This window comes from Apodemus sylvaticus, chromosome 6 (genome assembly GCF_947179515.1).
Source record: "Apodemus sylvaticus chromosome 6, mApoSyl1.1, whole genome shotgun sequence".
NCBI lineage: Eukaryota > Metazoa > Chordata > Mammalia > Rodentia > Muridae > Apodemus > Apodemus sylvaticus.
In genome coordinates, this window is record NC_067477.1 from 80,622,553 (window position 1) to 80,694,641 (window position 72,089).

Sequence of the window (72,089 nt, forward strand, 5' to 3'; positions counted from 1 at the left end):
GGCTGATCGGGGGGCCACCTGGGTGCAAACCCAGCCAGGAGGTTTTCTTCCCCCGGGCCAGCGCGCACACCACTGCCATTTTGCCTAAGGGAAGCCAGAGAGACCTAGCAGGCAAAACCAAATCTGCTAACAGGCATAGCCCGAGGCGGACATAGCAGGGGTCTCAGAAGGTCAGGCCCTGGACTGCCCCCAGGTCCTGGGCTGCTCGGTGGGCCATCTGTGTGCCGACCCAGCCAGGAGCTTGTTTGCCTGGGCCAGCGTGCACCGTTGCCATTTTGCCTATGGGAAGCCAGAGGGACCCAGCAGACAAAACCAAACCAGCTAACAGGCATAACCTGAGGCGGACATAGCAGGGGTCTCAGACGGTCAGGCCCTGGACTGCCCCCAGGCCCTGGGCTACTTGGTGGGCCATCTGTGTGCTGACCCGGCCAGGAGGTTGTTTATCTGGGCCTGTTTGCGCACCACCGCCATTTTGCCTACGGGAAGCCAGAGAGACCTAGCAGGCAAAACCAAACCAACTAACAGGCATAGCCCGAGGCGGACATAGCAGGGGTCTCAGACGGTCAGGCCCTGGACTGCCCCCAGGCCCTGGGCTGCTCGGTGGACCTTCTGTGTGCTGACATGGCCAGGAGGTCGTTAGCCCAGCAGACTCTCCCTGCACTCTCAGGGAGCGCGCCCACGCCACCATCCTAGCCACCTGACAGACCCAATTAACACTCGCAGCTGAGGGGAACTTTGCTCCGACATTGGCCTGCCAGGCTTTTGCCTAGACTCAGGGCCTGAGCAGCTAGGCTAGCCTTGTGTGCACCAACCCGGTTGGGAGTCCTGCTGCCCAGCAGAGAGATCAGCACACAGAAAAGGTCCCTGCAGCATACAGCCTCAGTGCTCCCTGAAGGAGCAAACGGGCACCTTCTGGCTCACAGACACAATCTGGGGCAAAGAACACTAGGGCTGCAAGGGCACCCAAGAGGAGGAAAGCACATCAGCAATCTGCAAAAGGGAAAACCCTGCCCTCCAGTGTTGCAGAAATAGCCCTAGAGCCTCTCAGGAGGCTGTAACACCAGCCAGAGACAAGACCAATTAGCTCCAGAGAACAAGATGGCAAAGGGCAAACGCAGGAACGCTACAAACAGAAATCTAGGCAATATGGCAGCATCTGAACCAAACTCTCCAACATCAGCAAGTCCTGGTTATGCCAACACACCAGAGAAACAAGATTTGGATTTAAAATCACTGTTCATGATGCTGCTAGAAGAACACAAAAAGGACATGAATGAATCTCTTAAAGCAATACAGGGGAACATGAATAAGCTAGAAACCCGTTTAATGGAAACACAAAAAACACTTAAAGAAATGCAGGAGAATAAGGCCCAAGAGATAGAAGCCAATAAAGAAGAAAGGCAAAAAAAAAAAAAAAAAAAAAACTTAAAGAAATGCAGGAGAACTTGAGTCAACAGGCAGAAGTCATGAAAGAGGAAACACAAAAATCTCTTAAAGAATTACAGGAAAACACAGACAAACACATGATGGAAATGAGCAAAACCATCCTGGACCTAAAAACAGAAGTAGAAACAACTAAGAAATCACAAAGGGAGACAACTTTGGAGATAGAAAACCTTGAGAAAAATCAGGGGCCATAGATGCAAATATAAACAACAGAATACAAGCGATGGAAGAAAGAATCTCAGATGCCAAAGATACCATAGAAACCATTGACTCAACTGTCAAAGAAAATGCAAAATGCAAAAAGCTTGTATCACAGAACATCCAGGAAATCCAGGATACAATGAGAAGACCAAACCTAAGGATTATAGGTATAGATGAGAGTGAAGATTTACAACAGAAAGGGCCAGCAAATATCTTCAACAAAATTATGGAAGAAAACTTTCCTAACTTAAAGAGAGAGATGCCTATGAATATACAAGAAGCCTACAGAACTCCAAACAGACTGGACCTGAGCAGAAATACCTCCCGTCACATAATAATCAAAACCCCAAATGCTCTAAACAAAGAAAGAATATTAAAGGCAGTAAGAGAGAAAGGCCATGTAACATATCAAGGAAGACCTATCAGAATCACACCAGACTTCTCACCAGAGACCATGAAAGCTAGAAGATCCTGGGCAGATCTCATGCAGACTCTAAGAGAACACAAATGTCAGCCAAGACTACTCTACCCAGCAAAACTCTCATTCACCATAGATGGAGAAACCAAGATATTCCATGACAAAACCAAATTCACACAATATCTTTCCACAAACCCAGCTCTGCAAAGAATAATAGCAGGAAAACTCCAATACAAGGAGGGAAACTACACACTGGAAAAAGCAAGATAGTTACCTTCCTTCATCAAACCCAAAAGAAGATAACCACTCAAATATAAAAAGAACATCAAAAATGACAGGAAGTAATAATCAATATTCCCTAATATCTCTTAACATCAATGGTCTCAATTCCCCAATAAAAAGGCATAGACTAACAGACTGGATAAGGCAACAGGACCCTACAATTTGCTGTATACAGGAGACACACCTCAGTGTCAAAGATAAAAACTACCTCAGAGTAAAAGGCTGGAAGACAATCTTACAAGCCAATGGTCACAGGAAACGAACAGGAGTAGCCATTCTAATATCAGATAAAATTGACTTTCAACCTAAAGTCATCAAAAGAGACACAGAAGGACATTTCTTGCTGGTCAAAGGAAAAATCCACCAAGAAGAACTTCAAATTCTGAACATCTATGCGCCAAATGCAAGGGCACCCTCATTCGTAAAAGAAACCTTACTAAAGCTCAAAGCACACATTGAACCTAACACAATAATTGTGGGGGACTTCAACACTCCACTTTCCTCAATGGACCGATCGGGAAAACAGAAACTAAACAGGGACACAGTAAAACTAATTGAAGCTTTGGATCAATTGGATTGGACTGATATTTATAGAACATTTCACCCTAAAGCAAAAGAATATACCTTTTTCTCAGCACCTCATGGTACCTTCTCCAAAATCGACCATATAATTGGACACAAGGCAGACCTCAACAAATATAAGAAGATCGAACTAATTGCATGCCTCCTATCAGATCACTATGGAGTAAAAGTGATCTTCAATAGCAACAAAAACAACAGAAAACCCACTTACACGTGGAAACTGAACAATATTCTACTCAATGATACCTTGGTCAAGGAAGAAATAAAGAAAGAAATTAAAGACTTTTTAGAACACAATGAAAATGAAAACACAACATACCCAAATCTATGGGACACAATGAAAGCAGTGCTAAGAGGAAAACTCATAGCCCTGAGTGCCTCCAAAAAGAAAATGGAGAGAGCACACATTACCAGCTTAATGACACACCTGAAAGCCCTGGAACAAAAAGAAGCTATTTCACCCAGGAGGAGTAGAAGGCAGGAAATCATCAAACTCAGGGCCGAAATCAACCAAGTAGAAACAAAGAGAAACATACAAAAAATCAACAAAACCAGGAGCTGGTACTTTGAGAAAATCAACAAGATAGATAAACCCTTAGCCAGACTGACCAAAGGGCACAGAGAAAGTATCCAAATTAACAAACTTAGAAATGAAAAGGGAGATATAACAACGGAAACTGAGGAAATCCAAAAAATCATCAGATCCTACTACAAGAGCCTGTACTCAACACAACTGGAGAATCTGGAGGAAATGGACAATTTCCTTGACAGATACCAAATACCAAAATTAAATCAGGACCAACTAGACCATCTAAACAGTCCCATAATGTCTAAAGAAATAGAAGGAGTCATAGAAAGTCTTCCAACCAAAAAAAGCACAGGACCAGATGGTTTCAGTGCAGAATTCTATCAGACCTTCAAAGAAGAGTTAACACCAATATTCTTCAAACTGTTCCACAAAATAGAAACAGAAAGAACACTACCCAATTCCTTCTACGAAGCCACAATTACGCTGATACCAAAGCCACACAAAGATCCAACAAAGAAAGAGAACTTCAGACCAATTTCCCTTATGAACATCGATGCAAAAAATACTCAATAAAATTTTTGCCAACCGAATCCAAGAACACATCAAAACGATCATCCACCATGATCAAGTAGGCTTTATCCCAGGAATGCAGGGTTGGTTCAATATACGGAAAACCATCAATGCAATCCACTACATAAACAAACTCAAAGAACAAAACCACATGGTCATTTCATTGGATGCTGAAAAAGCATTTGACAAAATTCAGCATCCTTTCATGCTTAAAGTCTTGGAGAGAACAGGAATTCAAGGCCCATACCTAAACATAGTAAAAGCAATATACAGCAAACCGGTAGCCAGCATCAAACTAAATGGAGAGAAACTTGAAGCAATCCCACTGAAATCAGGGACCAGACAAGGCTGCCCCCTTTCTCCTTATCTTTTCAATATTGTACTTGAAGTACTAGCTCGGGCAATTCGACAACATAAGGAGGTCAAAGGGATACAAATTGGAAAGGAAGAAGTCCAACTTTCATTATTGGGAGATGACATGATAGTCTACCTAAGTGACCCAAAAAACTCCACTAGAGAGCTCCTACAGCTGATAAACAACTTCAGCAAAGTGGCAGGTTATAAAATCAACACAAGCAAATCAGTGGCCTTCCTATACTCAAAGGATAAGCAGGCTGAGAACGAAATTAGGGAAATGACCCCCTTCACAATAGCCACAAACAATATGAAGTATCTTGGGGTGACTCTTACCAAACATGTGAAAGATCTGTATGACAAGAACTTCAAGACTCTGAAGAAGGAAATGGAAGAAGACCTCAAAAAATGGGAAAACCTCCCATGCTCATGGATCGGTAGAGTCAATATAGTTAAAATGGCCATTTTGCCAAAAGCAATATACAGATTCAATGCAATACCCATCAAAATCCCAACTCAATTCTTCACAGAGTTAGAAAGAGCAATTATCAAATTCATCTGGAACAACAAAAAACCCAGGATAGCTAAAACTATTCTCAGCAACAAAAGAAAATCTGGGGGAATCAGTATCCCTGACCTCAAGCAATACTACAGAGCAATAGTGTTAAAAACTGCATGGTATTGGTACAGTGACAGGCAGGAGGATCAATGGAACAGGATTGAAGATCCAGAAATGAACCCACACACCTATGGCCACTTGATCCTCGACAAAGAGGCTGAAAACATCCAATGGAAAAAAGATAGCCTTTTCAACAAATGGTGCTGGTTCACCTGGAGGGCAGCATGCAGAAGAATGTGAATTGATCCATCCTTGTCTCCTTGTACTAAGCTCAAATCCAAATGGATCAAGGACCTCCACATAAAGCCAGTCACTCTGAAGCTAATAGAAAAGAAACTGGGGAAGACCCTTGAGGACATCGGTACAGGGAGAAAGTTTCTGAACAGAACACCAATAGCGTATGCTCTAAGAGCAAGAATTGACAAATGGGACCTCATAAAATTACAAAGTTTCTGTAAGGCAAAGGACACCATCAAGAGGACAAATCGGCAACCAACAAATTGGGAAAAGATCTTCACCAATCCTACATCAGATAGAGGGCTAATATCCAATATATATAAAGAACTCAAGAAGTTAGACTCCAGAAAACCGAACAACCCTATTAAAAAATGGGGTACAGAGTTAAACAAAGAATTCACACCTGAAGAACTTCAGATGGCGGAGAAGCATCTTAAAAAATGCTCAACTTCATTAGTCATTAGGGAAATGCAAATCAAAACAACCCGGAGATTTCACCTTACACCAGTCAGAATGGCTAAGATTAAAAATTAAAATGCTCAACTTCATTAGTCATTAGGGAAATGCAAATCAAAACAACCCTAAGATTTCATCTTACACCAGTCAGAATGGCTAAGATTAAAAATTCAGGAGACAGCAGGTGTTGGAGAGGGTGCGGAGAAAGAGGAACACTCCTCCACTGCTGGTGGGGTTGCAAATTGGTACAACCACTCTGGAAAGCAGTCTGGCGGTTCCTCCGAAAACTGGGCACCTCACTTCCAGAAGATCCTGCTATACCATTCCTGGGCATATACCCAGAGGATTCCCCACCATGTAATAAGGATACATGCTCTACTATGTTCATAGCAGCCCTATTTATAATTGCCAGATGCTGGAAAGAACCCAGGTATCCCTCAACAGAAGAGTGGATACAAAAAAATGTGGTATATCTACACAATGGAGTACTATTCAGCCATTAGAAACAATGAATTCATGAAATTCTTAGGCAAATGGATGGAGCTAGAGAACATCATACTAAGTGAGGTAACCCAGACTCAAAAGGTGAATCATGGTATGCACTCACTAATAAGTGGTTATTAACCTAGAAAACTGGAATACCCAAAACATAATCCACACATCAAATGAGATACAAGAAGAAAGCAGGAGTGGTCCCTGGTTCTGGAAAGACTCAGTGAAACAGTATTTGGCAAAACCAGAACGGGGAACTGGGAAGGGGTGGGAGGGAGGACAGGGGAAGAGAAGGGGGCTTACGGGACCCTCGGGGAGTGGGGGGGGCTAGAAAAGGGGAAATCATTTGAAATGTAAATAAATTATATCGAATAAAAAAAAAGAATGAAAAAAAAATTCAGGAGACAGCAGGTGTTGGAGAGGGTGTGGAGAAAGAGGAACACTCCTCCACTGCTGGTGGGGTTGCAAATTGGTACAACCACTCTGGAAATCAGTCTGGCGGTTCCTCCGAAAACTGGGCACCTCACTTCCAGAAGATCCTGCTATACCACTCCTGGGCATATACCCAGAGGATTCCCCACCATGTAATAAGGATACATGCTCTACTATGTTCATAGCAGCCCTATTTATAATTGCCAGATGCTGGAAAGAACCCAGGTATCCCTCAACAGAAGAGTGCATACAAAAAATGTGGTATATCTACACAATGGAGTACTATTCAGCCATTAGAAACAATGAATTCATGAAATTCTTAGGCAAATGGATGGAGGTAGAGAACATCATACTAAGTGAGGTAACCCGGACTCAAAAGGTGAATAATGGTATGCACTCACTAATAAGTGGTTATTAACCTAGAAAACTGGAATACCCAAAACATAATCCACACATCAAATGAGGTACAAGGAGAAAGGAGGACTGGCCCCTGGTTCTGGAGAGACTCAGTGAAACAGTATTTGGCAAAACCAGAACAGGGAAGTGGGAAGGGGTGGGTGGGAGGACAGGGAAAGAGAAGGGGACTTAAGGGACTTTCGGGGAGTGGGGGGCTAGAAAAGGGGAAATCATTTGAAATGTAAATAAATTATATCGAATAAAAAATATTTTTGAATGATATAAAAAAAATAAAATAAAAAAAAATAAAATAAAAAAAATAAATAAAGTGGGTGCCCTTGCATTTGGAGCATAGATGTTCAGGATTGAGAGTTCTTCTTGTATTTTTCCTTTGACCAGCAACAAGTGTCCCTCAGAGCCTCTTTTGATGACTTTGGATTGAAAGTCAATTTTATCTGATATCAAAATGGCTACTTCAGCTTGTTTCCTGAGACCATTTGCTTGTAAAATTGTCTTCCAGCCTTTTCTCTAAGGCAGTGTTTGTCTTTGACCCTTAGGTATGTTTCCTGCAAGCAGCAAAATGTAGGGTCCAGTTTATGTATTCAGTTGGTTAGTCTATGTCTTTTTATTGGGGCATTGAGTCCATTGATGTTAAGAGATATTAAGGAATAGTGATTGTTACTTCCTGTCATTTTTGATGTTATTTTTTAAATTTGATTGGTTATCTTCTTTTGGGTTTGATGAAAGGTTACCATCTTACTTTTTCCAGGGTGAAGTTTCCCTCCTTGTATTGGTGTTTAACTCCTATTATCCTTTGTAGGGCTGGGTTTGTGGATAGATATTGGGTAAACTTGGTTTTGTCATGGAATATCTTAGTTTTTCCATCTATGGTGATTGAGAGTCTTGCTGGATATAGTAGTTTTGGCTGGCATTTGTGTTCTCTTAGAGTCTGCATGAGATCTGCCCAGGATCTTCTAGCCTTCATAGTCTCAGGTGAAAAGTCTGCTGTGATTCTGATAGGTCTTCCTTTATATGTTTTTGGCCTTTTTCTCTTACTGCCTTTAATATTCTTTCTTTTTAGTACATTTGGTGTTTTGATTATTATGTGACGGGAAGTATTTCTGTTCTGGTCCAGTCTGTTTGGAGTTCTGTAGGCTTCTTGTATATTCATGGGCATCTCTCTCTTTAGGTTAGGGAACTTTTCTTCTATAATTTTGTTGAAGATATTTGCTGGCCCTTTAAGTTGTAAATCTTCACTCTCATCTATGCCTATAATCCTGAGGTTTGGTCCTCTCATTGTGTCCTGGATTTCCTGGATATTTTGGGCTACAAGCTTTTTGCATTTTGCATTTTCTGTAACTGTTGAGTCCATGGCTTCTATGGTATCTTCGGCATCTGAGATTCTTTATTCTATCTCTTGTATTCTGTTGTTAATATTTGCATCTATGCCCCCTGATTTCTTCCCAAGGCTTTCTGTCTCCAAATTTGTCTCCCTTTGAGTTTTCTTAGTTGTTTCTACTTCTGATTTTAGATCCTGGATGGTTTTGCTTAGCTCCTTCACTTGCTTGTTTGTGCTTTCCTGTAATTCTTTAAGAAATTTTTGTGTTTCCTCTTTCATGACCTCAGTCTGTTGACCAAAGTTCTCCTGTATTTCTTTAAGTGTTTTTTTTGCATTTCCTCCTTATTGGCTTTTGTATTCTCCTGGTTTTCTTTCAATGATTTTTGTGTTTCCCTTGCAAGGGCTTCTAACTTTTGATTCATTTTCTCCTGAATTCCTTTAAGTATGTCCTTCATCTGTTCCTGTACCAGCATCATGACCAGTGATTTTAAATTCAAATCTTGTTTTACTGTTGTGATGGGGTATCCAGGACATGCTGGTAAAGGAGAATTGGTTTCAGATGTGTTGCCATATTGCCTTGATTTCTGTTAGTGACGTTCCTGCATTTGCCTCTTGCCATCTAGTTCTCACTGGTGTTAGTTGGTCTTTCAATGCTGGACTCACCAGTGTAAGCTGCCCCTTCCCAGGTGGCCTCTGGTGCACAGCTTACCTCCTGCACTGCCTGGAGACAGGGTGCTGTTGCCCAGGCTGTTCAGATCCCAAAGCAGACACCTGGAGGCTCCTGCAGGGGCCCACTGGATTCACCAGAGCACACAGACTTCTCCCTGCTGGCCGCCTGGAAGCCCCTCTTGCCTCTTGCAGGACCTGGAGATGTGGTGTTGCCACCCAGGCTGATCTGGATCCATAAGTGGAGAGATCTGAGGGATCCTGCCAGAGGCCTCAGGATTGGAACCTAAGCTTTGTGCCACCGGAGCAAGCTGTGAGCTCCCAGACTGCCTCTGGGTGCACAACAGGTCTCCTGCACTTCCTGAAGACCGAGTCCTGTGGCCCAGGCTGTTCAGATCCCAAAGCAGACACCTGCAGGCTCCTGCAGGGGCCCACTGGATTCACCAGAGCACATGCTGGCCGCCCACAGGCCAAACTTAATATTGGGTATATACCTCACATATCCCCTGCAGTCCTTTACCAAAATACCTTTAGTTCAAGAAAGAATCAGATCTCTCAACTACTGGATCTTGGATGTGAACTGACACAGGTAATCAAAAATATCCCTAAGTTACATTAGTTAAAACTGTAAGTTGTGGGTGTAGAAAGTCATTAGAGTTTTGCTTCAAGTTCATCTAATAGTTTGAAAGTAATTGCCCAATGCCTGTTGTTATTTCTCCAGTTCAGGAAATGCATAACTGGGATAGATATACATATTTTGGCAAGCTCCTCAGGCTGATTGCCAGACCCATGTAAAGATTTTTGTCAAATTAAGATCTAATGAAACAACTAGAATTATTTCTGCCTAAAAAGAAGAGTAAATCAATATCAATACTGCATTCATACAGGGATTCTTAGAGGGAAGCTTCACAAGGGGTCATAGGCAAGATCTGAAACTCATCATGTTCAACAGCTACTATTGAGAACCATATATACCAATGTAGAGACTAATACTAAGTACCAAATATGATAGCTTTTTCAAGAGGAAATTAGTCAGCTACTTGCTGGCAAGTTGATCGCATTAAATCATGTCAATTATACAAAGGGAAACATTTCAGTTTTAATGATAGACAAAATTTTTTCTGGACTTGTTCCTGTGCAAAATATTTTTGCCTCAGTCTACCATTTATATATTCACTAATGGACATGTTCTAACATCAAGATATTCTACAGTGTTTCTTGGGGTCAAGGAATTTTCTTAATAAAAATATATGGCAATAGAGCCCATTCTCATGAATTTCACCATATTACTAAATACCTCTGCCATCCATGTGTGTGTGTGTGTGTGTGTGTGTGTGTGTGTGTGTGTGTGCATTTCTGCCTGTCAGACTGTCTTTATAGAAGAGGAGAATGTCATTTTAAAGTGTCAGATAAGTTATATTATCTTCCAAGGTTTGGATAAAGTTCTAAATATTTTCTAAGCCACTGAAAGTTGATGGTCATATGTAAGAAAAGACAAATTGTCAAGGAAAAAAGCAAAGAAAAATTGTTTTGTTATAAGTTTAGGCAGTACAGTAATCTATAAAAATGAAGACTCAAATGACAAATAAATTTACATGTATAAGATTAAATTCAAGGAAGAGGGCACAGTTCTAAAGAAATTGAAAATTTTAATTTAATTAATTAAGAGTTTTAAATTTTTCTGTCATATTAGACCATTACCCATATTTCCAGCTTCATGGAAAATGATATTATTTTTCCTTTGAGAACAAAGTTATCTCTTACATAATGTTCTTACAGTATGTTTCAAGGGAAGTGATAATTTCTCAAAAGTTTTCCTTGTAGAATTTTTTGAAAACCACATCAAAGAAGAGGTGAGAATGACCTTCTTGTTTCTGGTGATCTTTTAAATGGTAAAGTGCCACAATTTGTGGTAGCACATGATAAAAATGTACATGCTTTGGGATATTATGAATCTGTCCTGATGTACAGCTGTCTTTGTTTTTCTTTTCTTTATTTTCTTTATATATATATATATATAAAATGATATAAAATATGATATATATTTACTTACATTTCAAATGATTTCCCTTTTTCTGGCTCCCGACTCCCCGAAAGTTCCATAAGCCATCTTCCCTCCCCCTGTTCCCCCATCCACTCCTTCCCACTTCCCTGTACTGTTATTGCTCTATACTGCTACACTGAGCCTTTCCAGAACCAGGAGCCACTCCTCTGTTCTTCTTGGACATCATTTGATATGTGGATTATGCCTTGGGTATTCCACATTTCTAGGCTAATATCCACTTACCAGAGAGTGCATACCATGATTGATCTTTTGAGACTGGGTTACCTCACTTAGTATAGTGTTCTCCAACTCCATCCATTTGTCTAAGAATTTCATGAATTCATTTGTTCTAATGGCTGAATAGTACTCCATTGTGTATATATACCATATTTTTTGTATCCAATCCTCCCTTGAGGGACACCTGGTTTCTTTCCAACTTCTGGCTATTATAAATAGGGCTGCTATGAACATAGTGGAACATGTATCCTTTTTACATGCTGGGGAATCCTCTGGGTATATGCCCAGAGTGGTATAGCAGGTCCAATGGAAGTGGCATGCCCAGTTTTCTGAGGAACCGCCAAACTGATTTTCAGAGTGATCTTATCAATTTGTACTCCCACCAGCAGTAGAGGAGTGTTCCTCTTTCTTCACATCCTTGTCAATACCTCCAGTCTCCTGAGTTTTTAATCTTAGCCATTCTGTCTGGTGTAAGGTGAAATCTCAGGGTTGTTTTGATTTGCATTTCCCTAATGACTAATGGGGTTGAGCAATTTTTAAGTGCTTCTCTGCCATCCGAAGTTCCTCGGGTGAAAAGTCTTTGTTTAGCTCTGTACCCCATTTTTAATAGGATTATTGGTTTTTCTGGGGTCTAACTTCATGAGTTCTTTGTGAGTATTGGATATTAGCCCTCTGTTTGATGTAGGGTTGGTAAAGATCTTTTCCCAATTTGTTGGTTGCTGATTTGTCCTTTTGATGGTGTCCTTTGCCTTACAGAAACTTTGTAATTTTATGAGGTCCCATTTGTCAATTTTTGATCTTAGAGCATTAGCTATTGGTGTTCTGTTCAGGAACTTCCCCCCTGTACCAATGTCTTCAAGGGTCTTCCCCAGTTTCTTTTCTATCAGCTTCAATGTGTCTAGCTTTATGTTGAGGTCCTTGATCCATTTGGAGTTGAGCTTAGTACAAGGAGATAAGGATGGATCAATTCACCTTCTTCTTCATTCTGACCTCCAGTTGAACCAGCACCTTTTGTTGAAAAGGCTATCTTTTTTTCCACTGGATGTTTTCAGCCCCTTTGTTGAAGGGCAAGTGGCCAAAGGTATGTGGGTTCATTTCTGGAACTTCAATCCTATTCCATTGATCTGCCTGCCTGTCACTGTACCAATACTATGCAGTTTTTAACACTATTGCTCTGTAGTATTGCTTGAAGTCAGGGATACTGATTCCCCCAGAATTTCTTGTGTTGTTGAGAATAGTTTTAGCTATCCTGTGTTTTTTGTTATTCCAGACAAATTTGAGAATTACTCTTTCTAACTCTATGAAGAACTGAGTTGGGATTTTGATGGGTATTATTTTGAATCTGTATATTTCTATTGGTAAGATGACCATTTTAACTACATTAATCCTGACAATCCACAAGCATGGCAGATTTTTCCATTTTCTTCTTCCATTTTCTTCTTCAGAGACTTGAAGTTATTGTCATACAGATCTTTCACTTGTTTGGTCAGAGTCACACAAGGTACTTTATATTGTTTGTGGCTATTTTGAAGGGTGTCATCTCCTTAATTTCTTTCTTAGCCTGTATATCCTTTGAGTATAGGAAGGCAACTGATTTGCTTGAGTTGATTTTATAACCTGCCACTTTGCTGAAGTTGTTTATCAGCTGTAGGAGTTCTCTGGTGGAGGTTTTTGGGTCACTTAAGTAGACTAAACATAGTAAAAGCAATATACAGCAAGTTAGTAGCCAACATCAAACTAAATCGAGAGAAAACTTGAAGGAATCCCACTAAAATCAGGGACTATACAAGGCTGCCCCCTCTCTTCTTATTTTTTCATTATTGTACTTGATATACTAGCTCAGGCAATTAGACAACATAAGGAGGTCAAAGGGATACAAATTGGAAAGGAAGAAGTCAAATTATCCCTATTTGCAGATGATATGATAGTCTACTTAAGTGACCCAAAAAACTCTACCAGAGAACTTCTACAGCTGATAAACAACTTTTTTTTTTGCTTTCTTAAGAGCAAGAACTCTTGAATCAAAAACTTAAAAAAGATAAGTCATACTCATTATTTTCCTCTATTCCACTAGGAAGATTTTTGCTTTTTATGAACATGATGTTATTATATGCTAGCTTGAATATTTTTGTTTGAAAGAAATACTTCTAGAAGAAAATTCCATAGTAACTCTCCTATATAGGAAGTTAACATAGAATTCAGATACTTTGGTGATTCTCATGACTTTTGATATAAAGAATTAGTGTGAGGTTCTGGGATATGGAACAAAAAAGTTCTGTAGAGCATGTCTTAGTTATACCATGTCCTTTAATTTAGACCAATGGAAGACTGTAAGGAGGAAAAGAGAGGACCTACTTGTTTAACTGCTGTGAAAAGACAATATCACCAATGCAAATGTCATGAGCTCAATGTTTAAATGGGGCTGGCTTAGAGATTCAGAGTTTCAGTCCATTATCATCAAGATGGTTGCATGGCAGCATCCCCACAGGCATGGTGCAGGAGGAGCTGAGAGTTCGACATCTTCATCTGAATGCTGAGAAGGGAAGACTGGCTTCCAGGCAGCTTGGATGAGGGTCTTAAAGCCTATGCCCACAATGATACACTTCCTCCAACAAAGCCATACCTACTCCAACAAGGCCACACCTCCAAATAGTGCCACTCATTAGGGCAAGCATATTCAACCACCATACTGCACAGCAAGTTTATACTCTAAACACTACATGTGTACAGAGCCATATTTGATCCCACAGCAACTACATATCCACTCCTAGTTTGTAAACATATAATTAGGGAGGATGATATTGATGATCATGCTGATGAAAACAATGATAAATGTAAAAGTATATATATTTTTATTTTTATTTATTTGATATATTTTTTATTTACATTTCAAATGATTTCCCCTTTTCTGGCTCCCCACTCCCCTAAAGACCCATAAGCCCTCTTCCCTCCCCCTATTCTCCCATCTACCACTTCCAACTTACCTGTTCTGGTATTACCCTATACTCCTGCATTGAGTCTTTCCAGAACCAGGGGCCACTCCTCCATTCCTCTTGGACATCATTTAATATGTGGATTATATCTTGGGTATTCCACGTTTCTAGGCTAATATCCACTTATCAGTAAGTACATACCATGATTGATCTTTTGAGACTGGGTTGCCTCACTTAGTACATTTTATTTGACAGATGTGATTTTCACCATCTCAGTAGCTTACTGTTGAATAAACCAACCCTTTCTAATTCTTTTCTGACTCTAGCTGGCTGGTTGAACTCAACTGCTATGGATAAAACTCTCCAAATTGATTAATTCAACTGGCTTCTCTTACCTGCTCACTGAATTGCTCTGCTTGGCTTCATACCAACTCTGGCAATTTGTTCTAATCTTCAGATCTCTTCTTATTCTCTGCCTTCAGTTATCTCTGCTGTCCTATACTAAAGTGAAGGAATTCATAATGGAACTCATCTCCACTGCACTGCAGTCACTACACTGACTCCCAACTAACTCCCTGACAAACTGAACTCTCTTTCCCTCTGTTGCTCTTAAATAGCTTTTCTCCTCAGAGTTGGGTGTATCCTATTTCTGACTCATTCTGTCAAATCTTTCTCTGATTCCTCACTTTGGCTGTTTCTCATTTATGTGAACTAGAAGCACAGCGGCCATATTCACTCCCTGCCAGGACAGAAAAGGGTCACTAGGTACTATATCACCCTGAGCATTAGAGCTCTGCTAGTGCAAACCACCAGGGGTCTGCCTGCGCCAAAGAACTGAGCACATAGGCAGTTTGTCTGCCAGCCCGCCAGGCATGGGGCCTGTGTCCTGCCCAGAGAGCAGCAGAAGGAGAGAAGCCCCGCGGCCATATTCACTGCCTGCAGGGATGGAAAATGGTCATGAGGTACTGTATCACCCTGAGCTTTAGATCTCTGGTGGTGCAAACCGCCAGGGGTCTGCCTGCACCAAAGAACTGAGCACATAGGTAGTTTGTCCGCCATCCAGCTGGGCGTGGGACCTGTGTCCTGTCCAGAGAGCAGCAGAAGGAGAGAAGCACCACAGCCATAGTCGCTCCCTGCCAGGACAGAAAAGGGTCATTAAGTACTGTATCACCCTGAGCTTTAGATCTCTGGTGGTGCAAACCGCCAGGGGTATGCCTGCACCAAAGAACTGAGCACATAGGTGGTGTGTCCAGCCGCCTGCTGGGCATGGGACGTGTGTCCTGCCCGGAGAGCAGCAGAGGAAGAGATTCTCCGCGGCCATATTCGCTCCCTGCCAGGACAGAAAAGCATCACTAGGTACAGATCACCCTAGCTTTAGATCTCTGGGGGGGGGGTGCAAATCTCCAGGGGTCTGTCTGCACTCAGGAACTAAGCACATAGGCAGTTCATCTGCAAGCCAGTCCATCATGAGACCTGTGTCCTATGTGAGAATCAACAGAGGGAGTGACCCCCACAACACCATCTTCGCTCCATAATAGAGCAGACAGAGAACACCTGGTTGACTTTGACAACCTAAGTATAACATTGCTTGAGGCAAGACTGAGCAGGGATCCAAAGGTACAAAAGAGAAAGGCAGCATATCAGTAATCTGTGCCAGAGGAAACCCAGTTATGCAGTGTTGCAGAAATAACCTTAAAGATCCACAGTAGGTTGAAGTACCAGCAAGTGACAATAAGACCATTTAATACCAGGGAGAACTAGATGGCTAAAGGCAAACATAGGAATATTACTAACAGAAACCAAGGCATTATGGCAGCATCTGAACCCAATTCTCCAACAATAGCAAGTCCTGGATACCCCAACCCACCAGAAAAACAAGAGTTGAATTTAAAATCACTGGTCATGATGCTGGTACAGGAACACATGAAGGACATACTTAAAGAAATTCGGGAGAAAATGGATCAAAAATTAGAAGCCCTTACAAGGGAAACACAAAAATCATTGAAAGAAATTCAGGAGAATACAAAAGCCAATAAGGAGGTAACACAAAAATCACTTAAAGATCAACAGGCAGAAGTCATGAAAGAGGAAACACAAAAATCGCTTAAAGAATTAGAGGAAAACACAAACAAGCAAATGACGGAACTAAGCAAAAACTTCCAGGATCTTAAAACAGAAGTAGAAACAACTAAGGAAGCACAAAGGGAGACAACTTTGGAGATAGAAAACCATGGGAAGAAATCAGGGACCATAGATGCAAATATCAACAACAGAATACAAGAGATAGAAGAAAGAATCTCAGATGCCAAAGATACCATAGAAACCATGGACTCAACAGTTAAAGAAAATGCAAAATGCAAAAAGCTTGTAACCCAAAACATCCAGGAAATCCAGGACACAATGAGAAAGCCAAATCTAAGGATTATAAGCATTGATGAGAGTGAAGATTTACAACTTAAAGGGCCAGCAAATATCTTCAACAAAATTATGGAAGAAAACTTCCCTAAACTAAAGAGAGAGATGCCCATGAATATACAAGAAGCCTACAGAACTCCAAACAGACTGGACCAGAACAGAAATACCTCCTGTCACATAATAATCAAAACCTCAAATGTACTAAACAAAGAAAGAATACTTAGGGCAGTAAGAGAAAAAAGGGCAAGTAACATATAAAGGAAGACATATCAGAATTATACCAGACTTTTCACCAGAGACCGTGAAAGCTAGAAGATCCTGGGCGGAGCTCATGCAGACTCTAAGAGAAAACAAATGCCAGCTGAGACTACTATACCCAGCGAAACTCTCAATTACTATAGATGGAGAAACCAAGATACTCCATGACAAAACCAAATTTACACAATATCTTTCCACAAACGCAGCCCTACAACGGATAATAGGGGGAAAACAACATTACAATGAGGGAAATTATACTCTGGGAAGAGCAGGATATTAAGCTTCTTTCATCAAACCCAAAAGAAGATAACCACACACGTTTAAAATTAAAATCAAAAATGATAGGAAGCAATAATCACTACTCCTTAATATCTCTTAACATTAATGGATTCAATTCCCCAATAAAAAGACATAGACTAACAGACTGCTTACATAAACAGGACCCTACATTTTGCTGCATACAGGAAACACACCACAATGTCAAAGACAAAAACTACCTTAGAGTAAAAGGCTGGAAGACAATTCTACAAGCAAATGGTCCCAGGAAACAAGCCGGAGTTGCCATTCTAATATCAGATAAAATTGACTTTCAATCTAATGTCATCAAAAGAGACATGGAAGGTCACTTCTTGCTGGTCAAAGGAAAAAATCCAACAAGAAGACCTCTCCGTCCTGAACATCTATGCTCCAAATACAAGGGCAACCTCATTCATAAAAGAAACTTTACTAAAGCTCAAAGCACACATTGCACCTAACACAATAATTATGGGTGACTTCAACACTCCACTCTCACCAATGGACCAATCAGGAAAACAGAAATTAAACAGGGAGACAGTGAAATTAATTGAAGCTTTGGACCAATTGAATTTAACATATATAGATATAGATACAGATACAGATACAGATACAGATACAGATACAGATACAGATACAGATACAGATACAGATGCAGATGCAGATGCAGATGCAGATGCAGATGCAGATACCGATACAGATACAGATACAGATACAGATACAGATACAGATACAGATACAGATACAGATACAGATACAGATACAGATACAGATACAGATACAGATATAGATATAGAGAGAACTTTTCATCCCAAAGCAAAAGAATATACACTTTTCTCAGCACCTCATGGTACCTTCTCCAAAATTGATCATATAGTAGGTCACAAGACAGACCTCAACAAATATAAGAAGATTGAAATAATCCAATGCCTACTATCAGATCACTATGGACTAAAAGTGGTCTTCAATAACAATAAAAACAACAGAAAGCCCACATACACATAGAAACTGAACAATACTCTACTCAATGATACCTTGGTCAAGGAAGAAATGAAGAAAGAAATCAAAGATTTCTTAGAATTTAATGAAATGATAGTACAACATACACAAATCTATGGGACGCAATGAAAGCAGTGCTAAGAGGAAAACTCATAGTTTTGAGTGCCTCCAAAAAGAAATTAACGAGAGCATACACTAGAAGATTAACATAACAACTGAAAGCTCTGGAACAAAAAGAAGATAATTCACCCAGGAGAAGAAGACAGGAAATCATCAAACTCAGGGATGAAATCAATCAAGTAGAAACCTAGAGAACCATACAAAGAATCAACAAAACCAAAAGTTGGTTCTTTGAAAAAGTCAACAAGATAGATAAACCCTTAGCCAGACTAACCAAAGAGCACAGAGAAAGTATCCAAATTAACAAAATTAGAAATGAAAAGGGAGATATTACAACAGAAACTGAGGAAATTTTAAAAATCATCAGATCCTAATACAAAACCTGTACTCAACACAACTGGCGAATCTGGAGGAAATGGACAGTTTCTTAGACAGATACTAATTACCAAAATTAAACCAGGATCAAATAGACCATCTAAACAGACCCATAACCCCTAAAGAAATAGAAGGGGTCATAGATAGCCTTCCGATCAAAAAAAAGCACAGGACCAGATGGTTTCAGTGCAGAATTCTACCAGATCTTCAAAGAAGACTTAACACCAATACTCTTCAAACTATTCCACCAAATAGAAACAGAAGGAACACTACCCAACTCCTTCTACAAAGCCACTATTACGCTGATACCAAAACCACACAAAGATCCAACTAAGAAAGAGAATTTCAGGCCAATTTCCCTTATGAATATCAATGCAAAAATACTCGATAAAATTCTTGCCCACCGAATTCAAGAACACATCAAAATGATCATCCACCATGATCAAGTAGGCTTTATCCCAGGGATGCAGGGATGGTTCAATATACGGAAATCCATCAATGCTACCCACTACATAGACAAACTCAAAGAAAAAAAGCACAGGATCATTTCATTAGATGCTGAAAAAGCATTTCACAAAATTCAGCACCCTTTCAAGCTAAAAGTCTTGGAAAGGACAGGAATTCAAGGCCCATATCTCAACATAGTATAAGCAATATACAGCAAACCGGTAGCCAACATCAAACTAAATGGAGAGAAACTTGAAGCAATCCCACTAAAATCAGAGACTAGACAAGGCTGCCCCCTCTCTCCATATCTTTTCAATATAGTTCTTGAAGTCCTAGCTAGAGCAATTAGACAACATAAAGAGGTCAAAGGGATACAAATTGGAAAGGAAGAAGTCAAACTATCATTATTTGCAGATGATATGACAGTATAATTAAGTGACCCCCAAAACTCTACTAGAGAACTCCTACAACTGATAAACAACTTCAGCAAAGTGTCTGGCTACAAAATCAATGCAAGCAAATCAGTAGCCATTATATACTCAAAGGATAAGCAGACTGAGAAAGAAATTAGGGAAATGACACCCTTCACAATAGCCACAAAGAGCATACAGTATCTTGGGGTGACTCTAACCAAACAAGTGAAAGACCTATATGACAATATCTTCAGATCTCTGAAGAAGGAAATCAAAAATGATCTCAGAAAATGGAAAAATCTTCCATGCTCTTGGATTGGCAGGATTAATATAGTTAAAATGGCCATCTTGCCAAAGGCAATCTAGAGATTCATTGCTATCCCCATAAGAATCCCAACCCAGTTCTTCATAGAGCTAGAAAGAGCAGTTCTCAAATTCATCTGGAATAACAAAATCCCAGGATAACTAAACCTATTCTCAACAGTAAAAGAACTTCTGGGGGATTCAGTATCCCAGACCTCAAACTTTACTACAGAGCAATAGTGATAAAAACTGCATGGTATTGGTACAATGTCAGGCAAGCGAATCAATGGAATAGGATTGTAGACCTAGAAATGAACCAACACACCTATGATCACTTGATCTTCAAGAAAGGAGCTGAAAGCATCCAGTGGAAACAAGATAGCCTTTTCAACAAATGATGCTGGTTCAATTGGAGGTCAGCATGCAGAAGAATGAGCATCGATCCATTCTTATCTCCTTGTACCAAGCTCAACTCCAAATGGATCAAGGACCTCCACATAAAACCTGACACACTGAAACTAATCGAAAAGAAACTGGGGAAGACCCTGGAGGATATGGGCACAGGGGAAAAGTTCCTGAATAGAATACCAATAGCTTATGCTCTAAGATCAAGAATTGACAAATGGGACCTCATAAAACTACAAAGTTTCTGTAAGGCAAAGGACACTGTCAAAAGGACAAAACGTCAACCAACAGATTGGGAACGGATCTTCACCAACCCTAAATCCGACAGAGGGCTAATATCTAATATATACAAAGAACTCAAGAAGGTGGAACCCAGAGAACCAAATAACCCCATTAAAAAGTGGGTTATAAACAAAGAATTTTCACATGAAGGACTTCGGAGGGCTGAGAAACATCTTAAGAAATGTTCAACATCATTAATCATTAGGGAAATGCAAATCAAAACAACCCTGAGATTTCACCTCACACCAGTCAGAATGGCTAAGGTCAAAAACTCAGGAGACAGCAGGTGTTGGCGAGGATGTGGAGAAAGAGGAACACTCCTCCACTGCTGGTGGGATTGCAAGATGGTGCAACCACTTTGGAAATCAGTCTGGCGGTTCCTCAGAAAACTGGGTATGTCACTTCCTGAGGACCCTGTTATACCACTACTGGGCATATATCCAGAGGATTCTTCAGCATGCAATAAGGACACATGCTCCACTATGTTCATAGCAGCCCTATTTATAGTAGCCAGAAGCTGGAAAGAACCTAGGTGTCCTTCAACGGAGGAATGGATACAAAAAATGTGGTATTTATACACAATGGCGTACTATTCAATCATTAGAAACAATGAATTCATGAAATTCTTAGACAAATGGATGGAGCTGGAGAACATCATACTAAGTGAGATAACACAATCTCAAAAGATCAATCATGGTATGCACTCACTGATAAGTGGATATTAGCTTAGAAACTTTGAATACCCAAGATATATTCCACATATTAAATGATATCCAAAAAGAATGGAGAAGTGGCTCCTGGTTCTGGAAAGACTCAATGCAACAGTATAGGGGAATACCAGAACAGGAAAGTGGAAATGGGTAGATGGAGGAACAGGGGGAGGGAAGAGGACTTATGAGACTTGCAGGGAGTGGGGACCCAGAAAAGGGGAAATCATTTGAAATGTAAATAAAACATATATCAATAAAGGAAAAAAAAAGAAAATGTAACCAGAAAAAAAATGTGAACTAAAGGCATGTCTGAATTCCACATCCTTCTAGATCACATAAACCTAGAAGGACTGTGGATGGCTTCTGAGGGCAGCCATGATTCTGAGTTAAAATTATACAAAATAAGAAATGAAAAATGTTTATAAAAGAATTATGTACATAGCTATAATCAGTAGACAAACAAAAGTCTGAAAAGTGATATTATGTAAATAATTTCATTAGCATGTAAATGAATGGATACAAAATACAAGCCACATTTTACTTTATCAGCTCTGTTAATTATGGAGAGGAAGTTTAGAAAGCATTTTCTCTTATCATTTAAATTCTCAAAATTAAGAGCTGTAACCCAACTTTTACAAACATAAAATGCTATATTACTTGCTACTCAGTTAAACAAATACCTTTAATATATTTCTGATTTTTCCAACATCTTAAAATAATTAATTTTGCCCAAAATTACTCTCTCTGTTTTAGGCCCATATATGAACTCTGTAGCAAACCATTTTGTTGTGATTTTTAAAAAATATTTATATGGTAAAAGACACATTTCTGACCAAGAAAACAATCACTGTAATATGTAAGTTTTAATATTAGATTAATATTTTCAATCCCTTCTCTAAAATGTTCTTGGATTTCTAAACCTAGCATATGCTTCACCTTCAGTAACTGAAAATATTCAGCTAGGTCAATTTAGCAACATATTCTTAAGCAAGGAACTGTGGGAAGTTAATTTTATAAAACTATCAAAGAGCTATTGAATTAATTGTGCAGTTTGAATTTACAACTTATTAGTCAAAATAATCTAGTTAATAAAGATCTACAATAAAATTTGTTTTGCAATTTTCTAATTTGTTTATAAAAATTGCCAATAAATTTGATTAGTTTTGTGTTCTGATTATAAAAATGCTGGGAATTTGCTTTCTGATTCTTTCTCCTTGACATACTCAAAATATACCTTTATATTAGTTAAACTAATATGAAATTTAAACCGTAAAATCATCTTTGGTAATTTTCAGTTTACTTCCATTCCTATAAACATACATACATACAGACATACACAACACAGACACACAGACAACACACACACACACACACACACTCCTACCCACATGTGTGTAAATATATGAGGACACACACATGGAAAGAAATATTCTGGAAAAGTAAAAATTGTGAAGATAGAACTTACTTTTGAATTAGAGCCATATTGTCATTTCCAAAAATATAATATGTTGTAGGAAAGAACAAAAAAATAAATTTAGGTGAGAATTCCTATATAACATCTGAATTTAGGTTTCAACTGTTTATCAAGAATAAGGCTAGATAAACTTTCAAAATGCTATAGGAACTTTTCATTCATTTTTAACAATTTTATACATGTATATAATGTGAGCATGTATAGTCAATACAAGCTCAACCTCCTACAAGCTCTGGAAAAATATTCTATTCTAACACTTCTCTCCTATTTTATAACGTTTCATTTCTTCATTTGCTTTTAAACCTGCTACCAATATTCCTGTCTACCTATGAGTGGATATGGGTTGGGGGCATCTGTCACTGGAGCACGGAGGACAGACAACCCAACAGTGACCTATACCCAAACAAGAATGCCTTCTCATGCCTCAGACACCGTTGAATGACAGTACATTCTTTGGTTGAGGTGTGAAGTCATCTGAACCCTCAACTATCCATCTTGGAATGCTGACTTTCTTGATTTCAGGCTTGTGCTTATAACTCTCGCTGCTTTGAGTTCATGAGTGTAACAGCCATGTCCAGAAGACATTTCATATTATTTCTACTACCCTCTTCCTCTTACAATCTTTACATACTTTCTTCAACAATGGGGGAGGGTGATATCTATCTATCCATATATAAATCCTGTTTAGAGCTGAGCATATGTCACATGAATCTGCATTTAATTTCAGTCTTTTTAGAATCTTAATTTTCTCGTAAGTAAAGTGAGAGTGTATGTGATATCCTCTATTTGAATTTCTAAAGAATAAACCATCTAAATCCTAATAAACAAAGACTAAATGCAGATTTATTAGACTAAAAATAACTTCAAAAATTTAAAATAACTATTAAGTGGTACCCATGATATTAATTTTAAGGGATTGAATGTAAATATGCATAACTTCCATGCTTTTAATTTCTCCTTTCCCAGTTTATTATTAACACATACTCTGTACTCTCTGCAATAATGATTAGAAACTGTAATGACTTTCATACCAACCATAAGAGAAAATAGTGTATCATATCCTCATTTTGGTTAGTGAAAAATGAAAAGTAAAAATATTACATGTTAGAGAGAAACACAAGAAGGCAGCATGTGTAAAACTCTCTGCTCCTGGGCTTTTCTTGATTGGGAGATTTTAATGACTGCTTCTGTTTCTTTAGGGGTTATAGGACATTTTATATAATGTATCTGCTCCTTGTTTACCTTTGTTAAATGGTATCTGTCAGGAAAATTATCCATTTCATTTATATTTACCGATTTTTGAGGAGTAGAGTTCTTTTGAAGTAAAACCTAATGATTTTTTTTTTGTTCGATATATTTTTTACTTACATTTCAAATGATTTCCCCTTTTCTGGCCCCCCACTTCCCGAAAGTCAGATAAGCCCTCATCCTTCCCCCTGCTCTCCCATCCACCCCTTCCCACTTCCCTGTTCTGGTTTTGCCCTATACTGCTACCCTGAGTCTTTCCAGAACCAGGGGCCATACTTCTTGTACCTCATTTGATGTGTGGATTAGGTTTTGGGTATTCCAATCTTCTAGGCTAATATCCACTTATTAGTGAGTGCATACCATGATTGATCTTTTGAGACTGGGTTACCTCACTTAGTATGATGTTCTCTAACTTCATCCATTTGTCTAAGAATTTCATGAATTCATTGTTTCTAATGGCTGAATAGTACTCCATTGTGTATATATACCACATTTTTTTTGCATCCATTCTTCCGTTGAGGGATACCTAGGTTCTTTCCAGCTTCTGGCTATTTTTTTCTCAGCATCCATTGCTCTATTTTACTTTTCATTTCTGATTTTGCTAATTTGGATCCTATATCTCTGGATTTTAGTCAGTTTAGCTAAGGGTTTATCTTTCATGTTAATTTTCTTAAGGTATGATCTTTTGATTTTTGTCGATTCTTTGTGTTGTTTTCTCTGTTTCTAATTGATTGATTTCAGCTCTGAGTTTGATTATTTCCTGCTATCAACTTCTCTTAGATGTGTTTGCTTCTTTTTGTTCTAAAAGTTTCAGGTGTGCTGTTAAGATGCTAGCACAAGAATTTTCTAAATTTCTTTATGAAAGCACTTAGTTTTATAAAATTCTTCTTAGCACTGCTTTCATCATGCTTGTATTTGTGCCTTTATTTTTATTAAATTCTAGTTAAGCCTTGGATTTATTTCTTTATATCTTCATTTACTCAGTGGTCATTGAACAGAAAGCTGTTCAGTTTCCATGAGATTGTTGGATATCTGTAGCTTTCGTTGTTGTTTAATCCAGCTTTAATCTATGGTGATCTGAAATAATGCAAGGTATTATTTCAATGTTCTTGGATCTGTTGAGCCTTGCTTTCTGCATGGTTAGTTTTGGAGAAGGTTCTGTGAGGTGCTAAGAAGATAGTATATTCTTCTGTGTTTGGGTGAAATGTTCTGTACATATCAGTTAGATCCACTTGGTACGTAACATCTATTATCTTCATTATTTCTCTGTTTAGTTTCTATTTCTTACCTGTCCATGGTAAGAGGGTGCTGTTGAAGTCCCCATCTATTAATGTATGGGGTTCAATTTGTGATTTAAGTCTTAGTAATGTGTCTGAGCCTGTGACTTTATATTGGTGAATTGAGTCCATTGATACTGAGAGATATCAATTGACAATTGTTAGCTAGTTCCTGTTGATGTTGTTGTTGTTGTTGTTGTTGTTGTTGTTGGTGGTGGTGGTGGTGGTGGTGGTGGTGGTGGTGGTGGTGTGTGTGTGTGTGTGTGTGTGTGTGTGAGAGAGAGAGAGAGAGAGAGAGAGAGAGAGAGAGAGAGAGAGATGAGAAAGAGAGATTCTCTTGTTTTTTTGTAGATGCTTAATTTCTTATGTTTTCTTGAGCATACTTACCTTCCTTGTGTTCGTATTTTCCTCTAGTATGTAGAGCTGGATTGGTAGAAAAATATTGTTAAAATTTGGGTATTAGTCATGGAATATCTTGGCTTCTCCATTTGTGATGATTGAAAATTTTGCTAGATATATTAGTCTTGGTTGACATAGCTGGTAACTTAGTGTTGGCAACACATCTTTCCATACTCTTCTGGCTTTTAGGATCTTTGTTGAGAACTCAGGTATAATTTTGATAAGTCTGTCTTTATGTTATTTTGCCTTTTCCCTTAGCACTTTTTAATATTTTTTCTTTGTTGTGTCAATTTATTATTTTGACTATCATGTGTCCAGAGGATTTTCTTTTCTGGTCCAATCTGGTGTTTTGCAAGCTTCTTGTACATTTATAGCCATTTCTTTCTTTAGGTTAGAGAGGTTTTCTTCTATGATTTTGTTGAAGATGTTTTCTGGGCCTTCGAGCTGGAAATATTTTTCCTCTTCTATTACTATTTTTCTTAAATTTGTTTTTTTCATGATGTCACAATTTTTCTGGATGTGTAAGTTAGAAACTTGTTAGATTTTTCATTTTCTTTGTTTGATGTATCAATTTTCTTCTCCTGAGATTCTCTCTCCAATCTCTGGTATTCCCCTGGTGATGCTTGTGCCTGTTGGTCATGTTCTCTTTCTAGATTTTCCATCTCCAGGATTGCCTCAGTTTTTGTTTTCTTTATTGATTCTATTTCCATTTTCAGATCTTGAAATATTTTACTAATTTGCTTCACCTGTTGATTGTATTTACCTGTATTTCATTATGTTTATTTATTTCCTCTTTATTTGTCTTACTTTTCCTCTTTACTTATTTTATTGTATTTTCTTTAAGGGATTTATATGATTTCTCTTTAAAGGCTTCAATTATCTTCATAAGATTAAAGTAGATTTAAGGTCATTTTTTTGTACTTCAGATATGCTAGGGTATCAGGGCTTGCTTTCACAGGATAGCTAGCTACCTTCTGGTTGTACCCTGGATGTTGCTGATTGTATTCTTATTCTGGATTTTATCTATCTTGATGTCCCTGTTGTTGGCAGGCCTGCTTGTCTCCAATTGCAGCATACTTCTGTCACTGCAACTAGAGATGGAAGTACCTTATGGCAGCAGACCTCTGGGATTGCAGGTAGAGCTTATTTCCTGTGGCATCTGGCTTGCTTCCCTCGATTCCCATGATTCCCTCATAGATTCATCCTTCTAGTTGTCCCAGGTCGCACCAGGCCGTTAGGAATGTAACCAGGCCTGGAAAATGGAATGCATAAAGATCAGGGCAAAACTTGCTGCTGTTGGATTTGCCCAGAGGGGTTGGCAGGCAGAGAATTAAAGTAGTCTGTCTCACCTGATGGTCCATGAGGGCTGAATGTCTTGGGATTGCAAGCAGGTGTACTGACAAGAAGATGGAGCACAGAGGGGACACAAAAGACCTCACAGCTTCTGGGCTTGCCTGGGGATCCTAAAGTAATTATAGATAGAAGACTAGTGAACATAAAGAAAATGAAGAGAATCCAATTTAAAAAATGACTAAACAGGATAGTGATATTTAAATTCATAATAGTTATTATAATGACAACAAAGATGAAACAAACCATTCTTAGAACTGAAGAAAATACACAATGCAATAGGAAGCACCAACAACTAACCTGATTACAGAGGAAAAAAAGTAATCTGTAGATGTGAAAATTTATTTGAAAACACAAAGGAAAGAATGAAAACAAAGAAAGCTTTCATGACATGCAATTGAATTGAAGAGTAAAAATACATGCTTTCATGCTCAGGAAGATGCACACAGTAACAGAGATAGAAAGATAATTTAAAGTAATAACACAAGAAAACCTTCTTAAACTATGAAAATATATATAATGCACGGGTAAAATGTTTTCAATTAGATTCAATCCAAATGACCTACTTAAGATATAAAGTCAGAAGGAGAAAGGTCAGAAAAAATGAGAAATCATTTAAACATATCATACAGTACACAATACAGTACACAACATATATGTATATATTCATTATATGCTGTTTAAAGGATGAATAAATACGTAAGAGATTACAATGGAGTTGAAGTGTTTTCTGATATACACTGACATTATGGTATATAAATCTGTATTGATATGATGAGAAATCAAAACCAGACTCAGGAAAGAAACAGTTACTATAGGGATCAGGACAAAGGGCAGTCATGGTCAACAATAAAATTATAACCAGCTGCAAAGATTAAAGGATAAGATCAAGTCTGTAGCAGAAACAGTAGGTTCAGGTCTGAACAGGATAGCAGGCAGATAGGCAGATGACAAACATGTCTGTAACATCAACAGGCCACTCATACTGGATATAACACTGTCAGGTTAATATGGGGTCAGTTGTTACCACAGGGACAGGTATCCATCACTTCTTGGGTACAGATGAGGGAACTAAATCCTTTCCTTGTTCTTTTGTATATAAGCCAAGGCCTGTTTCCCTGATATAATTTTATTATGCCCATATGCTTCTGCAGAATTAACTCACCATAATAATTTTATAGGGTGATATCCTTTCTGCTCCTAAGAATAACTCACTTTTCAGTCTAACACATAGGTAGAATTGGCTCATCTTGGTGTTCTCCGTTCTTAAAACAGAGTCAAGAATGGGGAAGTGGGAAGGGGTGGGTGGGAGGACAGGGGAAGAGAAGGGGGCTTACGGGACTTTCGGGGAGTGGGGGGCTAGAAAAGGGGAAATCATTTGAGATGTAAATAAAAAATTATATAGAATAAAAAAAAAAACAGAGTCAAAAGCTGATTGTTAAACAGATTCTCTCAACGCAAAACAGCCTGAAAAGGACAATATGGATAAAAAGGATAGGCTGTAGAATAGTCTCATCTTACCAGTCCTCTAGAGTTACTGTAACATAAAAAAATGAGATTCAACATAACTTATATTCTTGCAAGCAAAGCAGATAAAAGCAAAACCCATTCTGTGGCTATACCATACAAGGACAAAGAGACTAGCCGGTTATCTGGAAGACAAATTGAAAAGTCTGTAAAGATGGCCGATCGTTGTTACCTTGGGCTTCTCATAAGTTTAAATATATTGATATAGATTTTTATATTGATAATTTTAGTATTTTGTTCGTTCATTTGTTTTTTTTTATTTTAATCTATTACTGTGAATGAGTGTTTTATTTGACTGTGTATCTATTTGCTACATGCACACAGTGCCTTCCTTTGCCAAAAGAGGACATTAGATCCTGGAACTGGAGTTAGTGCTAGTTTCAAGCTGACAAATGCATATTTGGGAATTGAACCAAGGTCCTCTGGAAAAAAATAGCTGGTGCTCTTAATCATCAGACAATCTTTCTAGATTCTTGTTTTTGCTTTTTGAGAGGACTCCATATTCTTCTGTAATAGTACAAGCAACACAAGCTCATTTCTTCCTGGCTAAAAATAATCCCATCTTCAATATCATTGTTCTACATCAAATTTATAATGTATTAAAAATTAAGCCAAGTCATTTGTAACTGGATGATTATGTAGATTTTAGCATATAACATTTATAAGAGAGACAAGATAGGTTAAAAAATGAGAATGCAAAAATAATGTTATGGAAAATATATATTTCAAAGATGTCATAACCTGCATACATACACACACACCTCTCATGCACTTTTAACTAATTCTCTTTCAAAGCATGGCTTTGCATTTGGATTCAGGTAACAAGGCATATCTGTTATGGATGTTATGTTATGTTAAGAACTGTTAAGGATGAACTAATCTTTGAGATCTCCTCCTTAAGAGATTGTTCCTTATTAGGTCTTAGGTAGCCAGATTTTGGAGTTACTCTTAGTGGTATCAGATGTATCAGTAAATATGGGACTCAACCTCTTGACCCCACTCTGCTGCTAGGATTTCTTTTTTCTACACTCCAATTTGGAAATGTTTTGAAACCGTTAAAATGCTTATATGAAACAAGTGCATTGCTCATTTTTTGAGTATATATAGGAGAACAAATGTTTACTTTTTTCAATATATTTGCTAAAATAAAAAATGACTAAGTGAATTGTTTGCCTCTCTATTTTGCTACCTTTGTACCTTGCTTTTTCTTTATAACACATTTCCCTACAACACTATTTATCAGAGAATACAGGCTCTGAAATCACATAGCCATCTCTACATTTATACAACCACAAATTTAACCCAAATAGTTGGAATTACCTAAAAAATAAACTACTAAAACCTGAAATACATAAGTTTTTGTGATTTTTCCTTAAATAACATAGCATAAGCAACACATTTGCATAGTTTCTTGTGCTATGTATTATAATTAATTTAGTGAGGACTTAAAACATATAAGAGGAGTGGCAGCGGCGGCAGCAGTGGCTGGTCCAGCTGAAGGGCCATCAGCAGTGGAACAAAGGTGACACAGGGTCCAGGCAGACCCTGCGCCCACGACCACTGACCTTCACTGGCCAGCCGGGCTCCAAGTAGCAGCGGATTTATGGTGCCTTTCACCGCACAGAAGCCATTTCAGAACTCTGCCTCCCTCCAGTTATGAGAGACTCCCCTCCATCTTGGATCTCGGACTCCAGAGAGATCAGACAGACAGAGGTACACAAACATAACCCGAGGCACACAAACATAACCCGAGGCCAACATCGAGGGGGTCTAAGTCCGATGGGCATTGGCCTGCACCCAGGCCCTGGGCTGTTCGGGGGCCATCAGGTTGCCAAACAGTGAGGAGTTTTTTTGCCTGGCCCTGTGCTCGTGTGCCACCATTTTGCCTACAGGACGCCAGAGAGCTCTAGCAGGCAAAGCCTGCTAACAGGCATAGCCCAAGGCTAACATAGCAGGGGTCTAGGCCCCAACAGGCCCTGGACTGACCCCAAGATCTGGGCTGCTTGGTGGGCCATCTGTGTGTCAACCTTCCCAGCAGATTGTTAGCCCAGCAGACTCTCCACGCACGCCCGCCATCCTGGCCACCTGACAGACCCAATTAATAGTCATAGCCCGAGGAGAACTTTGCTCGGACATTGGCCTCCCAGGCATTTGCCTAGACTCAGGGTCTCAGCAGCTAGGCTAGCCTTGTGTGCACCAACCCATTTGGGAGATCGGGTGCTCAGCAGAGTGATCAACACGCAGAAAAGGTTCCCTCTGCATACACCCTCAGCACTCCCTGAAGGAGCAAACTGGCACCATCTGGCTCACAGACACAATCTGGGGCAAAGCACACTAGGGTGCAAAGGCACCCAAGAGGAGGACAGCACATTAGTAATCTGCTACAGGGGAAACCCAGCCATCCAGTGTTGCAGAAATAGCCCCAGAGCCCCTCAGGAGGTTCAAACACCAGCCAGAGACAAGACCAACTAACTCCAGAGAACAAGATGGCTAAGGGCAAACGCAGAAACACTACCAACAGAAATCTAGGTAATATGGCATCATCTGAACCAAAGTCTCCAACATCAGCAAGTACTGGTTATGCCAACACACAAGAGAAACAAGATTTGGATTTAAAATCACTGGTCATGATGCTGCTAGAAGAACACAAAAAGGACATAAATGAATCTCTTAAAGAAATACAGGGGAACATGAATAAGATAGAAACCCGTATAATGGAAACACAAAAATCACTTAAAGAAATGCAGGAGAATAAGGTTCAAGAGATAGAAGCCAACAAACAAGAAACGCAAAAAAAAAAAAAAAAAAAAAAAAAAAAAAATAAAGAAATACAGGAGAACTTGGGTCAAGAGGCACAAGTCATGAAAGAGGAAACACAAAAATCTCTTAAAGAATTACAGGAAAACACAAACAAACAAATAATGGAACTGAGCAAAACCATCCTGGATCTAAAAACAGAAGTAGAAACAACTAAGAAATCACAAAGGGAGACAACTTTGCAGATAGAAAACCTTGAGAAGAAATCAGGGGCCATAGATGCAAATATCAACAACAGAATACAAGAGATGGAAGAAAGAATCTCAGATGCCGAAGAAACTATTGACTCAACAGTCAAAGAAAATGCAAAATGCAAAAAGCTTGTATCCCAGAACATCCAGGAAATCCAGGACACAATGGGAAGACCAAACCTAAGGATTTTAGGTATAGATGAGAGTGAAGATTTACAACTGAAAGGGCCAGCAAATATCTTCAACAAAATTATGGAAGAAAACTTTCCCAACTTGAAGAGAGCTGCCTATGAATATACAAGAAGCCTACAGAACTCCAAACAGACTGGACCTGAGCAGAAATACCTCTCGCCACATAATAATTAAAAACCCCAAATGCACTAAACAAAGAAAGGATATTAAAGGCAGTAAGAGAAAAAGGCCAAGTAACATAGAAAGGAAGACCTATCAGAATCACACCAGACTTCTCACCAGAGACAATGAAAGCTAGAAGATCCTGGGCAGATCTCATGCAGACTCTAAGAGAACACAAATGTCAGCCAAGACTACTATACCCAGCAAAACTCTCAATCACAATAGATGGAGAAACCAAGACATACCATGACAAAACAAACTTTACACAATATCTTTCCACCAACCCAGCTCTGCAAAGAATAAAAGGAGGAAAACCCCAATACAAGGAGGGAACCTATACCCTGGAAAAAGTAAGATAGTAACCTTCCTTCATCAAACCCAAAAGAAGATAATCACTCAAATATAAAAATAACATCAAAAATGACAGGAAGTAATAATCACTATTGCTTAATATCTCTTAACATCAATGGACTCAATTCCCCAATAAAAAGACATAGACTAACAGACTGGATAAGGAAAAAGGACCCTACATTTTGCTGCATACAGGAAACACACCTAAATGTCAAAGACAAAAACTACCTTAGAGTAAAAGGCTGGAAGACAACTTTACAAGCCAATGGTCTTGGGAAACGAGCCGGAGTAGCCATTCTAATATCAGATAAAATTGACTTTTAACCTAAAGTCATCAAAAGAGACTCAAGCAAATCAGTGGCCTTCCTATACTCAAAGGATAAGTAGGCTGAGAAAGAAATTAGGGAAATGGCACCATTCACAATAGCCACAAACAGTATAAAGTACATTGGGGTGACTCTTACCAAACATGTGAAAGATCTGTATGACAAGAACTTCAAGACTATGAAGAAGGAAATGGAAGAAGACCTCAAAAAATGGAAAAACCTCCCATACTAATGGATCGGCAGGATTAATATAGTTAAAATGGCCATTTTGCCAAAAGGAATATATAGATTCAACGCAATATCCATCAAAATCCCAACTCAATTCTTCACAGAGTTAGAAAGAGCAATCCTCAAATTCATCTGGAATAACAAAAAACCCAGGATAGCTAAAACTATTCTCAACAATAAAAGAAATTCTGGGGTTATCAGAATCCCTGACCTCAAGCAATACTACAGAGCAATAGTGTTAAAAACTGCATGGTATTGGTAAAGTGACAGGCAGGCAGATCAATGGAACAGGATTGAAGATCCAGAAATGTACCCACACACCTATGGCCACTGATCCTCAACAAAGGGGCTGAAAACATCCAATGGAAAAAAGATAGCCTTTTCAACAAATGGTGCTGGTTCAACTGGAGGTCAGCATGCAGAAGAATGCGAATTGATCCATCCTTGTCTCCTTGTACTAAACTCGACTCCAAATGGATCAAGGACCTCTACATAAGGCCAGACACTCTGAAGCTAATAGAAAAGAAACTGGGGAAGACCCGTGAGGACATCGGTACAGGGGGAAAATTCCTGAACAGAACACCAATAGCTTATCCTCTAAGATCAAGAATTGACAAATGGGACCTCATAAAATTACAAAGTTTCTGTAAAGCAAAGGACACCATCAAAAGGGCAAATCGGCAACCAACATATTGGGAAAAGATCTTCACCATCCCTACATCAGATAGAGGGCTAATATCCAATATATATAAAGAACTCAGGAAGTTAGTCTCCAGAAAACCAAATAACCCTATTAAAAAATGGAGTACAGAGTTAAACAAAGAATTTTCACCTGAAGAACTTGAGATGGCAGAGAAGCATCTTAAAAAGAGGTACTAGCTCGGGCAATTCGACAACATAAGGAGGTCAAAGGGATACAAATTGGAAAGGAAGAAGTCAAACTATCATTATTTGCAGATGACATGATAGTCTACCTAAGTGACCCAATAAACTCCACTAGAGAACTCCTACAGCTGATAAACACTTCAGCAAAGTGGCAGGTTATAAAATCAACTCAAGCAAATCAGTGGCCTTCCTATACTCAAAGGATAAGCAGGCTGAGAAAGAAATTAGGGAAATAACCCCCTTCACAATAGCCACAAACAGTATAAAGTATCTTGGGGTGACTCTTACCAAACATGTGAAAGATCTTTACGACAAGAACTTCAAGACTCTGAAGAAGGAAATGGAAGAAGACCTCAAAAAATGGGAAAACCTCCCATGCTCATGGATCGCCAGAATCAATATAGTTAAAATGGCCATTTTGCCAAAAGCAATAGACAGATTCAATGCAATACCCATCAAAATCCCAACTCAATTCTTCACAGAGTTAGAAAAAGCAATTAACAAATTCATCTAGAATAACAAAAAACCCAGGATAGCTAAAACTATTCTCAGCAACAAAAGAAATTCTGGGGGAATCAGTATCCCTGACCTCAAGCAATACTACAGAGCAATAGTGTTAAAAACTGCATGGTATTGGTACAGTGACAGGCAGGCAGATCAATGGAACAGGATTGAAGATCCAGAAATGAACCCACACACCTATGGCCACTTGATCCTCGACAAAGAGGCTGAAAACATCCAATGGAAAAAAGATAGCCTTTTCAACAAATGGTGCTGGTTCAACTGGAGGTCAGCATGCAGAAAAATGCGAATTGATCCATCTTTATCGCCTTGTACTAAGCTCAAATCCAAATGGATCAAGGACCTCCACATAAAGCCAGACACTCTGAAGCTAATAGAAAAGAAACTGGGGAAGACCCTTGAGGACATTGGTACAGGGAGAAAATTTCTGAACAGAACACCAATAGCCTATGCTCTAAGATCAAGAATTGACAAATGGGACCTCATAAAATTACAAAGGTTCTGTATGGCAAAGGACACCATCAAAAGGACAAATCGGCAACCAACAAATTGGGAAAAGATCTTCACCAATCCTACATCAGATAGAGGGCTAATATCCAATATATATAAAGAACTCAAGAAGTTAGACTCCAGAAAACCAAACAACCCTATTAAAAAATGGGGGTACAGAGTTAAACAAAGAATTCTCACCTGAAGAACTTCGGATGGAGGAGAAGCATCTTAAAAAATGCTCAACTTCATTAGTCATTAGGGAAATGCAAATCAAAACAACCCTGAGATTTCACCTTACACCAGTCAGAATGGCTAAGATTAAAAATTCAGGAGACAGCAGGTGTTGGAGAGGATGTGGAGAAAGAGGAACACTCCTCCACTGCTGGTGGGGTTGCAAATTGGTACAACCACTCTGGAAATCAGTCTGGCGGTTCCTCCGAAAAATGGGCACCTCACTTCCAGAAGATCCTGCTATACCACTCCTGGGCATATACCCAGAGGATTCCCCACCATGTAATAAGGATACATGCTCTACTATGTTCATAGCAGCCCTATTTATAATTTCCAGATGCTGGAAAGAACCCAGGTATCCCTCAACAGAAGAGTGGATGCAAAAAATGTGGTATATCTACACAATGGAGTACTATTCAGCCATTAGAAACAATGAATTCATGAAATTCTTAGGCAAATGGATGGAGCTAGAAAACATCATACTAAGTGAGGTAACCCAGACTCAAAAGGTGACTCATGGTATGCACTCACTAATAAGTGGATATTAACCTAGAAAACTGGAATACCCCAAACATATTCCATACATCAAATGAGGTACAAGAAGAAAGGAGGAGTGGCCCCTTGTTCTAGAAAGACTCAGTGAAGAAGTATAGGGCAAAACCAGAACGGGGGAGTGGGAAGGGGTGGGTGGGTGGACAGGGGGAGAAAAGGGGGCTTATGGGACTTTCGGGGAGTGGGGGGCTAGAAAAGGGGAAATCATTTGAAATGTAAATAAAAAATATATTGAATAAAAAAAAAGAAAAAAAATGCTCTACTTCATTAGTCATTGGGGAAATGCAAATCAAAACAACCCTGAGATTTCACCTTACACCAGTCAGAATGGCTAAGATTAAAAATTCTTAATTTTTAATTAAGGAGACAGCAGATGTTGGCAAGGATGTGGAGAAAGAGGAACAATCCTCCACTGCTGGTGGGGTAGCAAATTGGTACAACCACTCTGGAAATCAGTCTAGTGGTTCCTCAGAAAACTGGTCACCTCACTTCCAGAAGATCCTGCTATACCACTCCTGGGCATATACCCAGAAGATTCCATAGCTTGTAATAAGGATACATGTTCCACTATGTTCATAGCAGCCCTATTTATAATTGCCAGAAGCTGGAAAGAACCCAGGTATCCCTCAACAGAATGGTGGATGCAAAAAATGTGGTATATATACACAATGGAGTACTATTCAGCCATTAGAAACAATGAATTCATGAAATTCTTAGGCAAATGGATGGAGCTGGAAAACATCATATTAAGTGAGGTAACCTAGACTCAAAAGATGAATCATGGTATGCACTCACTAATAAGTGGATATTAACCTAGAAAACTGGAATACCAAAAACATAATCCACACATCAAATGAGGTACAAGAAGAACAGAGGAGTGGCCCCTTGTTCTGGAAAGTCTCAGTGAAGCAGTATAGGGCAAAACCAGAACAGGGAAGTGGGAAGGGTTGGGTGGGAAAACAGGGGGAGTGAAGGGGGCTGATGGGACTTTCGGGGAGTGGGGGTCTAGAAAAGGGGAAATCATTTGAAATGTAAATAAAAAAATTATGGAATAAAAGAAAAACATATGAGAAAATAGGCATATTTTTCAATAAACTGTCATCCCTTGGACACTCTAGTGATTCAATTATGTTTTCCATTCACTTCTCATTCCAGTCACACACTTTCTCAACTCTCAGTCCCACCATTAAGTATCCCTTCCCCATTAACCCCTTCTCCTGAGGGAAGGGATGTGCCTCCCCTCACGTACCACCCTAGACATCCAGCTATAGCAGGCCAAAGAGCATTCCCTCCCACCCTGGCCCAATCAGGCAGTCCAACTAGGGGAAAGTGTTCCAATGGCCAGCAACAGTCAGAGACAGCCTCCACTCCAATTAGTAGGAGACCCACATGAATAACAAGCTTAACATCTGCTACACATGTGCAGGGAACCTAGGTAGAATCCTAGCATATTCCTTTTTTGCTGGTTCAGCATCTATGGTTCTAGTTTGGTGAGTCTAGGTCTCCTTGCAGTGTCCTCCATCTCTTCAGCTTGTCCACTTCTATGCCCCATTCTTCCATGATTCTCCCTTAGCACGCCCTGATGTTTGGCTGTGGATCTATGTATTTTTTTCAATCCACTGCTGGATGAAACCTCATAAGAGACAGTTATGTTAGGCTCCTGTCTAGATCTGATCACAGCATACATCCCTTGCCCAAAGCAGATGCATTTGTGAATGACCAAATCATTCTGTAACATCCTGAGCACAGGCTACATATTACATGTATGAATTTAGCCACATTTGAATTCAAAACATGGAAAAACATTTCATCAGTACTGAATGTACACAGACTTTCATCTGCTAAGCCTTCCTGAAACAATGCTACTTTTGGCATAATTTTTATTCTGCATTCTGTATTATACAGATATCTCTAAAGTAAAGGAATATGTTAATTTGTTACTTTCAAAGACTTTGTTATTCTTTTATTAAAAATTGAATCATCCATGGCTAAATTCACACATAAAATACTGTAGCCATCCCTTGTTCTGGAAAGACTCAATGAAGCAGTATTCAGCAAAACCAGAACGGGGAAGTGGGAAGGGGTGGGTGGGAGGACAGGGGGAGAGAAGGGGGCTTACGGGACTTTTTAGGAGTGGGGGGGCTAGTAAAGGGGAAATCATTTGAAATGTAAATAAAAAATATACCGAATTAAAAAAAAGAGCCAAACTGAAAAAAAAAATACTGTAGCCATATATCCATCCGTGCTCAGCATTTTAGAGAATGATTTGGCCATTCATAAATGCAGCTGTCTTAGAGAGGGAGCTACTCTGTGATCAGTCTTCTGAGATGTGGAAGCATATTTGTATTTATCAAAAGTCTCAATGAGCATTGAGCTTTGGCTTTGACTTTGTACTGAATATGTCTTCGTTCTTCGAACACTTGTTATCATTTAGCTTACAGATGGTAAGTATTAACTCGTACCTTTAAAAAATTAAATGCAGGGCTCAAGCTAATCCTAGTTCTTTTGTAAGTTTATTTAATAACTCCAATTAAATTACTAAATCATTTAACCTCTCTCAGCATGTTATCTTCCATGAGAAAATTTCTTAAATAGATAAAATAATACAATTTAATGCTTTAATATTACTGAATGAAATGCAATATTTAATCATGTATGGAGTTTATTATTAAATTCAATTTAATTTAATTATGTCTTATATCTGCACAAAATCGCATGAGGAAAACAGGAAATTATGGCTCATAACCTTACTTTTTAACAAATAGGTATTTTTTATAATTTCTATTATATGTTGATAAAACATAATAGTACAATTATTCTGTAAAATATTTTAATTTTGCTGTTAAATTTAATTCTTGAAAAAGTATGCTAGTAATATAAACTTTGAAAAAGATCCAATAATCTCAAATATCCATCTATTTTTCTCAGAAATCAAATACATAAGAAGAATAAATTAGAAATGTAGATTACGGCCTCAATAAAAATAGAAAATTAACTGTCAATCACAGAATGTATTCACAGAGTGAGGAGGATATGGGAAGTAACTTATGAGAAATTGAAGCAAAAACACAAAAAGGATTTAAACATAAACATATCAGCAAAAAGTAGAAAATTATATGTCTCCAAAGTTAAATGTACAACTTGAAGAACAAAGTGACCCCCCTATTTATCACAGCTAGAGAAGTATAACTTAGGAACCACAGATTCTCTGGGTTCCCTGCTTCTGTGAAGCAAAGTGATAGTCTTGAAAAAAAATTACATAGAATTGAAAATGATTGCAAGAAATAGCCATCTAAATGACAGCTAGATGAGAGGATTCTGCCATGCTTCTACCAACACTACCCCCACTCACCATAGAGGAAATACCAGGAAGAAACTGCAATCTAAATGTTAGGATGTCACAGAAATTCATGAGATAATAGAACCATACAATATCTTCAAAGAACCACATAAACTAAATATAAACACATTCCTGCTACAGATATGCTCCCTGTGGAAAAAATTAATTAAAAAAATAGCATAGAATTAGAAAATGAAAACACAAGATTTATATCAATTTTATTCAATTTAGGTATTTAAATAAGAAACAAACTTACTCTAAGTCCAGAGAATAAAGGAGAAGAGATTCTAGATGCGACAAGAACTAGAGAGCAGAATGCTTATATCCAAGCTTATATGTAAATTAGTGACCCTGATCCTTCTCAGAACTCGGTGCCTCACTTTTAAAAATTAAAATGATATTGATTTTAATTATGTTCTCATCCCAGTGTAATGTTTTATCTTAAGAGTAGGCACTTGAATTTTTAATTGACATATGCAATGTTGAGTCCTAAAAGAATGCCTAGTTAAAATATGTATTCAGTACACATTTGTATTTGTTGATATGGCATGTGAAATGGCAGTTTTAAAAAGGAATAAATATCTGCCTGTATTTTTCAAGTAGTCTAATAAAAGGTTAGACTTAAAACATCCTGAATGTGCAGTACTGATAATAACTAAATAATAATAATCGTTGCTCCTATTCTTAGAAATGTCAGTTTCTTTGCTTACTTGGGAATATGTTAGATTTACTTACAAAGAAACATCACTGATCAATCTAAACCAAAACAGGATACCCACCTAAATGTTCATTTAATTCTAAGAGAATAATAAATAATTTTAGGATATTATAGGAAATAAACTAAGAGGAACAATTGATACATAGCTATATGCAACAGGCTTTAAAATTAATTAATGCAATGATTCTTCTTACCATAAAATCTGTTGAGAAGATTCATTTGGTTGGATAAGCAAGTCTCAAGTGGCTACCGTCTTCTAGGAACAGATGCTACAGTAGTAAAATAAGGAGTTGAATAAGCCAGAAGTTTATGTCATATTTCACCATAGAGTCATCAAGAGTGCATCCATCTCAAAGAAGTGGAGACATCATGAATACAAACCAGAGGGCATCACCAACTCCTTGATGCTAACTGTGATAGACAGTGTAATAATAAATCCTTTGAAGCTAGCTACTTATCTCAAACAATGGAGCAAACAAGAATGTGAATGCTTAGTCTAGGCAAAAGAAGTGACACAGTTATAGAAAATGAAAAAGGAGTGTTCTCCTAACACTCCTAAGGAGGAATACAGCCATTTATAAAACATTTTACATGTACAGGAGAATTGTCATAAATGACAAGTGAATAATATTGGCCCTCTACTGACAGATTCACCAAGGCTGCAAAGTGCTGTTAGCAAGACTAACACTGCTCCAGGCTTGCCTTATGTTGAAACAAAAGTAATCACAGATAAGATTGCCCAATATGTCTTTTGAAAATGTCATGATTTACTGCTCCCAGTGTACACAAACAATAAAGGAAACATCCACAAACATCCCACATTCTGTTTCACTCTGAGCAGAGTTCTCATTGGAAAAAAAAAACCATAATGAACAAATGCTTAACAATGAAAATTGAAAATATTTTAAAGATTTGTTCCACATTTAAATAATTATCAGACACAGTTTAAAGAGTGGTACTAGATATTATGATAATAAAATTTCTAAAATTGACTTCTGTGATGAAGGAACTGCCAATAAATGTAAGATTCATCTGCCCAACATGATTCCAAATTTCAGTACTCTCTTCCTGGTTTTGACTTTTTATATGGACATTGGGAATGTGATGTAAATATTAAAGACATAGTATTACTATCACAATATTTTATAATAAAAGGTGCTTTAAATTATTGTCATACTAAGTAAAGTAAAACAATGAGTTTATTCCATTCCCAAGGACAGAAATAATCTAGTAAGTCTTTACATATGAGCTCAAATATTGATCCAGAGGTAGGGCAAAGAAGTATAGCTCTGCAGAGATTATAAAGTCTATGGCATAGCTACTTTATTGTTATGTTTTTGAGGCAGAATCTCAGTATGTTTCACCAGTTTGCAGGAACTCTGAGTGTGGACAAGCTATCCTTGAATTGCTTCAATTTTCCTTATTCTGTCTCATATAATAGGTATATGCTTCCCCTCCAGATTAAACGCAATCTTTAACCACATGGTTTGAACAATGGGAAATTAGTGGAAATGAACAGAAAAGGCATTTATATGAGTATGATAATTCAAAAATTAAAACAAAAACATAAAACAAAACAGCACACTGTTTCTGATAATAGCCCAGAGAGAGAATGCTCCTTTAGGCAACCACACAAGTCTGCTGTCAGCTAATTACCAAGATAAAAAACAAGTAAGATTAAACAAAATGCAATATAAGCAACACCAAATCTCTTTCATTCAGAGAAGATACAATAGAGAGATGGTTCTGATGCTTTGATTTGAGAATCTGTATTTACTGACACAGAAGATACTTGCTCTTGGTTGGTTTTTTGATCTCTCAGTAGCCAATGGATGAACCTGGAGCAGGACAAGAAGAGTTGCATGGTAGGAAGCAGGGACATTCCGGGGAACTGAGACAGGAGAAGGAGTCACAGCAGTGGGACAATAAAGCCAACCAGCCCTGTGAGTTTTCAGGTATATGGCCTCTGGCCACTTCCCCGATTAGGACTGTGGTAGCAGGAGAAGATTTAGGAGTACATTGAGGCAGCCAAGGCATTTTAAGACTAACTAGTATATTTGTGTGTGTGTGTGTGTGTGTGTATGTGTGTGTGTGTACATGTTCCTGGGCTAGTGTGCTCCAGTGACATGCCAGGAGCAAATAGCAGTGTAGACAAAACTACATGCTACAAATAACCTACTAGTTTGGTGCTTTGCAAAAATAAAATCTATATGGAACAGTTAAATGAATGGCAAATTGATTTCAATAATTCCACCCAATTGTAATAGCTATACCTATCATTTAGCTATATTTTTCTGTTTTAAAAGGTGTATTTTTATTAATTCTTTGAGAATTTCATTCATCCATACAATATATTTTGATCGTATTCACCACAAACATCTACTAGTAATTCTTCATATTCTATCCTCCATTTCTCCAGCCTCCAAACTTGGTGACCCCCACATGGCATACATATACACCACAAACACACACACACACACACACACACACACACACACATCATAATTATACTTTGCCAGTATAAATGTTATCCAGGTATATTCAAAGATAAAATTATCAATTCCTTTTATGAAGAAATTATCAGGGAAAATCAAAAGTGACAGTGAAGATGAAACATCAACAAATAAAGGAATTTATAATGTAATTTACAGTGACCATGTACAGCTACCTCGTGACTGGTATAGGAAAATTAATACATTTATCTGTTTTTTAAACTACGATACTGGTTTCTACTTTCTACTTTACTGGAAGTAGGAAGTAGAAACCAGATGAAGGACATAGGTCACAGGAGGCATATCCATAATACATCTTGTCCCAGGTCCATTCTGCCTCCTCTCCTCATGCTTATGTCATCATTACATTTGTCTCAATTCCATTAGAGTAACAGAGCCAGCTGTCCTTAGTCCTGAATCAATGTGAATCATTATTCCTTTTAAGTTTTTTCTCGGATACTGATTATAAGCAATGGAAGTCCAAAATTTCCTCCTACCCAAGAGAATACATCTAGTTTCCAATATAAAATTGCAATTAAGACTAAGAACAAGAATGAAAAACCATCTGAAGAAGCAAAGGAAGTATCAGGTCTAGGAGTTGGGTTAAGGTGGTGCATATCTGGGAAAACAATAATGAGCTTTATTATGTCAGAACTATATTAGAGAGAAAAATTTCTCTATTACTCTTTAATAGCATAGGAATGAAAAATTAAAAAAAATTTAAAAAGTGAGGTTATTGTTCTCATGGGAAAGAGAAACAGTATTACCTAAAGAATAATGTTAATAATTATTAGAGAATGTTAATTATTGTTAACACAGGAACCACATTACCTGAGAGAAGGTTATATAGTGACTAATAATTACACAGATCTGCCCTTATTCAATTGCAATATGTGGCTTACTGCCACAATCATTCTGACTTGGAAAAACAGAAAATCATATTGTAATTTTAACTGTAGATATAGAAAATATCTTTAGAATTGTGTTAAAAAGTATTCACCTGCCAATAGAACGCTTATTGGCAAATAGCAGGATTAGAAGATGGGACATCTGGCAGAGAGCAATGCATTCTGGGTTTGAATCAGGCACAAGGACATTCACCTGGACACAGAGGAAGACAGATGCATAAAGCTAAGGAGAGGTTAATAACCATGTGGCATGACTTAAACTAGTTTAAACGGGATAACTAAGTTATGAGCTCATGGAAATGAGCCAAACTACTGGCCTAGGCATTTATTTCTATTTAAGAAATCTCAGAGTACTCACAGGGGCTAGGTGGAAAAGTTTGCAGTTACATTTACTTGATGTGTGTCATGCCAAACATTTCTTTCCATAAATATATGGATTAGTAAAACTAAATTTAAAACAGAAATGTATAGATTAAGATAGTAGAATATGTATCAGGGAAGACTAATTTACAATATTGAAAGATAAAAATAACACAGAACCAGTGAATAAAAAGAATGAACTCTGGCTTATGTTGAGGAATTGTAGCAGGTAGGGAAAATAAATAAGTACAGAACAATACTGATTCCAAATATACTACAGAAAAATGAAGATTTGTGTCTAAAGAGTAAATCAGGGAGACTGGAGGGAAAATACTTTGGAAAATTAAGTAAATTAAACCAGGGCTATGAGATCTAACTAAACTGATTACCTAAGGTTTTGCTAAAGATACAGTTATTAGCCACCACACAGACACAAATATTGTGATCACCTACTGAAAGTCAGATATTTAGGGTGGGGATTTTCACTAAACTTATCAGTAGGGAGTCTTGTGATAATTGTATAATGTAGACCCTATAAACATGGATACTAAGACAGAGATTGAAGTTTGAAGATCTCTGACAAGGTTCTGTTCTACAGGACAGTTCCTATTCAAATACTCTGACCATAAGAACTAATCTGTTCCTGAAAGAGCCTGCTTGGACATCAGGAAAATTATTTATCATTTTCTATATAAAAACATATAAAATGTTGTTACCATGTTTAGTAAGAAGAAAAGTGCTCACTGAATCCCTGGTACTTTTTGGGTAGTTCAAATCCTCACACTGAATGTAATATTTTTGATTAGCCTTTTGTAAAAATATTGGAGAAGATTCTTCAAAGGGTTAAAATCAAACTTTAGAAAGCAGCACAAAGCCATTTGTTCTTGTTTAAGGCAATGTAAAATAATCCCATAATCACAATGATTGGCTGCTTTTCATAATTTGCATCTTTTTCAGACAGTGTGGCTAAATTATATTTTAAAAAGCTCAATTTTTCACTATGTTTTGGTTTTAATTATTTAAGAAAATAGCAGAGTAAGAACACCATTTTATAAAATAATTGGTGAAAAATATTTTAAAGTATTTGCCTTTCTTCTACGTTTTCTCAGCAGAAAACATCTACTTTCAAAAAATTCAGAAGATTTTAATAGTTTTACATACTTTGAAAGGAGAGAACATACTAGTTTATCAAATCCTATAAAGTCATTTAAACCAAGTGCACAAGAAGTCTTGATTTACTTTATACTGTGCCATATATCTATACATTATATACCACCTTTATGCCAAAATATAGGCTCTCTGTATTGACTCCTATACAATAAGATTTCCAGACACTTTCTTCTAAGGAGAAGCTTCTTCTCATTTGAGTCTCTGGACCTCTGTTTACCCGAGTTTACAGAAGCTAACACACTTTTTACTGCAACTCAACAAGCAAACCCAAAGTGCCTCAAAGGTTGTGGTGACAGTTTATTATGTTATAGCTTCAAGCTTCCTGTAACTGACATTACGTACCTCTATTTATGGATATTGTTTAATGTGGATTATTTTTAATTTTAACATTTGTGAAATTATGTTATACATATCCAAATAAGCCACTGTGAAATTCAGTAACAAGTGTGATAGAAACAGTCCTCTGGGGTTTAACTCTGCCAGTTATCTTCATTACTTCTTCCAATATGCTAGAGTGTGCTAAATCTCCTCTCTCTCTCTCTCTCTCTCTCTCTCTCTCTCTCTCTCTCTCTCTCTCTCTCTCTCTCTCTCTTTCCATATAAACTGAAACTTGATAAAATCTCAGATCTGTTACAGTCCAGATCAGTTGAATCATGTTCTAACATATTGCAGATATAAATCTAATCCTTTCTCCACAATCAAGTTTGGATAACAATCTAGTGAGAAAAATCTCTAAATGACTAAGTTCCTTTTACCTCTCAACTACCTCTGTATTACCAAAAACATTCAACAGAATCTTTTAGTTTCAATTTTAGTTTTATATTCATTTCACACCCTAAGAAGTAAAGTTTTCTCAGATAGTCAATGCTTGATATTTGAATAGATGGGACTTGTTTTGAAAAAAAAAACAAACTTGTGTTCTTTCTATGTTAAAGTACCTGATTTTCTTTTGTGTGTGTGTGTGCATGTGTGTCTTTAATTATGTTATAGCTTCAAGCTTCCTGTAACTGACATTACGTACCTCTATTTATGGATATTGTTTAATGTGGATTATTTTTAATTTTGACATTTGTGAAATTATGCTATACATATCAAAATAAGCCACTGTGAAAATCAGTAACAAGTGTGAATTTCCCTCCAGAAACTCCCTATCCCATCCCCTTTTCCCCTGCTTCTGTGAGAGTGTTTCCCCCATCCATCCACTCCTGCCTCCCAACCCTGGCATTCCACTATACTGGGGCATCAAATCTTCACAGAACCAAGGGCCCCTCCTTCCATTGGTGCCCAACAATGCGGCTGGGGCCATGGGTCCTTCCATGTGTACTTTTTGGTTGGTGGTTTAGTCCCTAGGAGCTCTGGGGATTCTGATTGGTTGATATTGTTCTTCCTATGTGGTTGCAAAGCCCTTCAGCTCCTTCAATCCTATCCCTATCTCCTCTACTAGGGACCCAGTACTCGGTGGCTGTATTTGTTCAGGCTCCAGCGGAGCCTCTCAGGAGACAGCTATGCCTGAGAGAAACGGACTTTCTGTCCCTTAATTTGCAACAAGATATCTGTAGTTAGCTATCCACTATCTCAATTTGAATTTGGGATGCTTGTCATTAGACATTTGGTGAGTTCATCATTGAGTAATATATATTTTTACCAAATTGTCTTGTGACAAGGTTTTTAATTATATTATCAAACAAATAAATTGCCTTACTAAAGTGTAAGATAATGAGAAAGTGTTCTGTAATTTATTTTCTTCTTTTTTGAAAGACAGTCTTCACAACTTAAATTTCCATTGTGCTATAGTATACATGCCATAAAATTAACTCTTTCTAAGTACCAAACAGTAGTTTTCTTATACTTACAAAGGTTTGAAACAGCAGTGTAGCAAATCTAACAAAGTTCTGTATAATCCAAAGTCATAAAGACTTATGCATATTTTATAAGATATATATTGATTCACATCTTCAGTGGAAACCACTAAATTGTGATTTTGTTTGAATGTCTTGGTAACTCCCAAATATCATAATACAATTTGGGGTGAAACAGGAAGCATATAGATCATGAGAGCCCTTCTTTCATGGATGGATTAATGCTGCTATAAAACAGTCTTCCTTCTGGTTGGTGCTTTCTCCTTCAGGCTGCAATCCAAAGAACAGAGTCCCTTCCATGGGGAGAATACAAAGCATATTTTGTCTGTTCACAGATCTGTCTATGGATCAGAACATCTCACTACTGTTTCATTGAAAATCGGGCATTTTCATTAGAAACAATGAATTCATGAAATTCTTAGGCAAATGGATGGAGCTAGAAAACATTATACTAAGTGAGGTAACCCAGTCTCAAAAGATCAATCATGATATGCACTCACTAATAAGTGGATATTAGCCTGGAAAACTGGAATACCCAAAACATAATCCACACATCAAATGAGGTACAAGAAGTATGGAGGAGTGGCCCCTGGTTCTGGAAAGACCCAGTGTAGCAATATAAGGCAAAACCAGAACAGGGAAGTGGGAAGGGGTGGGTGGGAGAACAGGGGGAGGGAAGGGAGCTTATGTGACTTTCGGGGAGTGGTTGGCCAGAAGGGGGGAAAATCATTTGAAATATAAATAAAAAAATATATCAAAAACAAAAAAGAGTTGGATGGGGAAGCAAAGAGAAGGGAATGAAAGGGTAAGAAAAAAAGAAAATCAGGCATTTTATTTTTAACTTTTTAAATATTCATTTTATTTTATAAGTATCATTATTTTACCTGTATGTTTATATGTTTACAATATGTGTTACTGGTAGGTTTAGAGTTCAGAAAAGGGTATGTGAGCCACTGGAAGTGCAATTATAGATAGCTATAAGCTACCTTCTGGGTGCTGGGAAGAAAGCCTGAATCTTTTGACAGAATAACAACTACTCTTACTCACCAGCCCTGGTATTTGAACATTTTTTAAGGAAAATATATTGTAGACAAAACTATCCAATCAATAATCATATATCCAAAGGTCAATTCAGGTAATAATTGCTACCAAGTCAATTTTATTGAGTCTACATATTTTTCAAATATGATTTCAATTGGGTGGAAAATAATAGCATAGATCAAGTAATGTATTCCTTTTCAAAGTAAGACATTGGGGGAACATTACCTGCATTCCTTTCTCTAGCTCTAGGAGGAAGGGACTTTTATTTTTTAAGTATACTGTAGAGCTGAAACACTAGCAATTTGACTAAAAAACAACAACAACAAAAAAAAAAACACCATAACAATGATTTTGCCAAAGCCAAGACATTTTCTTGAAAAAAATTCTGTTCAAGGTACCTTAAGGTTACAGAAAAAACTTCCAGGATTTACATGAAATATGAGCACTTTGATCAAGTTTGTTGTTATTTTGTGAAGGAAGGAACTTACTGAGGAACTTACTCACATTGTCCTGGTCACTGATGTTGCCACCTCTGATATTTTACGTTTTATTCACTCAAAGGAATTAGAGATAGTGACATTTGAAGTGAAATATTCATACCTCCTTAAAATCTGTGAAATATCAATTACAAACCACTACAAATTAATGTGTTGGGTAGTTTTATTGAGCTAAAATTTAATATTGTAAAGATTTCTAATAGAATTTCCATTTAAGAATTTGTTTCTGTTTTGGACAGAATTTGAATGATACAGTCAATGACTCTCAGTGATACACTTTATAAAATGTTTACTTAGTAATAGAAATTTCATCAAAGCCAGGCACTGAATTTTTAAAAAATGGTGAAGTAGAGTTGCATGATTTCCATAAGGGGTTCAGTATCAGTTAAGGATAATTTTACCTGACATTTTCCCTGTCAAGTTATTATCTAAGCCAGATGAATGAAATATTTTAATATCCATATTGCCATTTAACTATTTTCAAGGTTTGAGTTATTATATGATGAGTAAATTATCTTGTGTTAAAGCCAATAACATAAAACATAAAAATTGGATGCAGAATCAAAGGATATTTGTACAAAAATAGCATATTGCAATACACGCTATTAAAGTGTGAAAAATTACGGTTCTATATTTCAATCTCCTTCTGAAAACAGGTATTTTATATATGAAGCTGAAAGCTTATAGATACAAAGGAAATATGTAAGTATTTTTTTGTGTGTATTCATTAATTCCTGGCTGACCTAAATGGAAAAAACAGTAGGAAATCAAGAACAGCACACACAGAGAGGTATGTAAGCTAAATATTGAAAAATTAGTAGAAACACACCATCTAATGTGAGCCGAGTCTTCCAGATGTAGAAAACATAATTCCCTATCACTATTACCATTTATTATTGTTGTTTCCTAGAACATGCATCTCTTATTTTTAGAATTCTAGCTTGTTATGAAATCTCTCAATTTCCATGTTCTTCTATAGGAATTTGAAACAGCATACATCTCCATAATTGGACCTAATTGGTCTAAAGAGAATGAAATGGAAATGTGGCCCAACTCTGACCAATGAGATGTTGAAATAAGGCTTAATGAGGGGATTCTAAAAAATGACTGTAGTCTCTAATAGAATACTGAAAGAAAAAATCATCACATTTATATTCCTAAAAATCTCATATCTGAATCTAATTCTTGGACATCAAGGATGATATAAATATAAAGCCAAATTAAAATAGCTAAATAGAGAATGTATAATGCTGATCCTTCATTATAACTGTGAAAGCTAACTTAACCAATCTTCAAGGAGTGTTATTAGTATATTATTTTTTGTTTACAATAAATATTCTTAGTATTTGTTTCTATTTATTTATTTTCATATTACTAATTATTAATTTATTAATATGTTAGTTTTACATATTTACGAAGTTCAGCATATTTCGATATAATCATACATTGTGGGCTGGTCAAATTCAATAACCTTTTCCAAATGTACCACACAACATTATGTTGTTTGAAGGTCAATTTGTTTTATCTTCACATGTAAGGGATAATGTTGTAATTGTCTTTAGTACTAATACAAGCCCTAGAGCTAAAAGGTTAAGTGAACATATGCCCTGCTTCCTTACCCAGAAAATAAAAATTATTCTTTCCCAAGAAATCTCACTGGAGAATTAAACTACTCTTAAGGGTAAGATGCATTCCTCAAAGTAGATCCAACAGAAAAGGAATTCAACATCTTTGGAGGTGCATTGTGTCATAATATCATGTCAGGGCTGTTTGGTTTTTATTAATTTTTATCTTATTTTAATTTTCAAACTCAATTTTATTTATTTTCTTCTCTGTTTACCCTACAGTTCCTTTGGATACATATCAGAGCTTCTAGTTTAGTGTTGTTATGGGAATCCCATTTGTTTGAACAAGTGTGTCTGTTTCTGTTTCTTGTGCCTTTTCTTGTGATATTTTCCTTCTGTTGATTCATCTTATTCTATTCTCATGTTTGGTTATGTGTTCTTACTTTATTTTATTTTATTTTATTTTATTTTACTTTATTTTATTTTATTATTATCCTTTAGAATACTTTTTCTTTTTAATGAGAGACAGAAAAGAGGTGGGTGAGTCTGGGAGAGGGGTAAGGAAGAGCTAGAGGAAGCAGAAGGAGGGGAACCTGTAATCAAGATATAATGAGAAAAAAATTTAAAAAAAAAAGAAGAAATAACCAGACTAGTTAATATTAGGAAGAACTCAGGAGGCTAATCAGCAGAGTATTGTGTGTAAAAGAAGGAAGAGTCAAAACTCTAACAATAATGATGAATAAAACCAGAAGAAATAACTAGAGTTTAGAGATAGTTGAAAAAATGTTAAGATCTGAATCCACATGAATATGTGATGTAAGAGAAAAACAAACAGTTCCTATCTTAAAGCAGGAGTTAAAATTCATACGTTTTTTATTTTACTTTTTTATTTTTTTGGTTTTCCGAGACAGGTTTTCTCTGTATATTCCTGGCTGTCCTAGAACTCACTCTGTAGACCAGTCTGGCCTTGAACTCAGAAATCTGCCTGCCTCTGCCTCCCAAGTGCTGGGTTTAAAGGTGTGCACCACCACGGCCTGGCAATTCATAAATTTCAAACATTGTTGTAGCTACAAGAACAAGAGAGTGATATATCACCATCATCATCTTTTTTTTTTTTTTTTTTTATGCAGCCGGTGCTTTCTTTCTTTTCTTTTCTTTTTTGTCTTTTTTTTTATTTGATATATTTTTTATTTACATTTCAAATGATTTCCCCTTTTCTAGCCCCCCACTCCCCGAAAGTCCCATAAGCCCCCTTTTCTCCCCCTGTCCTCCCACCCACCCCTTCCCACTTCCCTGTTCTGGTTTTGCCCTATACTTCTTCACTGAGTCTTTCTAGAACAAGGGGCCACTCCTCCTTTCTTCTTGTACCTCATTTGATGTATGGATTATGTTTGGGGTATTCCAGTTTTCTAGGTTAATATCCACTTATTAGTGAGTGCATACCAGGAGTCACCTTTTGAGTCTGGGTTACCTCACTTAGTATGATGTTTTCTAGCTCCATCCATTTGCCTAAGAATTTCATGAATTCATTGTTTCTAATGGCTGAATAGTACTCCATTGTGTAGATATACCACATTTTTTGCATCCACTCTTCTGTTGAGGGATACCTGGGTTCTTTCCAGCATCTGGCAATTATAAATAGGGCTGCTATGAACATAGTAGAGCATGTATCCTTATTACATGTGGGGAATCCTCTGGGTATATGCCCAGGAGTGGTATAGCAGGATCTTCTGGAAGTGAGGTACCCAGTTTTCGGAGGAACCGCCAGACTGATTTCCAGAGTGGTTGTACCATCATCATCTTATTCAGTGATCTAAATATGCACGTTATACTTTTTACCTTTTGATGACTTGGAGCACAAATACTTGGTTGGATAATCCGAGGACCTTGCCTCTCACCAGCCTCCAATTCTTCATGTGAACTGCAGCACTTTCAGAGCCTTATTCATTGTTCTTTGCAGTTTCTGTATTTCTCTCCCATTCATTTACCTTCGTAATATATCTATTTTAATTTCTTCATCTCTATGTAACTTAAGAATTTTTACTATAGATTCATTATTTAAAAATTTAAAACTCTCTACATGTGGTTTTGGTAAGTGCTTTTACTTGAATTATTTTTTTTCTATGCTCTTCAATGCTTCATTTCGTCTTAGCCAAAGGCCAAGGAGCATTTACTTGTGTTCTCTAGCATTTTCCTCATTCCTCACACTTTTTATTTTACTTTTAATACAACTTATGAATTTGTTTACTTGAGATTTCTTCTGATAAACTAACTCTTTATAAATTTCTTCTCATTTAACCAAGTTTATAATTTTATTCTTTCTAATATACCCTTCGGTCCCTGCAAAGCTACATCTTACAGAAGTACCTCATAATTGCTTTTGCCATTCATTCAACAGTAGATCACTATTGATCTACTAAATTCATGCTAAATTCATGATGAGGTAGCCTACAGATCACTCAGTCTTAAGTGAGATCTCTGTGCTTGAGACTTCATTGTAATGCTTCCTAAATATCCCCACTCTGCAATTTCCAGTGAAGGCAAATAACATTTGTATTTCAATTCTTGAGAAGTCCTCTCTATGCTTACTCCACACACCAGGAAGGCTATGAGACAACAAATATGAAGTTCCAGGACTTAGCATCTTTCACACCAATCAAGGGGTGGAGGTAGGGATGGGGGAATAAGCAAATGCTCTTTCTATACTTTCTTTTTTAAGGTTTTTAATAGATTTTCCTTATTTACATTGCAAATGTTATACCCATACCTGGTTTACTCCCCTCCAAAACCTCCTATCTCTTCCCCCCTGCTTCTATGAGGGTATTCCCCCAACCCACTTACCCACTCTCAGTTCCCCATACTGGCATTCCCCTACACTGGGGCATTGAGCCTTCACAAGACCAAGGGCATCTCCTCCCATTGATATCCAACAAGGCCATCCTCTGCTACATATGCAACTGGAACCATAGGTTGCTCCAAATGTACACCTTGGTTGCTGGTTTAGTTCTTGGGAGCTCTGGGGGGTCTAGTTAGTTGATAAACCAGGCTGCTGTCAGCAAGCACTTGTTGGTGTCGAAAATAGTGTTTGGGTTTGGGAAATATATATGGGATAGATCCCCAGGTGGAGCAGTCTCTGGGTGGCCTTCCCTTCAGTCCCTGCTTCACACTTTATCTCTGTATCACTTCAAGTATGTATTTTGTTCCCCCATTTAAAAAGGACCAAAGAACCCATACTTTAGTCTTCCTTCACCTTGAGCTTCATGTGGTCTATGAGTTGTATCTTGGGTATTCCAAGCTTTTGGGCTAATATCTACTTATCAATGATTGCATACTATGTGATTTCTTTTGTGATTGGTTTGCCTCACTTAGGATGATATTTTCTAGTTCCATCCATTTGCCTGTGAATTTCATGAATTCATTGTTTTAAATAGTTGAGTAGTACTCCATTATGTAAATGTACCACATATCTGTAACCATTTCTCTGTTGAAGGACATCTGGGTTCTTTCCAGCTTCTGGCTTTTATAAATAAGGCTGCTATGAACATAGTGGATCATGTGTCCTTGTTACATGCTGGAGCATATTTTGAGTATAAGCACATTTCTGAGGAACAGCCAGACTGATTTCCAGAATGTTTGTGTCAGCTTTCTTTTTTTTTTCAATTTTTAGATGTTTTTCTTAATTTATATTTCAAAGGTTATGTCCTTTCCTGGTTTCCCCTCAAAAATACCCTATCCCAGCTAAAACTATTCTCAGAAACAAGAGAAAGTCTGGGGGAATCAGTATCCCTGACCTCAAGCAATACTACAGAGCAATAGTGTTAAAAACTGCATGGTATTGGTACAGTGACAGGCAGGAGGATCAATGGAACAGGATTGAAGATCCAGAAATGAACCCACACACCTATGGCCACTTGATCCTCGACAACGAGGCTGAAAACATCCAATGGAAAAAAGATAGCCTTTTCAACAAATGGTGCTGGTTCAACTGGAGGTCAGCATGCAGAAGAATGCGAATTGATCCATCCTTGTCTCCTTGTACTAAGCTCAAATCCAAATGGATCAAGGACCTCCACATAAAGCCAGACACTCTGAAGCTAATAGAAAAGAAACTGGGGAAGACCCTTGAGGACATCGGTACAGGGAGAAAGTTTCTGAACAGAACACCAGTAGCATATGCTCTAAGATCAAGAATTGACAAATGGGACCTCATAAAATTACAAAGTTTCTGTAAGGCAAAGGACACCATCAAGAAGACAAATCAGCACCCAACAAATTGGGAAAAGATCTTCACCAATCCTACATCAGATAGAGGGCTAATATCCAATATATATAAAGAACTCAAGAAGTTAGACTCCAGAAAACCAAACAACCCTATTAAAAATGCGGTACAGAGTTAAACAAAGAATTCTCACCTGAAGAACTTCGGATGGCGGAGAAGCATCATAACAAATGCTCAACTTCATTAGTCATTAGGGAAATGCAAATCAAAACAACCCTGAGATTTCACCTTACACCAGTCAGAATGGCTAAGACAGCAGGTGTTTTTGTGTAAGAATTTCATGAATTCATTGTTTCTAATGGCTGAATAGTACTCCATTGTGTATATATATACTACAGTTTTTTATCCATTCCTCATTGAGGGACATCTGGGTTCTTTCCAGCTTCTGGCTATTATAAATAGAGCTGCTTTGAACATAGTGGAGCATGTATCCTTATTACATGCTGGGGAATCATCGGGGTATATGCCCAGGAGTGGTATAGCAGGGTCTTCCAGAAGTGTCCTGCCCAACTTTCTGAGGAAACTCCAGACTGATTTTCAGAGTGGTTTTACCATCTTACAATCCCACCAGCAGTGAAGGCCTGTTCCTCTTTCTCCACAGCCTCCCCTACACCTGCTGTCTCCTGTGTTTTTAATCTTAGCCATTTAATCACACCTCACTGGTGTGAGGTGAAATCTCAGGGTTGTTTTGATTTGCATTTCCCTAATGACAAATGATGTTGAACATTTCTTAAGGTGCTTCTCAGTCATCCGAAGTTGTTCAGGTGAAAATTCTTTGTTTAGCACTGTACCCCATTTTTAATAGGGTTATTTGGTTTTCTGGGCTCTAACTTCTTGAGTTCTTTGTATATATTGGATATTAGTCCTCTGTCAGATGTAGGGTTGGTGAAAATCTTTTTCCAATTTGTTGATTGCTGATTTGTCCTTTTGATGGTGTCCTTTGCCTTACAGAAACTTTGTAATTTTATGAGGTCCCATTAGTCAATTATTGATCTTAGAGCATAAGTTATTGGTTCATAACTGTACAGGAACTTTTCCCCTGTGCCTATGTCCTCAAGGGTCTCCCCCAGTTATTTTTCTATTAGTTTCAATGGGTCTGGCTTTATGTGGAGGTCCTTGATCCACTTGGAGTTGAACTCAGTACAAGGAGATAAGAATGGATTGATTCACATTCTTCTGCATGCTGACCTCCAATTAAACCAGCACCATTTGTTGAAAAGGCTATCTTTTTTCTACTGGATGTTTTCAGCGCTTTTGTCGAAGGTCAAGCGGCCATAGGTATGTGGATTCATTTCTGGTCCTTCAATCCTATTCCATGGATCCACCTGCCTGTCTCTGTACCAATGCCATGCAGTTTTTAACACTATTGCTCTGTAGTATTGAGGTCTGGGAGATTGATTCCCCCAGAAGTTTTTTTTACTGTTGTGAATAGTTTTAGCTCTCCTAGGTTTTTTATTCCAGATGAATTTGAGAATTGCTCTTTCTACCTTTATGAAGAACTGAGTTGGGATTTTGATGGGGATTGCATTGAATTTGTATATTGCTTTTGGCAAGATGGCCATTTTAACTATATAAATCCTGCCAATACATGAGCATGGACGATTTTTCCATTTCCTGAGGTCTTCTTCCATTTCCTTCTTCAGAGATCTGAAGTTCTTGTCATACAGATCTTTCACTTGCTTGGTTAGAGTCACACCATGATACTTTATATTGTTTGTGGCTATTGTGAAGGGTATCATTTCCCTGCTTTATTTCTCAGTCTGTTTATTCTTTGAGTATAGGAAGGCTACTGATTTGCTTGAGTTGATTTTATAACCATCCACTTTGCTGAAGTTGTTTATCAGTTGGAGTTCTCTGGTGAAGTTTTTTGGGCCACTTAAGTATACTAACTTATCATCTGCAAATAGTGATAATTTAACTTCTTCTTTTCTAATTTGTATCCCTTTGATCTCCTTATGTTGTCTAATTTCTCTAGCTAGTACCTCAAGTACTATATTGAAAAGATATGGAGAGAGGGGGCATCCTTGTCTTGTTCCATATTTTAGTGGGATTGCTTCAGATTTCTCTCCATTTAGATGGAGATGATGTTGGGTACCAGTTTGCTGTATATTGCTTTTAAAATGTTTAAGTATGAGCCTTGAATTCCTGTTCTTTAAAAGACTTTTAGTATGAAAGGATGCTGAATTTTGTCAAATGCTTTTCAGCATCTAATGAAATGACTATGTGGATTTTCTTCATTGAGTTTGTTTATGTAATGGATTGCATTGATGGATTTCCATATATTGAACCATCCCTGTATGCCTGAATGAAGCCTACTTGATCATGGTGAATGATCATTTTGATGTGTTCTTGGATTCGGTTGGCAAGAATTTTATTGAGTATTTCGCATCGATGTTCATAAGGGAAATTGGTCTGATGTTCTCTTTCTTTGTTGGATATTTGTGTGGTTTTGGTATCTGCATAATTGTGGCTTCATAGAACGAGTTGAGTAGTGTTCCTTCTGTTTCGATTTTGTGGAATAGTTTGAAGAGTATTGGTGTTAGGTCTCCTTTGAAGGTCTGATAGAATTCTGCACTAAAACCATCTGTTCCTGTGCTTTTTTTTAGGTTGGGAGATTGTCAATGACTACTTCTATTTCTTTAGGAGTTATGGGACTGCTTAGTTGATCTATTTGATCCTGATTTAATTTTGGTATTTGGTATCTGTCTAGGAAATTGTCCATTTCCTCCACATTTTCCAATTGTACTGCATATAGACTTTTGTAGTAGGATCTGATGATTTTTTGAATTTCCTCCATTTCTGTTAATATATCTCCATTTTCATTTCTAATTTTGTTAATTTGGGTACTGTGTATGTGCCCTTGGTTAGTCTGGCTAAGGGTGTATCTGTCTTGTTGATTTTCTCAAAGAACCAGCTCCAGTTTTTGTTGATTCTTTGTATAGTTCCCTTTGTTTCCACTTGATTGATTTCAGCCCTGAGTTTGATGATTTCCTGTCTTCTACTCCTCCTGGGTGAATTAGCTTCTTTTTGTTCCAGAACTTTCAGATGTGCCATTAAGCTGCTATTGTATGCTCTCTCCAGTTTCTTTTTGGAGGCACTCAGGACTATGAGTTTTCCTCTTAGTACTCCTTTCATTGTGTCCCTTAGATTTGGTTATGTTGTAACTTCATTTTCATTAAATTCTAAAAAGTCTTTGATTTCTTTCTTTATTTCTTTTTTGGCCAAGGTATCATTGAGTAGAATATTGTGGGCTTTCTGTTGTTTTTGTTGCTATTGAAGACCACTTTTACTCCATAGTGATTTGATAGGAGGCACAGGATTAGTTTCGATCTTATATTTGTTGAGGTCTGTCTTATGACCAATTTTACAGTTGATTTTGGAGAAGGTACCATGAGGTGCTGAGAAAAAGGTATATTCTCTTGCTTTAGGATGAAATGTTTTATATATATATATGTCAACTCCAAATGGTCCAAACTTCAATTAGTTTCACTTTGTCACTGTTAATTTCTGTATTACTGATCGGTCCATTGAGGTTGGTAGAGTGTTGAAGTCACCCACAATTATTGTGTTAGGCGCAATGTGTGCTTTGAGCTTTAGTAAAGGGTTTTTTTGTTTGTTTGTTTGGTTGGTTGGTTTTTTTTGTTTTGTTTTGTTTTTTATGAATGAAGGTGCCCTTGCATTTGGAGCATAGATGTTCAGAATTGAGAGTTCTTCTTAGTGTATTTTTCCTTTGACCATCAAGAAGTGTCCTTCTGTGTCTCTTTTGATGACTTTAGGCTGAAAGTTAATTTTATCTAATATGAGAATGGCTACTCCTGCTTGGTTCCTGAGACCAGACCATTTGCTTCTAAAATGCTTTTCCAGCCTTTTACTCTAAGGTATTTTTTGACATTGAGGTGTGTTTCCTGTATGCAGCAAAATGTAGGGTCCTGTTTGCATATCCAGTCTGTTAGTCTATGTCTTTTTATTGGAGAATTGAGTCCATTGATGTTAAGAGATATTAGGGAACAGTGATTATTACTTCCTGTCATTTTTTTTGTTATTTTTATATTTGAGTGGTTATCTTCCTTTGGGTTTGATGAAAGAAGGTTACTATCTTGCTTTTTCCAGGGTGTAGTTTCCCTCCTCGTATTGGAGTTTTCCACCTATTATCCTTTGTAGGGCTGGGTTTGTGGAAAGATACTGTGTAAATTTGGTTTTGTTATAGAATATTGTGGTTTCTCATCTATGGTGATTGAGAGTTTTGCTCGGTATAGTAGTCTTGCCTGATATTTGTGTTCTCTAAGAATCTGCATGAGATCTGCCCAGGATCTTCTAGCTTTCATGGTCTCTATTGAGAAGTCGGGTGTAATTCTGATAGGTCTTCCTTTATACGTCACATGCCCTTTTTCTCTTACTGCATTTAATATTCTTTCTTTGTCTAGTATATTGGGGTTTTGATTATTATGTGACGAGAGGTATTTCTGTTCTAGTCCAGTCTGTTTGGAGTTCTGTAGGCTTCTTGTATATTCATGGGCATCTCTCTCTTTAAGTTAGGGAAGTTTTCTTCCATCATTTTGTTGAAGATATTTGCTGGCCCTTTAAGTTGTAAACCTTTACTCTCATCTATACCTATAATTCTTAAGTTTGGTCTTCTCATTGTGTCCTGGATTTTCTGGATATTTTTGGTTATAAGCTTTTTGCATTTTCTTTGACTGTTGAGTCAATTGTTTTGATGGTATCTTCTGCATCTGAGATTCTTTCTTCTACCTGTTGTATTCTGTTGTTGATATTTGCCTCTATGAAACCTGATTTCTTCCCAAGGTTTTCTATCTCCAAAGTTGACTCCCTTTGTGATGTCTTAGTTGTTTCTACTTGTGTTTTTAGATCCTGCATGGTTTTGCTCACTTCCTTCACTTGTTTACTTGTGATTTCCTATAATTCTTTAAGAGATTTTTGTGTTTCCTGTTTCATGACTTCTACCTGTTGACTCAATTTTTCCTGCATTTCTTTAAGTGATTTTTTGTTTCCTCTTTATTGGCTTCTACCCGTTGACCCATATTCCCCTGAATTTCTTTAAGCGATTTTTGTGTTTCCCTTGTAAGGGCTTCTAACTTACTCATGTTCCCCTGTATTTCTGTAGGAGATTTATTTACGTCCTTTTTGTGTTCCTTTATCTGCTTCATGACCATTGATTTTAAATCCAAATCTTGTTTTTCTTGTGTGTTAGGGTATCCAGGACTTGCTGTTGTTGGAGAATTGGGTTCAGATGCTTCCATATTGCCTAGATTTCTATTAATAACATTCCTATGTTTGCCTTTTGCCATCTGGTTATCTCTGGCGTTAGTTGGTCTTGTTGTCACTGGCTTGTGTTTGACCCCCCTCTGAGCCTGTAAGGCTACTTCCACACTGCTGGATGACTGGGTTTCTCCTGGCACAGATTGTTGATGTGATGCCCTCTTCTTGAGTGCCCTTGTAGCCCTGGTGTGTCTTGCCACAAGCAATGCTATACTCGGGTTGTCTCTGTGAACCTGGTGCAGCCTGTCTGCTCCAACTGGGAGTGAAGATGATGGCTGCTGCAGGGACCTTTTCCAAGTGCTGATCACTCTGCAGGGCAAATGACCTCTGCCCCCAACAGAGCTGCCCAGGCCCTGGGTGCAGGCAAAAGCCTAAAAAGCTGAGACCAAAGTGATGTTAGCCTCAGGCTATGTCTGCATAGCTGGCTCTGTCTCTGCATTTACCTGACTTTTAAGGAAGTTGAATATTTCATTAGGTGCTTCTCAACCACTTCATATTCCTCAGTTGAGAGTTCTTTGTTTAGCTCTTTACCCCATTTATAATAGAGTCACTTGGTTCTCTGCAGTACAACATCTTGAGGTCATTATATATATTGGATAGTAGCCCTCTGTCAGATGTAGCATTATCAAAGATCTTTTCCCAATTTATTGCTCGCCATTTTGTCCTTTTGACAGTGTCCTTGGCCTTACAGAAACTTTGCAATTTTATGAGGTCCCATTTGTCAATTCATGATCTTAGAGCATATGCTATCAGTGTTCTGTTCAGGAAAATTTCCCCTGTATCCATGTGCTCAAGACTCTTCACCAGTTTTTTTTTTTTTTTTCTGTTTGTTTTAGTGTGTCTGGTTTTATGTGGAGATCCTTAGTCCACTTGGACTTGAGCTTAGTACAAGGAGATAAGAGTGGATAGATTTGCATTCTACTGCATGCTGACCTCCAGTTCAACCAGCACCATTTGTTGAAAAGGCTATCTTTTCTCCACTAGGTGGTTGTAGCACCTCTGTCAAAGATCAACTGACCATAGGTATGTGGGTTCATTTCCAGGTCTTCAATTCTGTATCATTGATCTACCTGCCTGTCACCTTACCAATACTATGCATTTTTTAACACTATCCTTCAGCAGTACAGCTTGAGGTCAGGGTTGGTGAACTTCCCCCCAGAAAATCTTTCATTGTTGAGAATAGTTTTTGAAATTCAAGTTTATTTGTTATTCCAAATGAATTTGAGAATTGCTTTTACTAACTCTATGAAGAATTGACTTGTAATTATGATGGGGATTGCACTGATTCTGTAGTTTACTTTTGGCAAGATGGCCATTTTTACACTCTTAATCCTGCCAGTCCATGAGTCTGGGAGATCATTCCATCTTCTGAGGCCTTATTCTATTTCTTTCTTTAGAGACTTGAAGTTCTTGTCACAAAGATCTTTCACCTGCTTGGTTAGAGTCACATCAAGGTATGTAATATTATTTGTGACTATTATAAAGGCTAGCATTACACTAATTTCTTTCTCAGACAGTTTATCCTTTGAGTAGAGGAAGGCTACATATTTGAGTGAATTTTTTATCCAGTCACTTTGCTGTAGTTGCTTATCATGTTTAGGAGTTCTTTGGTGGAATTTTTGGGGTCACTTAAATAAGCTATTATATCATCTGCAAATAATGATATTTTGAATTGTTCCTTTCTAATTTATACCCCTTTGGCCTCTTTTTGTTGTCTAATTGTTCTGGCTAAGACTTCAAGTACAATATTGAATAGGTAGGGAGAGATTAGGCAGCCTTTTCTAGTCCTTGATTTTAGTGGGATTGCTTCAAGTTTCTCTTCATTTTGTTTGATGTTGATTACTGATATGCCCTATATTGTTTTTACTATGGTTAGGTATGGGCCTTGAATCCCTGATCTTTCCAAGACTTTTATAATGAAGGGCTGTTGCATTAAGTCAAATGCTTTCTCAGCATCTAATGAAATAAGCATGTGTTTTTCTTTGAGTTTGTTTATGTGGTGGATTATGTTGATGGATTTCTGTACATAGAACCATGTCTGCTTGCCTAGAATGAAGCCTACTTGATCATGATTAATGATCATTTTGATGTGGATTCAGTTTGTGAAAAATTTATTGAGTACTTTTGCATGATATCCATAAGGGAAATTGGTCTGAAGTTCTCTTTCTTCTTTGGGTCTTTGTGTTATTTAGGTATCAAAGTAATTGGAGTTTTATAGAACAAATTAGGTAATGTTCCTTCCATTTCTCTTTTGTGAAATAGTTTGAAGAGTATTGGTATGATATCATCTTGGAACATCTGAAAAGAATTCTACACTAAACCCATCAGGTCCATCAGGGAGATTCTATTTCTTTAGGTGTGATGAGACTGTTTAGATGGTTTATCTGATTCTGATTTAACTTTGGTACCTGGCACCTGCCTAAAATATTGTCCATTTCATTTAAATTTTCCAGTTGTGTTGAGTATAGTCTTTTGTAGTAGGAGCTGATGATTTTTTGAATTTCCTAGTTTTCTGTGATTATATCTCCATTTTCATTTCAGATTTTGTTAATTTGGATACTGTCTCTGTGCCCTCTTGTTAATCAGGCTAAGAATTTATATATTTTGTTTATTTTATCAAAGAACCAGCTCCTGATTTGGTGATTTTTTTGTAGTTCTTTTTGCTTCTATTTCATTGACTTTAGCCCTGAGTTTGATTATATGTCCATATATACATACACACATACACAATACCTAAGTTTGGAACCAACACTGGTGACTAACAGTAAAAGAATACTTAAAGTTATACCTCTTGCAGGAAAACAAATATAGAGTCAAATAACCATATGTAGAACATTAAGCCAACTGACAACGAAAGCATGTTTTCCCCACATTTGTGATTCCTAGATTTTATGTCGACAAAGTTATGTGATTATATATTAAATAATAGTAAACATCAAATTGTCTATGGCAATAAAGCAAAAAAGGCTAGCTGGAGAGATGAGGTCTGTAAAAGGGGAGATAAGGAAGGCTTTGTGGAAGAATGTGTTTAACATACTTATTTTACAGTGCCCTTCTTCAAATATCTACAATGAACTTACACAATTGAATTTTTAAATGAATATAGTTTTAAAGGGATAGCTAAACAACAAGCTTTGTTTTAAATGGCATCTCTTTCTAAAAGTGAGTATAAACAACCCAAGTTACAAACAAAATATGGCTAGCAAAGCCTATCTGACTATTTATCCTCTAAGTATCTAAGTAATATGTGAATTCATCAATTGGTATTACCTGATTTCAAAGCATAAAAGTTTAGGAGAATTCAAAATTGAAGATACTTGCATGAATTTGATTTAGACACAGATAGATATCTATAGATAGACACAATTTCATGGAGTTTTGAACATACATGTATATCTACTTAGAAATAAATAATATATCTCTAAATAAATCTGCCCATTCTTATGATAAATGAGGCAAAAGTTCAGTATAGTGTGATTTATCCAAAGCTATTTGATTTTATAGAAGGGCTGTAATTATCTGCTTTAATACACAGTCAGAACATCATCTGGTATCACAGTATTATCAAAACCCGAGCTGACATATAGCAATCCCTTGTGACACCTGCTACTGCCCATCATTTCATCCTACAGCATTTAAGGAAAAGTTGGAATGTTGCACAAAAGAGTAGAATAATAAACTTTACTACCAAAATTTTGCAAAGTGCTAATTGATTTTTCTGAAAATGATATATAATACCCGTAGTATGCATCTGTAAATATCCAAAAATTTCATTCTCCTTGAATTTTAAAAAACTCTATGAAAGGCTGTCTAGGGAATGATAGGTATGCTCAAGCTTCACAGCTTATAGCATTGTCTCACAACAGTCTACTGACAAACATATGCAGATAGCAGGACATCTGTTACAACTGCATAATGTGACTTGACATATTACTTGTTAGCCTAATTGATAACATGTGTTGTTGGCTTTTACCACACATGTGTGATTGTGTAGGTCTTCATAGTAGACTTTAAGTAAGGAACTAATAAGCTGAAAGACTTTGTAATATTTAATAGAAAAATAACCATTAAATAGATAATCACACCATCACTTAATTTTGATAGCCCTAAGTCACAATTAATATAAAGAAATGTTTAGAGCATGCACTGTCCATGGAATTAGCAGGGCAGGAAGAGAAATGTGCATTTCCTAATCCCTACACTCCTTTGGGATTATCTAGCATGAGGCCTCATGTAGTGACAGCTACAACACTTTCAGTCACTGGGGGAGACTTCTGTTAACTTATTTGAATTTGAATATTTTCCTAATTGAGTAATTGTTTATGGATGAATAGGAAGCAGCATTCTTCCTGGACCCAGGAGGCATTGTGTCATTAAAATAATCCTTTATAAAACTGAAAAATGATTTTTATAATCTTGCAAACAAGCAGAAAAAAACCTACTGAACATCTGGCATCCTTCCAGTTTTACCAAGAAAGTAGCAAAATTAATCAAGACTTATAGTTAGAAATTTGATTAAATCACTGCTCAGTGTTGTCCAGATATAAAGAAACTCTTTTCAATAGTGCCATGCCAATGCTGATTAAAACTGTAAAAGAAAATCAAGGGGAAACAGTTATTTTGTTTATTTGGAGTTTTAACAATGAATATATTATTACCATTTTAGACTAATACAATCTCTTTTATATTTACAGGAAATGATAAGGATTTAATATTTTATACATATATACATATTCATATGCATATATGCATATACATGCCCACAAACACACATGCTTATATTATAGACACTCATACAATGTTATCTTTATTTACTCTAAGAGGTAAGTAGCATGACTTTTTTTTCTATCTTTAATGCAGCTAACAGTGGTATCTTGTTTTTTATTCGATATATTTTTTATTTACATTTCAAATGATTGCCCTTTTTCTGGCCCCCTACTCCCCAAAAGTCACATAAGCCCCCTTCCCTTCCCCTGTTCTCCCACCCACTGCTTCCCACTTCCCTGTTCTGGTTTTGTCCTATACTGCTACACTGAGTCTTTCCAGAACCAGGTGCCACTCCTCTGTTCTTCTTGTACCTCACTTGATGTATGGATTATGTTTTGGGTATTCCAGTTTTCCAGGCTAATATCTACTTATTAGTGAGTGTATACCATGATTGATCTTTTGAGACTGGGTTACCTCACTTAGTATGATGTTCTCCAGCTCCATCCATTTGCCTAAGAATTTCATGAATTCATTGTTTCTAATAGCTGAATAGTACTTCATTGTGTATATATACCACATTTTTTGCATCCATTCTTCTGTTGAGGGATACCTGGGTTCGTTCCAGCTTCTAGCTATTATAAATAGGGCTGCTATGAACATAGTGGAGCATATATCCTTATTACATGCTGGGGAATCCTCTGGGTATATGCCCAGGAGTGGCATAGCAGGATCTTTCAGAAGTGACATGCCCAGTTTTCTGAGGCACCACCAGACTGATTTCCAGAGTGGTTGTACCAATTTGCAAACCACCAGCAGTGGAGGAGTGTTCCTCTTTCTCCACATCCTCACCAACACCTGCTGTCTCCTGAGTTTTTACTCTTAGCCATTCTGACTTGTGTATGGTGAAATCTCAGGGTTGTTTTGATTTGCATTTCCTGATGACTAATGAAGTTGATCATTTTTCAAGATGTTTCTCCGCCACCGGAAGTTCTTCAGGTGAAAATTCTTTGTTTAACTCTGTACCCCATTTTAATAGGGTTATTTAGTTTTCTGCAGTCTAACTTCTTGAGTTCTTTGTATATATTGGATATTAGCCCTCTATCTGATGTAGGGTTGGTGAAGATCTTTTCCCAATTTTTGGGTTGCTGATTTGTCCTTTTAATGGTGTCCTTTGCTTTACAGACACTTTGTAATTTTATGAGGTCCCATTTGTCAATTCTTGATCTTAGAGCATATGTTCTGTTCAGGAACTTTCTCCCTGTACCGATTTCCTCAAGGGTCTTCCCCAGTTTCTTTTCTATTAGCTTCTTTTATTATTCTTTTCTACTAGCCAGACATTAGAGTGTCTGGCTTTATGTGGATATCCTTGATCCATTTGTAGTTGAGCTTAGTACAAGGGGACAAGAATGGATCAATTCCCATTCTTCTGCATGCTGACTGACTGTTGAACCAGCACCATTTGTTGAAAAGGCTATCTTTTTTCCATTGGATGTTTTCAGCTCCTTTGTTGAGGATCAAGTGGCCATAGGTGTGTGGGTTCATTTCTGGATCTTCAATCCTGTTCCATTGATCTGCCTGCCTGTCACTGTACCAATACCATGCAGTTTTTAACACTATTGCTCTGTAGTATTACTTGAGATCAGGAATACTGATACCCCCAGAATTTCTTTTATTGTTGAGAATAGTTTTAGCTATCCTGGGTTTTTTGTTATTCCAGATGAATTTGAGGATTGCTCTTTCTAACTCTGTGAAGAATTGAGTTGGGATTTTGATGGGTATTGCGTTGAATCTATATATTGCTTTTGGCAAAATGGCCATTTTAACTATATTAATCCTGCCGATCCATGAGCATGGGAGGTTTTTTCCATTTTTTGAGGTCTTCATCTATTTCCTTCTTCAGAGTCTTGAAGTTCTTGTCATATAGATCTTTCACATGTTTGGTAAGAGTCACCCCAAGGTACTTTATACTGTTTGTGGCTATTGTGAAGGGTGTCATTTCCCTAATTTCTTTCTCAGCCTGCTTATCCTTTGAGTATAGGAAGGCTACTGATTTGCTTGTGTTGATTTTATAACCTGTCACTTTGTTGAAGTTGTTTATCAGCTGTAGGAGTTTTCTAGTGGAGTTTTTTTGGGTAACTTTTGTAGACTATCATATCATCTCCAAATAATGATAGTTTGACTTCTTCCTTTCCAATTTGTATCCCTTTGACCTCCTTATGTTGTCTAATTGCCCGAGCTAGTACCTTAAGTACAATATTGAAAAGATAAGGAGAAAGGGGGCAGCCCTGTCTAGTCCCTGATTTTAGTGGGATTGCTTAAAGTTTTTTTTTTTCCATTTAGTTTGATGTTGGCTACTGGTTTGCAGCATATTGCTTTTACTATGTTTAGTCTACTTAAATGACCCAAAAAACACATTCCATTCACCAGGAGCCAAAGTGGTTTTACTAGTATACCATTATAGTGGTATATTTACACAGTACAATATGACCCAGCCATTAAAAAATATGAAATAATGAAAATTTCAGATAAATGAATGGAGCTATAAAATAGTCATCCAGAGTGAGATAATTCAGACCCCAAAAGACAAATGTTGCCTGTTTAGATTTATATGTGAATGTTATTCATTACATTTTGGTAAGAAGACTATGATCCACATAATCACAGAGGTTATGTATTGAATAAGGGAGCTGAAGAGAAAATTGGATTACTCTAGGAAGAAAAATGGGATAGTTATGCAAATTGTCCCTAAATACTCCTTTTAAGATTTTTAATCCATTTATGTATGCACCTAGACAAAAAGATCATGCTGGCACATATCTGCATATGGAGCTGATGAATGCTCTCACAGTGGGGGCCACAGCAGGGGTGACTATTTCGCAAGCCTACATTTATCATGATTTAGAGAAAATTCTATAAACCAAACAAGAATTTCAAGCACATGCCTCTATATCAAATGTTCAAATTAAAATGCTAGGCATTCTAAATAGCTATCTAGTAGATTTTTCACTACAGTGTATTGATACTAAATTTCTTATTTCTAAGTGATGTTTGTAGCTTCAAGCAGGCCCCTGGGCTGAGAGAATGCATTCCTCTGGGTGATAGTAAAAGGAAGGTGGATTTATGCATGACTATCACTTGATGTCACCTGAGTTAGATTTCATATATGAGCAGGGCTGCAAAATACATGGATAGAATATAATATGCAGTGTAGTTCACATGAAAGGGCTTTATTCTACATATTTTATTAGTTGCAATTCAAACTAAATCACTCCCACGGACCCTTTAAGATTCTCAGTTAGGAAGCCTACAAACTGAAATGTGTATTATGTAATATTTAAGCGATACATTCAAATTTGGGGGATTTTTTCTAATTAATATTAAAAACCTGCTTACTTTCTAATGTTATTTTCTGTTGTGTAGAGAAGTAGGGAAAAGAAGATCATTTTGAAATATAAGTGTTTTAGATCTGATTCCCTGGAAGGCAGATCAGGGAGGACAAATGGAAGAACTGACACTTCGCAAGATTCTAGCACAGGTTACCAAGCGCATGGAGCAGATGGGGTGAGTGCCCGAAAACATGGAGCCACTGTGGTATGTGTTACCACACTGTTGCTGCTTTGCAAAGAAGTAAGAATAGAGGTATATCAAGTCATTCAGAAGTGACATAATTTCATTATCAGGGTCCCTCAAAAGAGTCACGAGCAAGAGTAAAAAGTATATCCTCCTGACTCTCCTATTGACCTTTCTCCTGTTGATTAAATATTGGAACACTGATAAGAACAGCTATGGTTCCAAATGTCAGGTTGCAAATCCTGGAGTGTACTACCACATTAATCCAGAAATAAAAGTAGGAAGTAACTTTTTTCACTTGCAGTTGAATCTTTCCTCAAGCCAGGGTGACCTCAGGTGCTCCAGTCCTATGAAAATGGCTGCTCACCATCAGTAGTAAAAGACTATGTAGAGCTAGAGACTTAGAGCAACTGAGGACGTTACAAAGAGTCACAAAATCTATGTACAAATTTAGTTTGGTGCAGACAATAATAAATTATAAACACAAAATATTCTTTAGCAGTGATAAGAATTAAATATGTGAATTGAACTGGATTAGTGCCATGGGTATCAATACCCATTAATGTTTAGACTAAAGAACCACAGTAAACTCAGACACACAAACTGGCCCCCACACAATGTTAACTTGTAGTTGTGATTAATTGGGGTATTATATTTTCTTCAACTTGTAGAGAATAGGATGTTGGTTCAAATTTTCAATGTAAGGAACCATGGAAAAATGATAGAAAGTTAATGTCATGTCATATAGAACAGTTGTTATAAGCAATTCAACTGCAGAACACCTTGCTTCTTTTTCACACTACATAGAGAAATAAAACTGGATAGTTCCCTCAAAAAAATCTATTAAAGGTATTTTTTATTTCCATCATTTAAGAAAGCTGTAATGAAGTTTTTAAAATATGCATCTGCTTATCAGTACTTACTTGCTAAATGTTAGTTCCAATATTTTATTTAATTTGTATAAAGCATATTTTGTGTTTTGATCAAATCTATACACCTTCCTATTCCTTTATTATATTGTTATTTTCCCCCAATTTTTCTTCCTAACTTTAAGTGCATACTTCTTGTTTTTTTGTTTGTTTGTTTGTTTGTTTTGTGTTTTTAATACTCCCTGGGTTGCTGCCTTAGTCAGGGCAGCAACTATTCCAGTCAGTTACTATTCCTGCACAAACATCATGACCAAGAAGCAAGTTGAGGAGGCAAGGGTTTATTCAGCTTACACTTCCACATCCCTGTTCCTTACTAAAGGAAGTCAGGACTGGAACTCAAACAGGTCATGAAGCAAAAACTGATGCAGAGGCCAAGGAGGGATGTTCCTTACTGGCTTGCTTCCCCCTAGTTTGCTCAGTTTGCTCTCTAACGGAACCCAAGACTAACAGCCCAGAGATGGCACCACCCACAATGGTCCCTCTCACCTTGATCACCAACTGAGAAAATGCCCCACAGCTAGATCTCATGGAGGCAATGTCCCAACTGAAGCTCCTTTCTCTGTGATAACTCCAGCCTGTGTCAAGTTGATACACACAACCAGCCAGTAGAGTTACTGAATCCATTTACTGCTTTATGTATGTTCATTTGTGTGGGACAATCTACTGAAACACAGAAAGCCGCTCAGATCCCAAATCCCTTAGGAACATAGGCTCCTCAAACCCCAGAACCCTAAAACAGGAGTAATCCCTTCCCCAATCTTTTATGAGGTTCATGTTGCTATTTTGTCTTTTTTTTTTCCAGAGCTGAGGACTGAATCCAGGGCCTTCTGCTTGCTAGACAAGTGCTCTCCCACTGAGCTAAATCCCCAACCCAGAGATTCATGTTTTAATCTTAAGGAAGTCTAGTGAATCCTGGCCAAGTTTCTGTTAGTTAGTTATGGTCCCATTTTGTCCAGCAAATACTGTTTTGCTTCATTTACTCTTTCTATTAGAGATTTCCCTCCCCTGCCCCAAATCCGTGATAATTCCTGTGCCTGAAGCCAAAGAGGATGGGTTATGATATAGGTGTTCTACTTCGAGCTAATGACTCATTTTTTTTTCTGTTCATTCTTACTGTTTCTTTATCCCTGAAATGATAACAAATCTCCAAAAAAGAAATGCTTGAGAGGTGCATTAATCTATGTATACCAAGCTATGGTGAACTATGGTATCTAGAACTACACTGGCTCCTGATTTTCCTCTAGAAACAATTGTTGGCTATTTGTTAATTCAGTATTGTTGGTTACTTCACAGAAAAGAAGTAGCATTGTGATGAGAATTCAGTGAACCTAGAAAAAATAAACCATGAATCATAAAGTTATTACATTTTCTGTTTGAATGGAAAGTAAAGATATGCTGTGGGGTATGGCCAGACACAGAGAATAAAGGGAATAAAGGCAATTCTCATCTTTGTTTTCTTCTTTACAATGATAGAATGATCCATGCAAATAAAAGTATGTGAAAGAATTATGGGGATCCAATACATGAAACCCTTACTTGAGGTTAAAGACTCTTTGAAAAACAGTGGGTGGGAAGACCAGTGACAGAAGATATACTTGTTGCATAAAATTGAGCAAAGTGTGGTAGTAATAAAGAGAAATGAGTTAATAATTATCCTTTCCTCCTATGTTAGTTACTTTTAATTCATTTCCATGTTAAAATACCAAGATCGAAATTGGAAAATTTGTCGATTTTACATTAAAGTTCCAAAACAGTTCAAAACAGTGGGGATGCATAGCAGCAGACCACCGGAGCAGGAAACTGAGAGCTTACAGTTCATTCACACAAAATATGTAGACCGCAAGATGGAAATTGGACAGAGCTATTGCCTGTCAATGAGTGCCCTGGTGAAATACTTCTTACAGCAATCCTGTGCTTCCTAAACTTTCCATATTCTTTCCAAACACTTCCATAAACTGAGGATCAAGTCTCCAAGAACCTAAGTTTACAGGAAATATTTCTCATTCAAATATCTGTGGTAAAACACATGCCCATGTACAAAGAGTAATATTCTTTCTTCACTTGTTAGTAAGAACCAAGAATCACATAACTATTAAAGGTTAGATATGATTTTTTCACAACAACCATAAATACTAAATTGATAATTTGTCCATTTAAACTGACCAGAAGTGAATTCTGTAAAAGGAATTGACTTATAACCTCAGTTGCTATACCAGGAAATTTCATGTGATTGAAAGTTGGTCCTTGGCCATCTTTGCTCCTGTGACTGAGCAGCCTGGTTCAACTTGTACCACACTCTGCCAGGGCCCCTCCTGCACCCAGAAGCTGGACAGCACTACAGATGTCTGTGCACCAGTCCTGCCAGGGGACATCTGCTCTGCAGGGAATCCCTCAGTTAGAGGTTAGGCCACCATCTATACTCCTGCTAATGAGCAGGCTGATACAGTCAGGAATGCAGGGAACACCAAAGTGTAAGATCACTTAGGACTCAGTCTGCCAGGGCCCCACCTGTACCCAGGAGCTGGGCAGTGCCACAACACTCTGTGCCAGGAAAGAGTCAGTCACCCAGGGGTGCTGAGGCAGGCTTGCAGGCACACAGGAGGGACAAACACCAGCCAGAGACAGCAGGACCAACTAACACCAGAGATAACCAGATGGCAAAAGGCAAAGATGGGAACATTATTAACAGAAATCAAGACAACATAGCACCATCCGAACCCAATTCACCCACAAAAGCAAGACCTAGATACCCCAACACATCAGAAAAGCAAGATTTGGATTTAAAATCACACCTCATGATACTGATAGAGAGCTTCAAGAAGGACATAAATAACTCCTTTAAATAAATACAGGAGAACACAAGTAAACAGGGAGAAGCCCTTAAAGAACTACAGGAAAACAAAACAAAACAAAACAGGCGAAGGAATTGAACAAAACCATCCAGGATTTCAAAATGGAGATAGAAATAATAAAGAAATCACAAAGGGAAACAACTCTGGACATAGAGAACCTAGGAAAGAAGTCAGGAGTCATGGATCCAAGCATCAACAACAGAATATAAGAGATAGAAGAGAGCTCCTTATGTTGTCGAATTGCCCGAGCTAGTACCTCAAGTACAATATTGAAAAGATAAGGAGAAAGGGGGCAGCCTTGTCTGGTCCCTGATTTCAGTGGGATTGCTTCAAGTTTCTCTCCGTTTAGTTTGATGCTGGCTACCGGTTTGCTGTATATTGCTTTTACTATGTTTAGGTATGGGCCTTGAATTCCTGTTCTCTCCAAGACTTTAAGCATGAAAGGATGCTGAATTTTGTCAAATGCTTTTTCAGCATCCAATGAAATGACCATGTGGTTTTGTTCTTTGAGTTTGTTTATGTAGTGGATTGTATTGATGGATTTCCGTATATTGAACCAACCCTGCATTCCCGGGATAAAGCCTACTTGATCATGGTGGATGATCGTTTTGATGTGTTCTTGGATTCGGTTGGCAAGAATTTTGTTGAGTATTTTTGCATCGATGTTCATAAGGGAAATTGGTCTGAAGTTCTCTTTCTTTGTTGGATCTTTGTGTGGCTTTGGTATCAGCGTAATTGTGGCTTCGTAGAAGGAATTGGGTAGTGTTCCTTCTGTTTCTAATTTGTGGAATAGTTTGAAGAGTATTGGTGTTAACTCTTCTTTGAAGGTCTGGTAGAATTCTGCACTGAAACCATCTGGTCCTGTGCTTTTTTTGGTTGGAAGACTTTCTATGACTCCTTCTATTTCTTTAGGCTTTATGGGACTGTTTAGATGGTCTAGTTGGTCCTGATTTAATTTTGGTATTTGGTATCTGTCAAGGAAATTGTCCATTTCCTCCAGATTCTCCAGTTGTGTTGAGTACAGGCTCTTGTAGTAGGATCTGATGA